The following is a 72,089-nucleotide window of genomic DNA, read 5'->3' on the forward strand; positions in this document are numbered from 1 at the left end:
ACATATTTTCCCTTTGTCATTATGGGGTATTGTGTGTAGATCGGTGAAAAACATATATTTAAACCATTTTAAATTCAGGCTGTAACACAACAAAATGTGGAATAATTCAAGGATGTATAAATACTTTCTGAAGGCACTGTGTATATTTTTTTTGTGGTATACTCTAATTTATTTGGACAAAGGGGATACAGCTTATTCAACTCAGCTTCCTTTTCTGCTGAAAACCGGCTGTGGGAACTCCACTCGGGTATTTCTTTGTATGCCTGCTACATTAGGTTAGATATTGCACGTCTAGTGGAATAGGTTGCTGTTTATTAAATTATTAATTACTTAATAAATAATGTATTCCTTATTTGTATATACACTGAGTGTATAAAGCATTAATTATAATTATATATATATATTTTTTACATACATTTGTACTATTTTTTTAATGAAATAGTGGTATATAGGTGTAGGGTTAGGAGGTGGGGCAATTTTTTCCCTTTCCCCCGTTTTCATTTTCAAAATACAAAATATCACGTGCTCGACTACACACTCCCGCACAGTAGGTGGCGGCATGCACAAAAAAAAAGGTGCGAACGCCATGATTCCAAAGAAGAAAGTGCACGTCGTCAAAATCGTTCATTGATTGGCTACGTCTGATCCTGTGCGTGCGCTTGTGTACTATTAGTAATGGAGAACAAATCCTCTTCGGGGTAAAATCGGAATTAAGTGCTATCGATATCAAGTCACCAATTGCGCAAGATTTATCAGTGTTGGTAAGGTATCTTGTTTTAAAGATGTAATTTGACACCATATTTAGATTGTTTATCACGAATACGTCGTTGACGATGGCTAGCTAGTAGCAATAATAAGATGGCTTGCTAGCTAAGTTAGCTGTCATGTAACTAGCTAACTATCCATGAATCATGCAGACATTCATTAAACTAAATACCTAGCTAGTTATTTTTATCATACATTCACGTTCACAGCAAAAAGTCATCTTCGACCGAACTGCTTCATCCTCATGTTTACAAAGCTACTCTTATCTTATTTACAATCGACCAACAGTTTGTAAACACGCAGTAGTCTAACGGTGGTGTCACTGGGTGTGTCCAAACAAACCTGTCACGCTGTCCAGTCATGAACCAACATGACTGAGCAACCCTCCCCCCCTTTGCACAGATGTCCGTTTGTATTCGCTTCCTAACACATCCCATCACACGTCTGTTGTTACAATGTCACAATTATTATGATGTTGAAACCTGTTTTAATTCAGATCTGCAGGGCTTGCTATTTAGTATGTCGTCTGATTCGGGGTCCCAGACTCCTGGCTCCAAGGGGATCATGACCTTTCACCCCACTGCTGAGGAGTTCCAGAACTTCAGCCGCTACATTGCCTACATGGAGTACCAGGGAGCACATCAAGCCGGCTTGGCTAAAGTGAGCACTGACACAAACCCTTCTGCCTTGTGAAGATTATTTTCTGATTTGTATTACCAGGTCTCCAGTTAGGCAAAACAGCTATGCACAGAAATACACACATTGTGAATATTTGTTTTAAATATAAATGACACAAGTTTTTGCGAGTGAAATACTTTACTGTAACTGATACTAAAACGGACTGTTTTTACAGGTCGTGCCACCAAAGGATTGGAGGCCCAGGAAGTCCTATGACGATATAGATGACCTGGTGATCCCAGCTCCCATCCAGCAGGTAGTGACGGGCCAGTCAGGCCTGTTTACCCAGTCCAACATCCAGAAGAAGCCCATGACCGTCCGAGAGTTCCGTAAGACGGCCAACAGTGACAAGTGAGTCTGACTGCACCAGAACTGGAACAGCTATAACAAAGTTTCATAACATATTACACACAGTCTATCTATGAATGAGCTATACTGTTTGTTTCCTCTTGTATGAAGAAGTTGTTGATATGGTCTGTGATTGGGAAAAGTCACTCTGTGTACATGCTTTTTGTCTAAGGAAATGATTCAGCGAACAAAGTTAATAACATGATTTAAAACAGAGGGTTTGTATGATTCACGTTGTTAGTAATTCATGTGTTTCTCAAGATCTCTTGGGATTTTGAAAGGCTCTGGCTCACAGGCACTGATTTGCAAAATGTATAGTTTCTAATCAGCCGTACTGATTGACCCCCCCATCATAGGTTCTGCAGTCCTCGTTACGCCGACATTGAGGAGCTGGAGAGGAAGTACTGGAAGAGCGTGACCTTTAACTCGCCCATCTACGGTGCAGATGTGAACGGAACACTTTACGACCCTGTGAGTCATTACGAATCCCCCCCAGAGGTGGTTTTACTATTCTATGGTGTTTACAATGTTAACATGTTGTTATTGTTCCTGGTTATAAGAATGCTGGCTGGTGAGTGATGTATTTTGTGGTTGTGTAGACAAAGGTTTTGTAAACTACTTGTACGTGTTTCTCTCAGAATCATGTGTTACACCCACAATTTAAGTTCACAACCAATCTAGAAGGCTGCAGTGGTTTTGTTTCACTACAGCGCTGAAGAAGATGATGATATCCAGCAACAATAGTTACATTTTTCTGTCGTTCTCTCCAGGATGTGACTGATTGGAACATCGGCAAACTGAACACCATCCTGGACACGGTGGAGCATGTGAATGGCATCACCATCCAGGGGGTGAACACGCCCTACCTGTACTTTGGCATGTGGAAGACCACCTTCGCCTGGCACACTGAAGACATGGATCTCTACAGTATCAACTACCTCCACTTTGGAGCGTCCAAGTCCTGGTAAGTAGCTACACTATTACTCACATACCGGTAGTAGATGTATTGGTAGTTGTGTGTGTGTATAAGAGTCACGTTTTTAAGCATCAACATGCTGATGATGGTTATGTAAGTGTAGTTTGAGGACTCGTTGTCACGATTGAAAACAACACTCGCCAAGTGATAGAAATGGCAACAATTTGAACGTCAGTGTTATAACAGAAGATAACTGATTCATGTTCTGATACCCCCACAGGTACTGTGTTCCTCCAGAGCAGGGGAAAAAAATGGAGCGTTTGGCTCAAGGTGAGAGGGATGATCATGTGTGTGACACATGTTTTACCTAATTAGAAAACAACTGCTTTTTAACTAGTTTTAATCCGACACACTGTTTCCTTTCAGGGTTTTTTCCTGGTAGCCACCAAAATTGCGAAGCCTTCCTGAGGCACAAGATGACCCTCATCTCGCCCTCCATATTAAGGAAATATGGCATTCCATTTGAGAAGGTAAGCCCTCATGAATAGTAATGATTTTCTACTTTTTTTTTTAGCTGCATTTATTGTATACTAACCTAAGACCACGTGGGATTTTATCAATTTATGTTGATCACTTTTATATAAAGCCTTGTACAGTATGTGATAGTTTTTTCCTGTCTGTGTTTCAGATCACTCAGGAGCCCGGTGAGTTCATGGTGACATTTCCCTATAGCTACCACGCCGGATTCAACCATGGCTTCAACTGTGCCGAGTCCACCAACTTTGCCACCGAAAGGTGGATTGAGTATGGAAAGCAAGCCATGCTGGTAAGGAAGAGTTACATTTTCTTTAAGTGCTCCTCGTTTAAACCATGTACATTAGGGATGTTAATCGGTTAGCTGCCGAAAGCATGACAGTCAAATATATTTATTGGGCCTCCCGGGTGGCGCAGTAGTTAAGGGCGCTGTACTGCAGCGCCAGCTATGCCATCAGAGTCCCTGGGTTCGCGCCCAGGCTCTGTCGTAACCGGCCGCGACCGGGAGGTCCGTGGGGCGACGCACAATTGGCCTAGCGTCGTCCGGGTTAGGGAGGGCTTGGTCGGTAGGGATGTCCTTGTCTCATCGCGCACCAGCGACTCCTGTGGCGGTCCGGGCGCAGTGCGCGCTAACCAAGGTTGCCAGGTGCACGGTGTAGCCTCCGACACATTGGTGCGGCTGGCTTCTGGGTTGGATGCACGCTGTGTTAAGAAGCAGTGCGGCTGGTTGGGTTGTGTATCGGAGGACGCATGACTTTCAACCTTTGTCTCTCCCGAGCCCGTACGGGAGTTGTAGCGATGAGACAAGATAGGAGCTACTACAACAATTGGATACCACGAAATTTGGGAGAAAAAAGGGGTAAAAATTCAACAAAAAAAAAATATATATATATATTTATTGGTCTATAGGTTAATTTGCATAATTTTGTTGAATTAAATTGGCGAGTGTGTATTTTTCATTAGTCGCCAGGTATCTTATCACACGCACAGCATACAGAGCCTAGTTTGAGAATAGGAATATCCTGTCACCTGTCAGACAGAATGAGAGCAGCTCCTGAAAAGCTGCTACTGGAGTCAAACGGGCTTTTATAAGGCCAGTCATTCCGCCACAAATATCAATTTTTAAATGCAATCACATGTTAAAAACTGTTCTGATGAACACAATTAAAAAGAGCTACACTACCGGTCAAAAGTTTTAGAACACCTACTCATTCAAGGGTTTTTCTTTATTTTTACTATTTTCTACATTGTAGAATAATAGTGAAGACATCAAAACTATGAAATAACACACATGGAATCATGTAGTAACCAAAAAAGTGTTAAACAAATCTAAATCTATTTATATTTGATTCTTCTTTATCCACCCTTTGCCTTGATGAATGTAATGCTAAGCACTTGTTGGCTGCTTTTACTTCTCTCTGCGTTCCAACCCATCTCAATTTGGTTTAGGTCCGGTGATTGTGGAGGCCAGGTCATCTGATGCAGCACTCTCCTTCTTGGTAAAATCGCCCTTACACAGCCTTGAGGTGTGTTGGGTCATTCTCCTGTTGAAAAATAAATGATAGTCCCACTAAGCGCAAACCAGATGGGATGGCGTATCGCTGCAGAATGCTTTGGTCGCCATGCTGGTTAAGTGTGCCTTGAATTGTAAATAAATCAGACAGTGTCACCAGCAAAGCACCCCCATGTGTGGGAACGACACATGCAGAGATCATCCGTTCACCCAGACACGGCGGTTGGAACCAAAAATCTAAATTTTGGACTCCAGACCAAAGGAGAAATTTCTGTCGGTCTAATGTTCAATTGGTTTCCTTTAGCAGTGGTTTCTTTGGAGGAATTCGACCATGAAGGCCTGATTCACACAGTCTCCTCTGAACAGTTGATGTTGAGATGTGTCTGTTACTTGAACTCTGAAGCATTTATTTGGGCTGCAATTTCTGAGGCTGGTTAACTCTAATGAACTTATCCTCTGCAGCAGAGGTAACTCTGGGTCTTCCTTTCCTGTGGCGGTCCTCACGAGAGCCAGTTTCATCAAAGCGCTTGATGGTTTTTGTGACTGCACCTGAAGAAACTTTCAATGTTCTTGAAATGTTCCATATTGACTGACCTTCATGTCTTAAAGTAATGATGGACTGTTGTTTCTCTTTGCTTATTTGAGCTGTTCTAACCATAATATGGACTTGGTCTTTTACCAAATAGGGCTATCTTCTGTATATCCCCCAACCTTGTCACAACGCAACTAATTGGCTCAAAAACATTAAGAAGGAAAGAAATTCCACAAATGTAACACCTGTTAATGAACACCTGTTAATTGAAATGCATTCCAGGTGACTACCTCATGAAGCTGGTTGAGAGTGTGCAAAGCTGTCAAGGCAAAGGGTGGCTATTTGAAGAATCTCAAATGTCTTACCTTGCTCCAAAGTAGCCTAGCCAAATCCAACCATAGAAACGTAGAGGCAATTATTTGATACAGACTTCCTCATGCCAATAACCATTGTTTCTTTCCTGTTCTATTGGTTTTCATATCTACATTATTTCGTTGTCCAGAAGCCATAGTCATATTGGTAACCCATTCTAGTTGTTGCTTTTAGATTCCCCCGCTTTCTAACATAGATTTTCATCTCAGTCACATATGGAACAGACCCCATTAGGTGTTTTCCCGAAGACTTCATTTTAGCAAATGTTTTATTAGCTGCTTCATTACAGCATTTGCATGTTCAATATAAAGGCTATTAGCCCTTTTACTGTAACATTATGGGCTTGCTATTGTTGCATGTGTCCATTTCAAGATCTTATTGAAAAATGTCTTCCTTGTATGCATGTGTAATATTTTCTGTTGGTCACGTACTTTTACTGTTTGGCGAAAAATATAACCATTGTTGACCAGTTAATGGGGTGTCGGTTAGTCTGCAGAAAGAGGGCAAGTGGGAAAAGACTATACTTAGTATTAATAACAATCTCGTATGACTCTCTATTAGACTGACCTTGGTTTATTTACCTCTGGGAGCATTAGTACATCCCTAGAACTTATTCTCCCTACCTCTTACCTCCAGTGTACGTGCAGGAAGGACATGGTGAAGATCTCCATGGATCTGTTCGTGAAGAAGTACCAGCCAGAACGCTACGAGCAGTGGCTCGCGGGACGAGACACGGGCCCCATCGACCACTCACGGCCCACCCCAGAGGCCAAGGAGTTCCTGGGGGAGGAGCAGGGGAAAGACTGCATTTCCCAGGAACCAGAGGTGGAGAAAAAGAGGTCAGAAGAGGTTCATTTTTATGTTGGTAGAGGGTGCTAAAGAGCAGATTTAACAGTATATGGATGGAACATTTTAAAAAAAATGCTTGACATAAAAATGATTCAACTTGAATGTTTTATGGCTCACCAGCCCAACACCGAGGATAGGGACCAAGAGGCACTGGGTGTGTCTGGATGTACCTGACAAGGTTGTCCCTAAAGATGAAGAAGAGGAGTATGACAAGAAGGCCAGACTAGGCCTCACCGCTCTGGGCACGGGAGCAGAGGACTGCACAGATACAGGTACACTTTAAAACCTAGAAAATTACACACAAAATCAGCACAGAGGATGTATGATACATTTGTAAAATTAGGGGGTAACACAAAATATCAGACTGACACTTGTGACTGGATTTAAACCTGGAATCTGCATAAGGGAAACATTTATTGTTTTTGTTTTGTTTATGAAAGGAAAGAGAGGAGCGTCTGTCACACGTGTAATGATGTCTGCCGGGGAGAAAGTGTTCTTTGTTTTGAAGTTATTTCTTTGTTGTGATATCGCAAACTGCCATGGTGGATTCCAGCTTTAATAAGCTCCTGTGTCCCGCCACAGCCACCAAATGGTTTGAATACAGGCCACTTGTCAAATCAGTTTATTGGTTGCGTACACAGGTAAGTAGGTGTTGAAGTGGTTGCAGTGAAATGCTTATGTTACTAGCTGCTAACAACTCAGTAAACTACAAACAACTTGTGTAGTATTGTAGTAAATGGGTATCGATCTTCTGCCTGGCTGCCCAGACTCCTTGCTCCAAGCAAACACTGTCATGTCCCCGGATGTTAGTTTCAGTGGAGGCTGGTGGGAGGAGCTATAGGAGGACCATCTCATTGAAATGGCTGGAATGGAAAAACATGGAATGGAGTCGACCATGTGGTTTACATATTTTTGATACCGTTCCATTTATTCCATTCCAGCCATTACAATGAGACCCCCCCATAGCTCCTCCCAGTCTCCACTGGTTAGTTACTCCTCCACATTGACTTTGCATCTTCGAACACATTCAAGGCTCTCTGATTAGTCCATAAACCGATTGGTTGGGCCAGAACACACGTGGTTAAAGCCTAGCGGTTAGAGCGTTGGACTAGTAACTGAAAGGTTGCACGATCTAATCCCCGAGCTGACAAGGTATAGATCTGTCGTTCTGCCTCTGAACAAGGCAGTTAAGCCACTGTTCCTAGGCCGTCGTTGAAAATAAGAATTTGTTCTTAACTGACTTGCCTAGTAAAATAAAGGTATATATATATATATATATATATATATATATATATATATATATATATATATATATATATATATATATATATATATATATATATATATATATATATATATATATATATATAATATATTTTTAAATTGGTAGTTTTAAAATTTGTCATTGGCTTTGATACTCTGATTGGTTAGACTATCCAATCGCTGATGACTTTTTGTACAATAGCCCTCATCGCCACAAACGAATTCAACGATGGCAGTCTCAGACTGAAGTATGTAGTGACAGAGCAGTGGAAGTCGTCATGATAATCGATCTGCGTCACTCATCCACTATGGGACTCAGTGGATATTTGGAAATGCTATCTCTGTTGCTTCTCCTGATACACATGTTTGTATTTCAGTCACACCAGTGGAGCTCACCTCGAGGGAATTGCCTAATTTAAAGACGGACCCTAAGAAGGGCAACAGCAGCACAAGCCCGGCTCCACAAAAAGTCACCATCCCCTCCACCAGCAATCACGCAGCGACCATTTTGGCTCAACCCCAGTCGCACAGAAACGGCCACCTCCCAGTAGTGGCTCCCCCGGCCAGGACCGGTCCTTCCGCTCAGCCTGTCCGAAAGCTGGGGGTGGCCAGCCTCCTCTTCCACAAGACCCAGAGCCCCAAGGAGACCATGCAGGTCCACAGCTACGCCCGTGAGAACCAGCAGCCGATTCACCACACTCAGCTCCACGTGCACAGTTATGCCAGGGAGCACCTGCCACGGCACCTCCAACCCCACCTTCAACTCAAGGCCCAGCTCCAGTCCCAAGTCAAAGCCGGGCAGCAGGAGTCCCAGGTCCCATTCACCAAAGATGAGCATATCCAGGCCGAAGCACAGAGTCCCAGAAAGGGAGAACAGGTTGAAACAAAGGCCCAGACCCAAGGCCTCAGAAAGTGGCAGCAGCCAGGCGAGGCCCAGGCTCGGGAGGAGAAGTCCGAAGCTAAGGCCCCTAGCAGCCCGGAGCCTGTCCAAACCCACGCACATACCAGGCCAACCAAGAGGGCTGAGGTCAAGAGGGACAGGTGGAAGGTTAGTTTACCCTCTTTCATGATTCTATCTCTAGAAGTTATTCATTTTTGGTTATGGGTATGTGATGATAGTAGAGACTGATATTAGAGGCAAATATTTTAAAGATTAAAATGTGACATTGATGTTTTCACACTTGCCATACAATAGAAAATGGCATTAGATGTGGAAACACATGAACCAGCTGATGGTCACTCATCTTCTTCCTGTCTCTTTCCACAGCAATGTCTTTCCCCAGTGCAGGCGGAGTTAACGTTAATCAAGCAGACAAACTTAAACTTAAGTAAGCCGATGATTTTACATCCAAGTAAACTGACTAACTTAAGTCCAAGTAAGCAGATGGGCTGCAAGAGCGTGAAGAGCAAACAATATCCTCTCCTCCGCCGGCTGCCCAAACAGCACCCACTCCTCAGCTCCAGTGAAAGCCACAGTGATGATGGTGAGCACCTGCTTCTGGTGCGTTAGAACAGTATCCCATCATAGACTTCTATAACAAGCAACCTTTTTAACACAAGTACATAATCACAGTGATAGAACAGGGCCCTAGTCTTTCTTTCTCCTCTCTCTTAACCTCCTCTGTTACTCTTTCCCACCTCTATCTTGTAGATGAGCTGTATGTTGATATGAAGGATGAACCAGAGGAGAGGGAGGAGTGGGCCAAGCCCCTGGCCCAGCTGTGGCAGAGCCGACCTTACAACCCCCAGGCGGAGAGATCGTACAACCAGCGCATGGGCCTGCAGGCCCCCTACTGCTCCATCTGCCTGCTCTTCCACACATACGACCAGGTAGAGTGGAGAGGTCCTTGGTCTTTGCCTTATACTGTAGCTGTTGTTAATGGGCCCTCAATCCAGCTGTTAATGAGTTTTATTTTAGAAAAAAATAAAATAATTAAAGTTTGAATTATCAATTTGTTTTTATGTACCTTTATAAAGACATTTAGGCAACAGAAAAGCAATTCAGCCACCAAGCCAGCTGTGCACAATAGTAGTCGTAGAAATTACAATTAGACCTTTAATAATACACATCCCTCTCCAGTCGCAGTCGAGCAGCAATCCCAGCTACACTGTAAAAGGCCGGCGCGGGGGCAGACAGAGGTCCAAGCCCCTGATCCCGGAGATGTGTTTCAGCACCACCAGTGACAAGACCAACAGCAGCAGCAGCGGCGAGGGCCAACTCTACACCCCTCACCTGGAGGAGGACGGCACCAGCCTGCTGGTCAGCTGTTCCCAGTGCTGCGTCCGCGTCCACGCCAGTCAGTAGCTACAGTCTCATTCACAATCCCCAAGTCTGAAGCCTGTTCCATGTATTTCAATTCTAATTGACTGTAGTACTTCACATTTCAATTAATATTAGTTCATTCACACCCGTTGTTAGGTAGCACTTTTCCATTGATAATCACTAATATGCTCTTGCTGAATTCCATTTAATTCACATCAACAGTCTAACACCAATGTTTAGAGCATTTAATTTATTTTAGAATGATTTTCTCAGTCGTCATTGAAATGACTAACAACAAATTGAAACTAGTGTAGAAATAATGGACCTGTGTAACAGAACAAATATAAGCACCCCCCCAAATAATGTTTATTATTACATTTAGTCTCTTGACTCTGTCCCTCTTGCTAACAGTCATAAAAACTAAAGCTAGACAGTCTGGGAGCATTGGAAATTCCAAAGCGTTTGATAGAGGACTATTCTTTGAAAATGATGATGGCGAGGAAATGTAATCAATTTTAATTCCGGTGAAGACTGAATGTGGCCCGCGGGGCAAAATGAGTTTGACACCCCTGTGTTTAATGTAATCAATGATATGCTCTCAAGGAATACCAGTTCATGTCAGAGTTCAGTAATCAATCCAGAATGTCCATTCTCATTTATTAACAATGATTTACTGCAATGACGTGCACTTTAATCAATTGATTTGCATGGCACATAAATGCTAAGTGCCTTTGTCACCTCTGTCAATAGAAAATGTCTTTAATGTTTTCCGTGGCCTTGTTTTCCGTGTGTCCCTCAGGTTGCTATGGAGTGTCTGTTGACCAAGTGTCAGACGATTGGATGTGTGCTCGCTGTGAAGCCAACGCTTTGACTGAGGTCAGTACTGCAATGAAGTACAACTGAAACCATATCACTACACAAGCTTATCAACACTACATGATCTTAGTTCCACACATACACACATACTAGCACCATACTGAGTGGGATAGGATAATGTTGTAACTCAAACTCTTCAAAGATTCTAGAACTAAGAGTATTGAAGGAAGAAGGCTGATAGGATCCAGTGCTTTCAGAAAGTATTCACACCACACCATTTTTACATGTTTTGTTACAGCCTGAATATAAAATTGATTAGAGTTTTTTTTTTTGGTCACTGGCTTACACACAATTTCATTTCTCCCTTAATGTTAAAGTGGAATTATGTTTTTTTAGAAATGTTTACAAATTAATTAAAAATCAAAAGCTGAAAAATGTGTTGCGTCTAAGTATATAACCCTTTTGTTATGGCAACCCTAACTAAGCTCAGGAGTAAACATGTGCTTAGCAATTCACATAAGTTGCATTAACTCACTGTGTGCAATAGTGTTTAACATGCTTTTTGAATGACTACCTCATCTCTGTACCCTACACATATAATTATCTGTAAGGTCCCGCAGTCGAGCAGTGAATTTCCAACATAGATTCAACCACAAAGACCAGGGAGGTTTTCCAATGCCTCGCAAAGAAGGGCACCTATTGGTAGATGTGTAAATAAAAATATAAAAAGCAGCCATTGAATATCCCTTTGAGCATGGTGAAGTTATTACACTTTGGCTGATGTATCAATACACCCAGTATCTACGAAGATACAGGCGTCCTTTCTAACGCAGTTGCCGTTTTTTGTATTTTTATTCCAAAACATGCATCCTGTTTGCAACAAGGCACTGAAGTAATACCAGGGGAAAAAATGGCAATTCACTTTTTGCTCCGAATACAAAGTGTTCAATTTGGAGCAAATCCAATATAACACATTACTGAGTACTACTCTCTATTTTTTCAAGCATACTGGTGCCTGCATCATGTTATGGGTATGCTTGTAATCATTAAGGACTGGGGAGTTTTTCAGGATAAAAAAATAAAAGAAATGGAGCTAAGCACAGGCAAAATCCTAGAGGAAAATCTGCTTCAGTCTGCTTTGCACCAGACACTGGGAGATGATTTCACCTTTTAGCAGAACAATAACCTAAAACACAAGGCCAAATCTACACTGGAGTTGCTTACCAAGAACACAGTGATTTTCCTGAGTGGTTGAGTTACTTTTGACTTAAATCTGCTTGAAAACCTGAAACTGGTTGTCTGGTAATGGTCAGCAACCAATTTGACAGAGCTTGAATGTTGCACAATCCAGGTGGGGAAAGCTCTTAGAGACGCAGAAGGAGAAACAGCTGTAATCACTGCCAAAGGTGATTCTAACATGTATTGACTCGGGATGAATACTTATCTAATCAAGAGATAGTGTTTTAATTCTCATAACATTTTTTTTTATAAATATAAACATTTTTCTTCCACTTCGACATTAGAGTATTTTGTCAATCGTTGACAAAAAATGACAATCAAATCCATTTTAATCCCAGTTTATAACCCAACAAAATGAGTAAAGTTGAAGGGTGTGAATACTTTCTGAAGGCACTGTAGATAATAGCAGAGCCATACGTATACATATGTGGATGTTAATCCTAGAATTAAGCCTTGAAGAAAGTGGAGGATTCCCGTTCAACAAACAATACACTTCTGTAAGATCTGAAAATGAAAAGGGTTAGAATGACTGTAGCTAGCACCTTCTCCAGTTATTTCTCAATGACTGTTTTCCCTCTGGGATGACTTGGACAGAAGCCAGAGTTTTTAATTGCAAAATACAGAGTAACAAACCGTTACATAATTCCTCTGCTGAGCACCACAGCAGAGGATAGTTCAAGTCCTCTCCTGTACCGAGTCTCTCACACTATTTTAGTGAAATAAATTTCTCCCTCCGAATACTACTACCTGTCAAGCTGTGAAATGTCTCTTTTTGATGGCCTCGCAACTTGATATAACCAAATGTATCCACTAGATGACAGTGTTGTCTAAGGGAACGGTCATGAACATTCCTGCTTTTAACTCTCTGTGGTACCCAGTGTGTTTGATCAGAATTGCTGATCTTTATCACTTCAGTAATTATTTGGGATGCAAGGTGATTTGTAGATCAGTGATTATGTGCAGTCCAACTAAGTTAATTATAAACCATGCACAACAGCAAAGTATTGCCGTTAATCATTGTACCTGTGTTCCTTGTTGAAATAAAGGTATAATAAATTGCCATAGCTCTTACTTGTGGACATGCACATGTCTGGCTTACCCCCGCCACTAACTGTAAAGTTACTGATTGACCAGAGTTAGCTTAACGTCCTACGTCCACAAGAGTTACCCATTACAAGATTCTGGAAAACCCACTGCCAGGCAGCCCAACAAGGAATGTAAGTCGCAGTACTCTGGTCAGCTTTCTTTGTGAAGGGCATTGCCACAGACAACGTGTAGAAAAGTTTCACATTAATAAATAACATTATATATATTATTATAACAATAACAACTGAATAACATTCAGGTAATGAATTGAAGTCGGTTAGTATTTGGTATTTTATTAGGATCTCCATTAGCTGTTACTAAAGCAGCAGCTACTCTTCCTGGGGTCCACAGAAAACATGAAACATGACATAATACAGAACATTAATAAACAAGAACAGCTCAAGGATGGAACTACATAATTTATTAATTCACTGGCACCAAGTGGCAAGAACTGGGTATGTTTTAATGATTACCAATAACACAAAATACTATAATTACCATTTTACTATGTCATTTACTGTATACAGTTGAAGTCGGAAGTTTACATACACTTAGGTTGGAGTCATTAAAACAACATTTTCAACCACAAACTATAGTTTTGTCAAGTCGGTTAGGACATCTACTTTGTGCATGACACAAGTACATTTTCCAACAATTGTTTACAGACAGATTATTTCACTTATAATTCACTGTATCACAATTCCAGTGGGTCAGAAGTTTACATACACTATGTTGAATGTGCCTTTAAAACAGCTTGGAAAATTCCAGAAAATGATGTCATGGCTTCATGGCTTAGAAGCTTCTGATAGGCTAGTTGACATCATTTGAGTCAATTGGAGGTGTACCTGTGGATGTATTTCAAGGCCTACTTCCATACTCAGTGCCTCTTTGCTTGACATCATAGGAAAATCAAAATAAATCAGCCAAGACCTCAGAAAATAAATGGTAGACCTCCACAAGTCTGGTTCATCCTTGGGAGAAATTTCCAAACGTTCATCTGTACAAACAATAGTACGCAAATATAAACACCATGGGACCACACAGCCGTCATACCGCTCAGGAAGGAGACGCGTTGTCTTCTAGAGATGAACATACTTTGGTGCGAAAAGTGCACATCAGTCCCAGAACAACAGCAAAGGCCCTTGTGAAGATGCTGGAGGAAACAGGTACAAAAGTATCTATATCCACAGTAAAACGAGTCCTATATCGACATAACCCGAATGGCCGCTCAGCAAGGAAGAAGCCACTGCTCCAGAAACTCCATAAAAAGCCAGACTACGGTTAGCAACTGCACATGGGGACAAAGATTGTACTTTTTGGAGAAATGTCCTCTGGTCTGATGAAACAAAAATAGAACCGTTTGGCCATAATGACCATCGTTATCTTTGGAGGAAAAAGGGGGAGGCTTGCAAGCCGAAGGACACCATCCCAACTGTGAAGCACTGAGGTGGCAGCATCATGTAGTGGGGGTACTTTGCTGCAGGAGGGACTGGTGCACTTCACAAAACAGATAACATGACGAAGGGAAATTCTGTGGATATATTGAAGCAACATCTCAAAACATCAGTCAGGAAGTTAAAGTTTGGTCGCAAATGGGTCTTCCAAGTGGACACGTCAAGGTATTGGAGTGGCCATCACAAAGGCCTGACCTCAATCCCATAGAAAATGTGTGGGTAGAACTGAAAACGTGTGTGTGTGTGTGTGTGAGCAAGGATGCCTACAAACCTGACTCCGTTACATCAGCTCTGTCAGGAGGAATGGGCCAAAATTCACCCACCTTATTGTGGGAAGCTTGTGGAAGGCTACCTGAAACGTTTGACCCATGTTAAACAATTTAAAGGCAATGCTACCAAATACTAATTAGGTGTATATAAACTTCTGACCCACTGGGAATGTGATGAAAGAAATAAAAGCTGAAATAAATAATTCACTCTACTATTATTCTGACATTTCACATTCTTAAAATAAAGTGGTGATCCTAACTGACCAAAGACAGGCATTTTTACTAGGATTAAATGTCAGGAATTGTGAAAAACTGAGTTTAAATGTATTTGGTTAAGGTGTCTGTAAACTTCCGACTTCAACTGTACATACCACATAAAGGACTATAACATTAAGTATCCAAAATGTGATGTTAAACACTAGGTCAGAGGTCATCTGTGTGCATCTTTTGCTCCCTCAGGACTGCTGCCTGTGTTCACTGCGAGGGGGAGCTCTACAGAGAGCCAACAACGACAAGTGAGTATAGTACAGCAATTTGATGAGTTACCAATTTAATGGAGGCCTCAAGCTCTAGGCTAAATACATTTTGTTACACCGACGCCACAACCACTCTAGTCTGGTATTTTATTAGGATCCCCAGTCTGTAGCCAGTGGTCACACTTTACCCTCCCCGCTGAATCTAGGACACTTTAGTCAATGAAAAAGGCAGGGAATGCCTGTAGTCCAAGCTAGCCTTCTCTGTCAAGTCTCTGTAATGGCTTGTGACAGTGAGGAGCCTGTGCTAGTCTACAGTAAGATTCTATTATATATTGAAGGATGATGTCCTCTATAGCATAGCGATATATATAATGGAAACTTGTTTTTGTCTAGGCTACATGTGATCCTAACATTTTTGTATATTAACAAAATAAATGTTTAATATAGCCCACCCTTAAAAAATATATAGTTTTTGTCCATGTTAGTTATAAATAACATCATGTTGTAATTTCCTTGAATTGGGAATGAAGGCTCAGTGGAAACTTTCCCCTGATGTGTCACACACCTATAGTTTGTTTATTGTGCCGATCTGTTTGCTGTGACACACACGCAGGTGGGTGCACGTGCTGTGTTCGCTCGTGGTCCTGGAGGCGCGCTTCGTGAACATCGCCGACCGCAGTCCCGTGGACCTCAGTTACATCCCTCTGGCCAGGTTCCAGCTGGTGAGCTACTGTTCCTCAATGGTCACAGTCAGGGCCACAACACTACTTCTGTGCCTAAAATGTGTTCAGATTTTGCATTGCATTAAGATGTCTATTTCAACAGTGTGGTCTGGGCTCCACAGTGTGAGCATTTCACTCGCATTTGTGAATAAAAATAGTCAAGGATGATCACATTTATAGTAAAATAAATGCTGTATTAGCTGGGGGGGGGGTTTCAAAGTATTTATGCTGGTTTGTTTCATAGCTGCTAAATTTTATTGCACAAAGTCAAAGAACTATGAATCCTATATAGCCTATTCCACCTCGCGCTGCAACACTGCCTGGCTGGGGGTATAACAAAAGTGAGAATGTATTATTGTGTTTCTTGGCTATTTATATTTGTTCTGTTCACAAGCTAGGTTGTTTTTCTATGTTTGAGTTTCATTTGTGAGGAAAGATGACGCTTCTACTAGTCAGATTCAATCTCACAGGCACTGACATGACTGGACTCACCTTATCACACTAACATCTGGCCCTTAAAGGGGCAGGTGAACATTTGTCTCATCTATGATATTTTGGTTAAAAGACGGGTCATAAAATGTTTTATTAAACAATATACTACATTGCTACTTACTAGTAATACATTTGTTTTAGAAACATTACAAAGCATGCTCATCTGTTTTTGTGTGTTATGTCGGTTTAAATTGAGCTAAAAAACTATATTTTGGTTGGTAAACACTGAGTCATGGGAGATTTTTTAAAATCTACCTTCCACAGTGGCTGGTGAGGAGAAAAGTTATTTTAGGGCCTGCTTCTGTGTATCGACTTCCTGTCATTTAATTTTCATGGTTGTCGTTTAACAGTGGTTTTCTCAACTGCTGAGCGATACAGAATTCAAGTTCCCTTTAGACTTTTCTCATTTGAGTTTAGGACTAACTGTTTTCCATATGATGGGTATAGTTACATTTTCCATATAAATATTTGCCTATGCTGGTGCCATTTGATAATTTTTTATTTTATTAGGACCCCCATTAGCTACTGCTAAAACAACAGCTACTCTTCCTTGGGTCCACATGAAACATGACATAATACAGAACATTAATAGACAAGTACACACCCGTTCAAAAGTTCAGGGTCACTTAGAAATGTCCTTGTTTTTGAAAGAAAAACACTTTTTTCTCCATTAGAATAACATCAAATTGATCAGAAATACAGTGTAGACATTGTTCATGTTGTAAATGACTATTGTAGCTGGAAACTGCAGATTAAAAAATAAAAAAATAATATTTACATAGGCGCACAGAGGCCCATGATCAGCAACCATCACTCCTGTGTTCTAATGGCACGGTGTGTTAGCTAATCCAAGTTTATCATTTTAAAAGGCTAATTGATCATTAGAAAATCATTTTGCAAATATGTTAGCACAGCTGAAAACTGTTGTGCTGATTTAAAGAAGCAACAAAACTGGCCTTCTTTAGACTTGTTGAGTATCTGGAGCATCAGCGTTTGTGGGTTCGATTACAAGCTCAAAATGGCCTGAAATAAAGAACTTTCTTCTGAAACTCACTCGTCAGTCTATTCTTGTTCAACTAAAAATCAGCCATTTCCAGCTACAATAGTCATGTACAACATTATCAATGTCAGCTGTATTTCTGTATTTCTGATCAATTTGATGTTATTTTAATGGACCAAAAAAAAATGCTTTGTGACCCCAAAATTTTGAACAGTTGCTCCTAACCATCAATGTTAATGGCTATACTGCAGCCATTAATGTTTTCTCATACATTCTCTACTGCTACCTCTAAGCCGGCCCTGATATCCTGATCCCACAGCCAGTAAACACCAGAGGGAATCAACAAGGTTTGTGTCCTTGGTCTTTCAGTCTGACATCAATACTGTGTCTAATCATATGGCATTCCACCGAGGTCGTTGACTCCTGCTCAGTTCCCCTGATGTGAACAAAGCCACACATAGGCTGCTCATGCATGCAATTTCACTATCCTGTAACCTTTATTTAACAATAACGGCCTACCAGTGGGTTGTTCAGGGGCAGAACGACAGATTTTTACCTTGTCGGCTCGGGGATTTGAACCAGCAACCTTTCGGTTACTGGCCCAATGCTGTAACCACTAGGCTACCTGCCATCCCTGAATATGAAACAAACAAAAGTGTGTCATATGGAGCTTCACCAAGGGTCCTTCACCCATTCAGTTCACGAAATGAACATAATAATTTGTCATATGGGCCTTCAACGGAGTCCGTCACTCCCTGCTCATATGAAATGAGCCAAATAGGCTTATCAAAAGGAGCTTCCTCCAGCTAAGGCTTCCCCTCAGCAACCATGAACAGTGCCTCATATGGAGCTTCCTCCAGCCAAGGCTTCCCCTCAGCAACCATGAACAGTGCCTCATATGGAGCTTCTCCAAGGCTTCATGTTGGTGGATCAGTCTGTTTTCATGGCTGTCACTTCTTACTCTGACTCAGACCACTTCAGTGTGATTGCTTTGTTTGTCCAGTTTGGTCTACAGTGAGGAAGTGGACTGTATGTATTTATTGGAGTCATATTCTAAACTGGGAACAACAGACAATGTGTCATCTGGGAGCTTGAAATGGTGAGAAAGGAAACGTAATATCCTATATGCCCCCCCCCCCCCCCCCGTTTCTTTCCCCTTATCCCACCTTCCATCTGGCCCTCTCCTCCTCATCCTCCTCCTACTTCCCCGCCCTCCCCCCTTATTCTCATCTCCCCCTCTTTCTTGTCACTGCCTCTTCCCTACAACCTTTTCAACTCCCACTGTACTCCCCCCCCATCCTACCTCCTCCACCCCCCCCCCCCCCTGCAGAAGTGTTTCTACTGTAAGCGACGGGTGAAGAGGGATGTTGGCTGCTGTGTTCAGTGTTCCCATGGCCGCTGCACCACTGCCTTCCACCCCACCTGCGCCCAGGCGGCTGGCCAGCTCATGCAGCCTGATGACTGGCCCTTCATCGTCCACGTCACCTGCTACAGGCACAAGTCACCCGTCCTACCAGAGGTAGCTTCTACTGGGGTGGGGCTTTGGTTCAGGGAAGAATTGCATCATGTTTGTAAATGTAAAAAGTGTCTTCTGACTCTTTTTGTCCCAAAAAGCAACTATTTTCATTGAAATAAATCCTGCACATAGGTTTACAGGCATATTTAATTTCTTGGCTTTTGTTATTGCCGCCACCATCAATTGGTTAATAGATATTATTTGTGTAGCAGACATGACATGTGTCTTAGTTGTCAGGTTGGAATCCAGTTTGACGCCAGACTAGGTGAAACAGGTCAAATCATGCTTCCCTAATCAAATGTAGAGCAGCAACAGAAACCAGAGACTACAAAACCAGAGACCATGTGGCCATAGGAACATTGCCTCCCTTCCCCTAGAGTGAGAACTGGCAAGCCCAAGCACGTACAGATAATTTGTCATGCGACATGATGAAAGATCACATTTACTCTTTGTCCTGATTCCTGTTGTGAGCATTGTGTCAGCAAGTCAGAACATGTTGCAGATTCAATCAATGACATACTCTCCCTGGTGTAGAGTTACTGTTGTGGGTTAGCCTGTCAAGCATTCTTGGCTCGGATTTAGATTTCTTGTCTTTGTATACAGCTATGTAGCCTAGGCCAGTGTTTCCCAACTCCAGTCCTCGAGTACCCCTAACAGCAGACATTTTTTGGCAGCGTGTGGGCGTCTGGCACATGACTTTAAGTCCCTTTTTGTAAAACTCTACTAAATAATATATTATTATTCAACTTGTCAACTAATCATCAGGCCCTAAATGAGTTGAATCAGGTGAGTGTCTGGGGCTACCACGCAATGTGTGCTGTTGAGGGACTGGAGCTGGAGACACTGGTGTAGGCCATTGGTTGAATCATCTACAGCACGTGTCCAACTCATTCCACAGAGAGCCGAGTGTCTGCGGGTTTTTGCTCCACCCTTGCACTTGATTAATTACCTGGTTGTCTTGGTCTTAATTGAAAGGGAAAAACCAAAAACCCGCAGATACGTGGCTCTTCGTGGAATGAGTTTGACACCCTATGATCTATGGCCCTTCTGCTCCACACTGTATTCAACTGGATTTTTCTCCTCGGGGGCAATACGAAAGGCAAGTCAGGTTCCAAATGTCAATCCTCCACATAACATAGTATAAGGACAACACATTCTGATTCCCAAACATTATACAGACAACACATTCTGATTCCCAAACATTATACAGACAACACATTCTGATTCCCAAACATTGTACAGACAACACATTCTGATTCCCAAACATTATACAGACAACACATTCTGATTCCCAAACATTATACTTTTTTTTTATACTCCACATAACATAGTATAAGGACAACACATTCTGATTCCCAAACATTATACAGACAACACATTCTGATTCCCAAACATTATACAGACAACACATTCTGATTCCCAAACATTGTACAGACAACACATTCTGATTCCCAAACATTATACAGACAACACATTCTGATTCCCAAACATTATACTTTTGTACTAATACTCCTGTAATTGTCAACGGTTGGAACAGAGGGAAGATCAACGCTTCAGCTCTACAGGTTGTCTCTGATGTAGTCAGTCAGTGCCGCAGGCTGCACAATATGTCCTCGAACGTGCTGCAGGCTCTCTCTGGCTTCTGTCGAAGCTCAGTGCTTTAATTAGCTAGTTGGGGAGGGGAAGTTATGTTATAGTTGAACCCGAAGACATGCGGAGACCGAATTAATGTTCAGTGAAATGCAAATGAATCTCCTCTGGTGTATGCATTGTCTAGATTTAAATACCTCTGCTGAATGAACTTAAAAATAAGCTGTTAGATGTCTCACGTGACCAGAACAATTCGCCACTACTGAAATAGCTTTTCTGAATCCTCTTAGTTTGCATTTATTTCCTCTTACCAAATGTAATACATCAATTGGAAGTATATGCTGTGTGTTATCTTTATGGTCATCTGTTAATGGTGCTTTATTGAGTGGTATAATAATTGTAGGCTAACTCTTTAATCTCCCAGCGTAATAAGGCAGCCAAGCAAGATTTTATTTCTAAACTGAGTTAACCGAGGGCTCATGCATTGTCTGGTTCTTAATACTTTAGCTGAGTTCAAAAGCATACAGTGGGGATAGAAAGGCACCAACCCTTTTAAAATGGTTCACCTTTTGTTGCCTTACAGCCTGAAATGAAAACGCATCAAATCAGACTTTTTTTTCAGCTTTATTAACACACAGTAACCCACAATATCTAAGTGATTTGCTGACGGGTGTAAAATCGAGCACACAGCCATGCAATCTCCATAGACAAACATTGGGAGTTGAATGGCCTTACTGAAGAGTTGAGTGACTTTCAACATGGCTCCGTCAAAGGATGCCACCTTTGCAACAAGTCAGTTAATTAAATGTCTGCCCTGCTAGAGCTGCCCCGTTCCACTATAAGTGCTGTTATTGTGAAGTGGAAATGTCTAGGAGCAACGACATCTAAGCTGCGAAGTGGTAGCCACACAAGCTCACAGAGCGGGACCGCCGAGTGCTGAAGCGTGAACAAATCGTCTGTCCTTGGTTGCAACACTCACTACCGAGCTCCAACCTGCCTCTGGAAGCAATGTTGGGAGCTTCATGAAATGGGTTTCCATGGTCGAGCAGCTGCACACAAGCCTAAGATCTCCATGCGCAATGCCAAGCGTCGGCTGGAGTGGTGTAAAGCTCGCTGCCATTGGACTCTGGAGCAGGGGAAACGAGTTCTCTGGAGTGATGAATCACGCTTCTCCATCTGGCAGTTCAACAGACGAATCTGGGTTTTGCGGATGCCAGAAGAACGCTACCTGTAAATGATGGTCTGTGGCTGTGTTTCATGGTTCGGGCTAGGCTCCTTACTTCCAGTGAAGGGAAATCTTAATGCTATTGCATAGTGACATTCTAGATGATTCTGTGCTTTCAACTTTGTGGCAACAGTTTGGGGAAGGCTGTTTCCTGTTTCAGCATGACACTATCTCCCGTGCACAAAGTGACTTCAATACAGAAATGTTTTGTCAAGATTGGTGTGGAAGAACTTGAATGACCTGAGCCCTAACCTCAACCCCTTCAGACACCTTTGGGATGAATTGGAATGCCGACTGCGAGCCAGGGCTAATCGCCCAACATCAGTGCCCAACTTCACTAATGCTCTTGTGGCTGAATGGAAACAAGTCCCTGCAGCAATGTTCCAACATCTAGTGCAAAGCCTTCCCAGAAGAGTGGAGGCTGTTATAGCGACAAAGGGGGGGGACCAAATCCATATTAATACCCATGATTTTGGAGTGAGATGTTCGACGAGCAAGTGTCCATATACTAAATATTATATTTTATTTATCTAAATGTATGGCTCTTAAAATAAGATATTATTAGATAACAAAGGAGTAGCTTTTACAGGTCCACATTCCTTCACTTTTGTTTCCAATTACCAAATGTCATATTTGTTTAACAGTGTCTGGTCTTTATGGTCATCTGTTCAAGGTGCTATATGGAGTGTTTGATCTTTGACCTCATGTCCTCCTAGCGTAATAAGGCGGCCATGCAAGAGCTTGAGGTCGGCCAGCAGGTTATCTGTAAGCATAAAAATGGGCGCTACTACCAGTGTGAGGTGCTGGAGCTGCTGACCACCGCCACCTTCTACGAGGTCGTCTTCGACGATGGCTCCTACAGTGACAACCTCTTCCCCGAGGACATCGAGGTGAGGAGACTATACCTTTATCGTTGGATGAATGCTACAGCCACAAGTTCTGAAGCTCTATCTGGGGGTGTTGAGAAACATCAGGAGACATGTTGTTTGCTGTAACAAATAGACAATGCAGTTGTATTGACATTTAAATATATTCTAAACAAACTAATCACTGTGGCAACAAATGAAACTAAGTTTTGCTGGAAACATTTCCTTTCTAAATGTTGTATTACAATGAGGAGCAGCAGTGTCAATAGATCTGTCTGCTTTTATCAGTGCTAGGCGTGGTATTCAGTGGTATGGCAAACACAGTGGTAGTATTGGTCATAGAAATTGACCAATCCTAAAAAGTGGAAACAAATCAATCCAGTCGTGCTGTGGGCTATATTGACTTGATTTAATGGGCCTGGCGTATTTAACTGTGGCTCACTGAACTAATACGATTGCTCTTGTCTACGGTTTGGTTTCAGAACCGGGACTGTGTCAAGCTGGGCCCTCCAGCAGTGGGCGACGTGGTGCAGGTGCGCTGGACGGACAATCTGCTGTACGGGGCCAAGTTTGTCGCATCGCACTCCATCCTTATGTACCAGGTACCACATTCACATATTTTTTTAACCTTTATTTTAACTAGGCAAGTCAGTTAAGCACAAAGTCTTATTTAAAATGACTGCCCTACCCCGGCCAAATTAACTTCCTCACTTCAACCACGTTCAGGCTGTGTGCCATAGTCATGCGCAGGTTGACTCGTAAACCTGCGGTTATATCCGCGGGGCGGGCGAGTTTAGGGTCATGAAATATTGGCTGATGGATGGGTGGCGGACAGGGCGAATAAAAATAAGAAATTGTACAGAAATCCGTAATTGTATAATTCTTGTGCAATTCATATCTAGAAGAACTACGTTGAGGTTTTTCGTTAATTATTTGTATCTGGCATTTGTGCGTTTTAGGGCGTAACTGTACACGCGCCAAATAGGCTAAACATGTTTTTGTTTCAGCTACTCTTAAGATATCACGGGATCTGTCAGTCTAATTTAGGAGGGTTTGAGCACAAGAGAACAACCAGAGATTAAAAATACTGTGTAAAATGAAGGTTTTATTTACAAGTTTACTCCAGTGAAAATAGTGTGGTGAATATTTACAGAAGTGGCTCAGAATTGTTCCAAAAGCGACTTTCTGGTAGCCTGTTACAGTCGACAAAAAGGACAAAATGTCGAAATAAAGAACAATAGCTCCCAGTAGCAACCAAACGGCTATGAAAGGCAAAAAGTATTTAAGCAGGCCAAGAAAACTCACTGAACTAAGAATTTGTTTGGAGAACTTGTTTGAGAATTTGTTTGGAGCATCACATATTGCCTTAACCCAGCACACCCAATTGGAGAGAAACCATACCAATGCTCATTTTAAGCGGATCCATTGATAGATCATCATTATAGACACTAAAAGGAAACAGACATTTTGTAATTTAGCAGAAGAGCTTATCCCGAGCGACTTACAAGAGGAATTGGGGTTATTAAGGGACTTCTTCAAGGGCACATTTTTTTCACCTAGTTGGCTCAGATTCCAACCAGCGACCTTTCGGTTACTGGCGCAACAATCTTAGCCGCTAGGCTACATACCTTTCGGTTACTGGCCCAACACTCTTAGCCGCTAGGCTACATACCTTTCGGTTACTGGCCCAACACTCTTAGCCGCTAGGCTACATACCTTTCGGTTACTGGCCCAACACTCTTAGCCGCTAGGCTACATACCTTTTGGTTACTGGCCCAACACTCTTAGCCGCTAGGCTACATACCTTTTTGGTTACTGGCCCAACACGCTTATCCGCTAGGCTACATACCTTAACACCTACAGATGTCGCCACAATAAACTTAAAGCTACAATATGTAACTTTTTGGGTGACCTGACCAAATTTACATAGAAATGTGACTTATAGATATTTTATTCCCATAGAAAGCAAGTCAAAGAAGCACTAGATCATCTGTTCTATGTGTGCTATTTCTATTCTTCCCATTATGGAAGTTTCGTTTCTGTCTTTTACTTTCGGTTTTGTACACCTGCTTCAAATGGCTGAAAGTTAAAAAAAATAATAATAATGTAAAAGTGGTTATGGAAAATATAGTTCAGTGGTTTAGATGGTACAATGATTCTCTACACATTGACTGCTTGTTTTGTCACAAACTGAAATGGGGCAAACTATTAGAATTTTAAGAACCAGGAAATGTCGCTGTGATTTCTGCATAGTGCACCTTTTGAGGATTACATCAAATCAAATTTATTTATATAGCCCTTCGTACATCAGCTGATATCTCAAAGTGCTGTACAGAAACCCAGGCTAAACCCCCAAACAGCAAGCAATGCAGGTGTAGAAGCACGGTGGCTAGGAAAAACTCCCTAGAAAGGCCAAAACCTAGGAAGAAACCTAGAGAGGAACCAGGCTATGTGGGGTGGCCAGTCCTCTTCTGGCTGTGCCGGGTGGAGATTATAACAGAACATGGCCAAGATGTTCAAATGTTCATAAATGACCAGCATGGTCAAATAATAATAATCACAGGCAGAACAGTTGAAACTGGAGCAGCAGCACGGCCAGGTGGACTGGGGACAGCACGGAGTCATCATGTCAGGTAGTCCTGAGGCATGGTCCTAGGACTCAGGTCCTCCGAGAGAGAAAGAGAGAATTAGAGAGAGCATACTTAAATTCACACAGGACACTGGATAGGACAGGAGAAGTACTCCAGATATAACAAACTGACCCTAGCCCCCCGACACAAACTACTGCAGCATAAATACTGGAGGCTGAGATAGGAGGGGTCAGGAGACACTGTGGCCCCATCCGATGACACCCCCGGACAGGGCCAAACAGGAAGGATATAACCCCACCCACTTTGCCAAAGCACAGCCCCCACACCACTAGAGGGATATCTTCAACCACCAACTTACCATCCTGAGACAAGGCCGAGTATAGCCCACAAAGATCTTCGCTACGGCACAACTCAAGGGGGGGGGGGCGCCAACCCAGACAGGAAGATCACATCAGTGACTCAACCCACTCAAGTGACGCACCCCTCCTAGGGACGGTATGAAAGAGCCCTAGGAAGCCAGTGACTCATTACTTACCACAGTAATTTATTTTCTGAGGTCTTGGCTGATTTCTTTTGATTTTCCCATGATGTCAAGCAAAGAGGCACTGAGTTTGAAGGTAGGCCTTGAAATACATCCACAGGTACACCTCCAATTGACTCAAATTATGTCAATTAGTTTATCAGAAGCTTCTAAAGCCATGACATCATTTTCTGGAATTTTCCAAGCCGTTTAAAGGCACAGTCAACTTAGTGTATGTAAACTTTTGACCCACTCGAACTGTGATAAGTTGGAAAAATTACTAGTGTCAAAACTATAGTTTGTTAACAAGACATTTGTGGAGTGGTTGATACACTTAGGTTGGAGTGATTAACTTGTTTATGTATTCACCCCCTTTGCTATTAAGCCCCCAAATAAGATCTAGTGCAACCAGTTACCTTCAGAAGTCACATAATTAGTTAGATTGCACACAGGTGGACTTTATTTAAGTGTCACATGATCTCAGAATATATACACACCTGTTCTGAAAGGCCCCAGAGTCTGCAACACCACTAAGGAAGGAGCACCACCTAGCAAGAGGCACCATGAAGACCAAGGAGCTAACCAAACAGAGCTGGGCTTTACAGAACAGTGGCTTGAAAAAAGACATTGCTTAAAGAAATAAATAAGCAAACACATTTGGTGTTCGCCAAAAGGCATGTGGGAGACTCCCCAAACATATGGAAGAAGGTACTCTGGTTAGATGAGACTAAAATTTAGCTTTTTGGCCATCAAGGAAAACGCTGTGTCTGGCGCAAACCCAACACCTCTCATCACCCAGAGAACACCATCCCCATAGTGAAGCATGGTGGCAGCATCATGCTCCGGTTATGTTTTTCATCGGCAGGGACTGGGGAAACTGGTCAAAATTGAAGGAATGATGGATGGCCCTAAATACAGGGAACTTCTTGAGGGAAACCTGTTTGTCTTCCAGAGTTTTGAGACTGGGACGGAGGTTCACCTTCCAGCAGGACAATGACCCTAAGCATACTACTAAACCAACACTTGAGTGGTTTAAGGGGAAACATTTAAATGACTTGGCATGGCCTAGTCAAAGCCCAGACCTCAATCCAATTGAGAATCTGTGGTATGACTTAATGATTGCTGTACACCAGCGTAACCCATCCAACTTGAGGAGATGGCGAAATTTTGCCTTGAAGAATGGTCATCCCAGTGGCTAGATGTGCCAAGCTTATAGAGACATACCAAGAGACTTGTAATTGCTGCGCTGTAATTGCTGCAAAAGGTGGCTTTACAAAGTATTGACTTTGGGGGGGTGAATAGTTATGTACGCTCAAGTTCTGTTTTTGTCTTGCAAAATATTTTTTATTGTATCTTTAAAGTGGTATGCATGATGTGTAAATCAAATGATACAAAAAATATATATTTTAATTCCAGGTTGTAAGGCAACAAAATAGGAAACATGCCAAGGGGGTTGAAAACTTTCACAAGCCACTGTAGTTAACATATTTTACCCTTCATACTGCTGCATACACTTTGTTTCTTGTGACCAGGACAAATTCCAGGCCCTAATTTGGGTGCTGTTAAATGGATAGTTAACCAGTGCTTTTGATATATGGTGACTGAAGTACCTTCTTAAGTAACGTTGGATGGAAGCTTGTTTTTGCGTGACTTGTCATTGTTTTTTTGTGCTGACTCAGATGGAGTTTGAGGACGGGTCGTCGTTGTCTGCCAAGAGGGAAGATGTCTACAGTCTAGACGAGGAGCTGCCCAAACGTGTCAAGTCCCGAATGGTGAGACGCGTCTCTCCCAATGTTCCTTAATCCAAACTGATTTCTATCAGATTAGGTGATATGAAATCACGCATTTTTATGAATATTGGATTCGGTCCATGTTTATAATGCCAATCTATGTAAATGTATTTCTTCATAATTCATAAAACTCAGCAAAAAAAAAAGAAATGTCCTCTCACTGTCAACTGTGTTTATTTTCAGCAAATTTAGCATGTGTAAATATTTGTATGAATCTAACAAGATTCAACAACTGAAACAAACTGAACAAGTTCCACAGACATGTAACTAGCAGAAATGGAATAATGTGTCCCTGAACAAAGGGGGGAGGGGGGGGGGGGGGGCAAAATCAAAAGTAACAGTCAGTATCTGGTGTGGCCACCAGCTGCATTAAGTACTGCAGTACATCTCCTCCTCATGGACTGCACCAGATTTGCCAGTTCTTGCTGTGAGATGTTTGTCATGCTGGAGGGTCATGTCAGGATGAGCCTGCAGGAAGGGTACCACATGAGGGAGGAGGATGTCTTCCCTGTAACGCACAGCGTTGAGATTGCCTGCAATGACAACAAGCTCAGTTCGATGATGCTGTGACACACAGCCCCAGACCATGACGGACCCACCACCTCCAAATCGATCCCAGAGTACAGGCCTCGGTGTAACGCTCATTCCTTCGACGATAATCCAACCATCACCCCCAGTGAGACAAAACCGCGACTCGTCAGTGAAGAGCACTTTTTTGCCAGTCCTGTCTGGTCCTGCGACGGTGGGTTTGTGCCCATAGGTGACGCTGTAGCCTGTGATGTCTGGTGAGGACCTGCCTTACAACAGGCCTGCTCAGACTATCAGCCTATTGCAGACAGTCTGAGCACTGATGGAGAGATTGTGCGTTCCTGATGTAACTCGGGCAGTTGTTGTTGCCGCCATCCTGTACCTGTCCCACAGGTGTGATGTTCGGATGTACCGATCCTGTGCATGTGTTGTTACACGTGGTCTGCCACTGCGAGGACGATCAGCTGTCCGTCATGTCCCCCTGTAGCGCTGTCTTGGGCTTCTCACAGTACGGACATTGCAATTTATTGCCCTGGCCAATTCTTTGAAAGACAGGGTCCTGAAAAAGGGAAGTACATTTTTTTTGCTGAGTTTACTATGTTAATGGCACTTTACTCCTAGATAACTGGATGCTAATTTATGGCCTGTCTCTCCCTCGCTCTCTCTTTCAGTCCAAGGCGTCAGACATGCGCTTCGATGGGATTTTCACAGAGGAGGAGGTTAAGCAGGGCTCCAAGAGACAGCGAGTCATCAACTCCCGTTACAGAGAGGACTACATCGAGCCTCTCCTATACAGAGTTATGATGGAGTAACCCTCCTCTACTTTATGAACTCACCACACACCCATAGAGGGGGGCATCTTTGGGGCACCCACAGCCTGGACAAGTGGCTCCAACCCTGGGTACTATTCGGAACAAACTCCCTCTCTGGGTGTGTAAGGCTTCCATGCCCCTGGGGCATTTTTTTTAAACCACGGCTGGGATTTTAGGGGAGTTTTGGTTCTTTATGAAACTCCCCTATTTCTGTGAATGGTTTCTTCTTCCTTCACTGTCCGTTAATGACGATAGGAACATGCTGGGCATTTCAGTATATCATACTCTCATCTGACAACTTGCTTGAGTCGGCATTCTAATCTCTAGCTTTACCCATCCAAAAGCATTAATTTGACATTTTTACATAAAACACGAAAGATGGTATTTCACAGTGCCAGCCATAATTCAATATGATTTTCAATAACATGCTGTTAACTGATTACAAAAAATCTGAAGGGCTTTATATGCTTTGCAATGCATTTTATGGACTTCATATTATCTTCAATAGGAATGTGCAGGTTTGATTGTGTCCGTGACAATAGGAAGATCTCAGTTAGCAGGCCAAGCCTTTAAGGCCAGTGTTTTCTTGTTGGGTTCAGTTTAGCTATACAACTTTAAAGCTTTGGATTTATTGCATTTACATTTGTCAGTTGTGCAAGTTTGAGAACAACTGTTTTACCACAGCTCACCGCGCTTACAATCTCCAAAAATCCCCAAGATGTATTTATATTTATGTGGATAGGTGTTTGGGTGCACATTTGTTCTCGTTTCTTGAATTGTTAATTTTTTAAAATTTTATTGCCATCCCATGTTGAATTGGTAGTATGTATATGCCAAGGTTAGTCATTCTGCTAAAAAGCACTTATTAACCCCCACTGTTAAGTCCAACTACATTATTACTATCTGAAAGTTCCAAAACGTTGTGTCCTGCTGAATGTGCACCTGGTCAATTACAGCCTAGGTGTAGACTAGTTGGTGTGTGGTCTTATCACAACCAAGGATGCCAGAATGGTTTTTTTTTGACAGGGGAAAATGTTCTAATCATTTGAAGAATGTTTATCCTTCTCATGCTTTGTCGATGTTCCTTGTTGACATGAATCGTCGGTATTTGGGTAGTGTTTGTATATGTAGCTCATTTAAAGTATCTCAGGAGGACTCACACACCCTTACCACCTCACTCAAGTTTTGTTGCCATGGCTACTGTCTGAAGCGTTTGGAGTCATGTGCATTACATTTGTAAACATCAACTGTTGCAGTAAAGACCTGACTGGGGAAAAAAGCTTTGTCTCTCGTTTGCTGTCCCCTGATCTCAAACATCCTGTCAGACATACTTCACTTGAATAAGGTCCGATAGCTTTTTTTTTTTCTTGAGCGGATGTTCAGGGGGCCAAATAACTTGTAGACCACAAGAAGCCCAGATATAATATCTGCCTAAAACACTCATATCAAACCTTGCTTACATTTTGTATACAATCAGGGCACTACTATGCATGGGAATACTTTGGAACATGTCCAAAATTAAATTGGAGCTGATTTGGGGTTGTTTTTAGCCATCATCCACCAATAAAACGTGATAAAAAAAAAAAAAATTTGCTCAGAAATTTGGATGCCAAATAAACTCACCCGTGGACCAAATTCGACCCACGAGCTACCAGTTGGAGAACCCTGTAATAGATTGATACACTGTATACAAAACATTAAGAACATCTTCCTAATATTGAGTTGCACCCCCCCCCTCCCTTTGCCCTCAGAACAGCCTCAATTCGTTGGGGTATGGACTCTTAAGGTGTCAAGCAGGGATACTGGCCCATGTTAACTCCATTGCTTCCCACAGTTGTCAAGTTGGGTTGATGTCCTTTGCGTGGTGGACTATTATTGATACACACAGGAAACTGTTGAGCGTGGAAAAACCCAGTAGTATTGCAGTTCTTGACACAAACCGGTATACCTGGCACTTACTACAATACCCCGTTCAAAGGCACTTACATTTTTTTTGTCTTGTCCATGTCTCAAGGCTTAAAAATCCATGGTTCAACTCTCTTTAAACGGGCATTAAACTAGCTACTGCTAGCCCAAAATCTATGGAAGTGATGGAGCATGCTTAATTCTTTATGGACTTAAGGTTCCAACAAAAATGGAGCTGATTTAAGGTGATTTGGACTGTTCATCTTTTTTTTAAACATGCTCACAAGCCATCACTTCCATATTTCTTTGCTTGCGGTAGCTGAAGTTTGCAATGGCTATTTTTAAAGAACTGAACCATGGATTACAGTTTATCCTGGTCCACAGACTATTTTCAGGGTAAGGAACCACCTGTCAAATTGTGAACTTCTCCTTTTAAAAGGGCAATTCTGTTACTTCATCTCCAACACCAAACCAGCATCTACATCTAAAAATAAAAATGTTTCTGTGACATCACAGGGTATGAGTAAAAGTGATTTTTTTTAAAAACCTGCAGCAAGTTTATTTTTCTTGCTACCCATCACCACAAATCTGTGTTTTAACTTTAGATGATGTCGTGTTCTGCCTGACGACATTTAGAGATGTGCCGTAGAGATGTGCTGGAGATTATGAAAATGAGGTTGAAAAGCGGTGGAGTTGCCCATTTAAGGTCATAACATGAACGTTGTGCAAGAATAATGAAAAAAATTCAGCAGCGTTGATGAACATCAATTTCACAGTGCCAGACTTGTCTGTAGTTCCTGGTCAGGCAAAGACTGAAACAAATGGCATCAGAAACTAAAGTCCTCTAGTCTGGTTCTCTTTACCATCTTCGCACAAATACTGTACCTGGTTGGATAGTAGGCTGTTACGTACGCCTCTTGGAGGAGGGAACGTAACACCCTTCTACATCGCAACTCCCCGTGGAGTGAAAAGGTATGTGATCGTAGCTACGGGAAAGGTAGACGGAGGCAGAGAAAAATACAGTTTACAGGGAATGTATTATTCCTTAACACTGTGAAGTTGGGAAAAGGGTCTGGATGGAACCAAAGCAAAGAAAGTAAAAGTTAGTCCCCTCTCCTACCTTACCTGCCTTCCCACTACTTACCCTCTCCTACCTTACCTGCCTTCCCACTACTTACCCTCTCCTACCTTACCTGCCTTCCCACTACTTACCCTCTCCTACCTTACCTGCCTTCCCACTACTTACCCTCTCCTACCTTACCTGCCTTCCCACTACTTACCCTCTCCTACCTTACCTGCCTTCCCACTACTTACCCTCTCCTACCTTACCTGCCTTCCCACTACTTACCCTCTCCTACCTTACTTGCCTTCCCACTACTTACCCTCTCCTACCTTCCCACTACTTACCCTCTCCTACCTTACCTGCCTTCCCACTACTTACCCTCTCCTACCTTCCCACTACTTACCCTCTCCTACCTTACTTGTTTTACTCACTGCTCTAGCACACTCTGCTAACCCTGATGTCCTTGCTGTGTCTGAATCCTGGCTCAGGAAGGCCACCAAAAATTCAGAGATTTCCATACCCAACTATAACATCTTCCGTCAAGATAGAACTGCCAAAGGGGGGGGAGTTGCAGTCTACTGCAGAGATAGCCTGCAAAGTAATGTCATACTTTCCAGGTCCATACCCAAACAGTTCGAACTACTAATTTTGAAAATTACTCTCTCCAGAAATAAGTCTCTCACTGTTGCCGCCTGCTACCGACCTCCCTCAGCTCCCAGCTGTGCCCTGGACACCATTTGTGAATTGATCGCCCCCCATCTAGCTTCAGAGTTTGTTCTGTTAGGTGACCTAAACTGGGATATGCTTAACACCCCGGCAGTCCTACAATCTAAGCTAGATGCCCTCAATCTCACACAAATCATCAAGGAACCCACCAGGTACAACCCTAACTCTGTAAACAAGGGCACCCTCATAGACGTCATCCTGACCAACTGGCCCTCCAAATACACCTCCGCTGTCTTCAACCAGGATCTCAGCGATCACTGCCTCATTGCCTGTATCCGCTACGGAGCCGCAGTCAAACGACCACCCCTCATCACTGTCAAACGCTCCCTTAAACACTTCTGTGAGCAGGCCTTCCTAATCGACCTGGCCCAGGTATCCTGGAAGGACATTGACCTCATCCCGTCAGTTGAGGATGCCTGGTCATTCTTTAAAAGTAACTTCCTCACCATTTTAGATAAGCATGCTCCGTTCAAAAAATGCAGAACTAAGAACAGATTCAGCCCTTGGTTCACCCCAGACCTGACTGCCCTCGACCAGCACAAAAACATCCTGTGGCGGACTGCAATAGCATCGAATAGTCCCCGTGATATGCAACTGTTCAGGGAAGTCCGGAACCAATACACGCAGTCAGTCAGGAAAGCTAAGGCCAGCTTCTTCAGGCAGAAGTTTGCATCCTGTAGCTCCAACTCCAAAAAGTTCTGGGACACTGTGAAGTCAATGGAGAACAAGAGCACCTCCTCCCAGCTGCCCACTGCACTGAGGCTAGGTAACACGGTCACCACCGATAAATCCATGATTATCGAAAACTTCAATGAGCATTTCTCAACGGCTGGCCATGCCTTCCGCCTGGCTACTTCAACCTCGGCCTACAGCCCCGCCCCCCCCGCTGCTCCTCGCCCAAGCCTCTCCAGGTTCTCCTTTACCCAAATCCAGATAGCAGATGTTCTGAAAGAGCTGCAAAACCTGGACCCGTACAAATCAGCTGGGCTTGACAATCTGGACCCTCTATTTCTGAAACTATCCGCCACCATTGTCGCAACCCCTATTACCAGCCTGTTCAACCTCTCTTTCATATCGTCTGAGATCCCCAAGGATTGGAAAGCTGCCGCAGTTATCCCCCTCTTCAAAGGGGGAGACACCCTGGACCCAAACTGTTACAGACCTATATCCATCCTGCCCTGCCTATCTAAGGTCTTCGAAAGCCAAGTCAACAAACAGGTCACTGACCATCTTGAATCCCACTGTACCTTCTCCGCTGTGCAATCTGGTTTCCGAGCCGGTCACGGGTGCACCTCAGCCACACTCAAGGTACTAAACGATATCATAACCGCCATTGATAAAAGACAGTACTGTGCAGCCGTCTTCATCGACCTTGCCAAGGCTTTCGACTCTGTCAATCACCATATTCTTATCGGCAGACTCAGTAGCCTCGGTTTTTCGGATGACTGCCTTGCCTGGTTCACCAATTACTTTGCAGACAGAGTTCAGTGTGTCAAATCGGAGGGCATGCTGTCCGGTCCTCTGGCAGTCTCTATGGGGGTGCCACAGGGTTCAATTCTCGGGCCGACTCTTTTCTCTGTATACATCAATGATGTTGCTCTTGCTGCGGGCGATTCCCTGATCCACCTCTACGCAGACGACACCATTTTATATACTTTCGGCCCGTCATTGGACACTGTGCTATCTAACCTCCAAACAAGCTTCAATGCCATACAACACTCCTTCCGTGGCCTCCGACTGCTCTTAAACGCTAGTAAAACCAAATGCATGCTTTTCAACCGATCGCTGCCTGCACCCGCATCCCCGCCTAGCATCACCACCCTGGATGGTTCCGACCTAGAATATGTGGACATCTATAAGTACCTAGGTGTCTGGCTAGACTGCAAACTCTCCTTCCAGACCCATATCAAACATCTCCAATCGAAAATCAAATCAAGAGTCGGCTTTCTATTCCGCAACAAAGCCTCCTTCACTCACGCCGCCAAGCTTACCCTAGTAAAACTGACTATCCTACCGATCCTCGACTTCGGCGATGTCATCTACAAAATGGCTTCCAACACTCTACTCAGCAAACTGGATGCAGTCTATCACAGTGCCATCCGTTTTGTCACTAAAGCACCTTATACCACCCACCACTGCGACTTGTATGCTCTAATCGGCTGGCCCTCGCTACATATTCGTCGCCAGACCCACTGGCTCCAGGTCATCTACAAGTCCATGCTAGGTAAAGCTCCGCCTTATCTCAGCTCACTGGTCACGATGGCAACACCCACCCGTAGCACGCGCTCCAGCAGGTGTATCTCACTGATCATCCCTAAAGCCAACACCTCATTTGGCCGCCTTTCGTTCCAGTACTCCGCTGCCTGTGACTGGAACGAATTGCAAAAATCGCTGAAGTTGGAGACTTTTATCTCCCTCACCAACTTCAAACATCAGCTATCTGAGCAGCTAACCGATCGCTGCAGCTGTACATAGTCTATTGGTAAATAGCCCACCCATTTTCACCTACCTCATCCCATACTGTTTTTATTTATTTATTTTTCTGCTCTTTTGCACACCAATATCTCTACCTGTACATGACCATCTGATCATTTATCACTCCAGTGTTAATCTGCAAAATTGTAATTATTCGCCTACCTCATGCCTTTTGCACACATTGTATATAGACTCCCCCCTTTGTTTTCTACTGTGTTATTGACTTGTTAATTGTTTACTCCATGTGTAACTCTGTGTTGTCTGCTCATACTGCTATGCTTTATCTTGGCCAGGTCGCAGTTGCAAATGAGAACTTGTTCTCAACTAGCCTACCTGGTTAAATAAAGGTGAAATAAAATAAAATTACTTGCCTTCCCACTACTTACCCTCTCCTACCTTACCTGCCTTCCCACTACTTACCCTCTCCTACCTTACCTGCCTTCCCACTACTTACCTAACCTTTAGCACCACCAGATGCACTAACCAAAATACAGGTGGTGGTCCTCCCAGGTCTTACCTAGTGTGCATAGACAGATTAAATACTACGGGTTATGTATGCCCGCTGGCCTCTTGCCTCAACACTCCCAAGGTGTGTTCCGCTTCCCCCCGGGAACAAATGAACAGAACAATTTCAATAAACAAAAACACTAAGTCCTATTGGCAAACATACCTCGGAAGGAGCGGCTACAAAATATTATCCACAAAACTTTTCATGACCGCCACAACAATCAACACAGGACATAAAAAGAAGCCCTCTTCCTCAGGGCAGGAACACTGGCTTTTATCAAGCCGGAGGAGGAGTTGGTAATGAAGACACAGCTGTATCCTCTGACAAGAGGGAGGGATCAGAACTCCAATCTGCGATGGGGCTGACCAATCAGCTGCTTAGAATCCAGGAAGCCATTTCCTGAAATATACACACATACAAACACACAACAATACAGAAACTGGGGAATGTAAAACACAGGCTATAGCCTATATTCAATCATTGGGATTCAATGACATGGAACGTTCCTATTGTAACATACAGAGCATTCGGAAAGTATTAAGACCCTTTAACTTGTTCCACATTTTGTTACATTTCAGCCTTATTCTAAAACGGATTAAATCGTTTTTCCCTTCATCAATCTACACACAATACCCCATAGTGACAAAGCAAAACTAGGTTTTTAGAAAAGTCTGCAAATGTATTAAAAATAAAAAACTGATATCAAATTTACTTAAGTATTCAGACCCCTTTACTCAGTACTTTGTTGAAGCACCTTTGGCAGCGATTAGAGCCTTGTCTTCTTGGGTATGACGCTACAAGCTTGGCACACCTGTATTTGGGAAGTTTCTCTCATTCTTCTCTGCAGATCCTCTCAAGCTCTGTCCGGTTGAATGGGGAGCGTTGCTGCACAGACATTTTTAGTTCTCTCCAGAGATGTATGTTGTTTTTTTATGTATTATTTCTTACATTGTTAGCCCAGAATCTTAAGTGTTATTACATACAGCCAGGAAGAGCTATTGGATATCAGAGTGACGTCAACTTACCAGAAGTATGACTTTCCCGAAGCGGACCCTTTGTCCGCATGACCGAGGGCATTTGAACTGATTCCAGAGGCCGACTCGCAACAATGTCGCTGGAGGAGAGGGAGCCGGAGCAGCCTTCTAGTGAGACTTGAGGCACACACACCACCCATTTCTTTTACAAGCATTTCGCTACACTCACAATAACATCTGCTAACCGTGTATGTGACCAATAACATTTGATTTGAGATGTTCGATCAGGTTCAAGTCCATGCTCTGGCTGGGCCACTCAAGGACATTCAGAGACTTGTCCCGAAGTCACTCCTGCGTTGTCTTGGCTGTGTGCTTAGGGTCATTGTCCTGTTGAAAGGTGAACATTCGCCCCAGTCTGAGGTCCTGAGCGCTCTGGAGCAGGTTTTCATCAAGGATTTCTCTGTACTTTGCTATGTTCATCTTTCTCTCGATCCTGACTAGTCTCCCAGGCCCTGCCGCTGAAAAACATCCCCACAGCATGATGCTGCCACCACCATGCTTCCCCGTAGAGATGGTGCCAGGTTCCCTCCAGACGTGACGCTTGGCATTCAGGCCAAAGAGTTCAATCTCGGTTTCATCAGACCAGAGAATCTTGTTTCTTATGGTCAGTCCTTTTAGGTGCCTTTTGGCAAATTCAAATGGGCTGTCATGTGCCTTTTACTGATGAGTGGCTTCTGTCTGGCCACTCTACCATAAAGGCCTGATTGGTGGAGTGCTGCAGAGATGGTTGTCCTTCTAGAAGGTTCTCCCATCTCCACAGAGGAACTCTGGAGCTCTGTCAGAGTGACCATCGGGTTCTTGGTCACCCCCCCCGACCAAGGCCCTTCTCCCTCGATTGCTCAGATTGGCCGGGCGGCCAGCTCTAGGAAGACTTTTGGTGGTTCTAAACTTCTTCCATTTAAGAATGATGGAGGCCACTGTGTTCTTGGACCTTCAATGCGGCAGAATTATTTTGGTCCCCGTCCCAAGAGCTGTGCCTTGACACAATCTACAGACAATTCCTTCGACCTCATGGCTTGGTTTTTGCTCTGACATGCACTGTCAACTGTGGGACGTTAAATAGACAGGTGTGTGCCTTTCCAAATCATGTCCAATCAATTTAATTTACCACAGGTGATTTACCAATCAAGTTGTAGAAACATCAAGGATGATCAATGGTAACAGGATGCATCTGAGGTCAATTTCGAGTCTCATAGCAAAGGGTCTGAATACTTATGTAAATAAGGTATTTCTGTTTTTTTTTTGCTCAGTTACTAAATGTTTTGCTTTGTCATTATGGTGTATTGTGTGTAGATTGGGGGGGGGAAACTATTTAATCCATTTTAGAATAAGGCTGTAGCGCAACAAAATGTGGAAAAAGTCAAGGGGTCTGAATACTTTCAGAATGCACTGTAAATATAACCATAGAACATACCATGTGGAGAGCTCCACTGCAATTTGGTGAGTGTTGGCCCCTGGCACTCTGTGCACTTCTACTTCTTATGGGATTAATTAACACAAACAAACATTACAATAATTCACTGTGGTAATTCTTCTTCCAGGGTTTTCTGCAGTGCGTATCACATACAGAGTCAAAAAATTTTTTTATATATATTTAACATAATTGTTTTTATAATAATCAAATAAAAATACATAAATAGTAAATAAGGTTATCCAAACAATAATTATAAATACAGTCTGGCACAAAGAGAAGATTCATGTGGGAGACAGGTCTCATGTGAGAGAGTTATGACTGGGCACCATTGGATATACAGTGGGGCAAAAAAGTATTTAGTCAGCCACCAATTGTGCAAGTTCTCCCACTGAAAAAGATGAGAGGCCTGTAATTTTCATCATAGGTACACTTCAACAATGACAGACAAAATTAGGGGAAAAAATCCAGAAAATCACATTGTAGGATTTTTTATGAATTTATTTGCAAATTATGGTGGAAAATAAGTATTTGGTCAATAACAAAAGTTTATCTCAATACTTTGTTATATACCCTTTGTTGGCAATGACAGAGGTCAAACGTTTTCTGTACGTCTTCACAAGGTTTTCACACACTGTTGCTGGTATTTTGGCCCATTCCTCCATGCAGATCTCCTCTAGAGCAGTGATGTTTTGGGGCTGTTGCTGGGCAACACAGACTTTCAACTCCCTCCAAAGATTTTCTATGGGGTTGAGATCTGAGGACTGGCTAGGCCACTCTAGGACCTTGAAATGCTTCTTACGAAGCCACTCCTTCGTTGCCCGGGCGGTATGTTTGGGATCATTGTCATGCTGAAAGACCCAGCCACGTTTCATCTTCAATGCCCTTGCTGATGGTAGGCTTTGTTACTTTGGTCCCAGGTCTCTGCAGGTCATTCACTAGGTCCCCCCGTGTGGTTCTGGGATTTTTGCTCACCGTTCTTGTGATCATTTTGACCCCACGGGTGAGATCTTGCGTGGAGCCCCAGATTGAGGGAGATTATCAGTGGTCTTGTATGTCTTCCATTTCCTAATAATTGCTCCCACAGTTGAGTTCTTCAAACCAAGCTGCTTACCTATTGCAGATTCAGTCTTCCCAGCCTGGTGCAGGTCTACAATTTTGTTTCTGGTGTCCTTTGACAGCTCTTTGGTCTTGGCCATAGTGGAGTTTGGAGTGTGACAGGTGTCTTTTATACTGATAACAAGTTCAAACAGGTGCCATTAATACAGGTAACGAGTGGAGGACAGAGGAGCCTCTTACAGAAGAAGTTACAGGTCTGTGAGAGCCAGAAATCTTGCTTGTTTGTAGGTGACCAAATACTTATTTTCCACCATAATTTGCAAATAAATTCATTAAAAATCCTACAATGTGATTCTCTGGATTTATTTTCTCATTTTGTCTGTCATAGTTGAAGTGTACCTATGATAAAAATTACAGGCCTCTCTCATCTTTTTAAGTGGGAGAACTTGCACAATTGGTGGCTGACTAAATACTTTTTGCCCCACTGTATGGGTTTATCAGTTCACTGAGGTTGTCAGAGGAGAACACCAGTTACATTCATACAGTTATTTAACAATGTTTGGATCAAAAGTATTTGACATTGGTTTCAACGATGGATCCTGAAAATCAATAGTCTATAGGATATTTTTACAGGACTATGGGAAGCTTACACAGAGACAATGTAGTTGTCTTTCCTACCATAACAGAATAGTTAGAAATGAGATGATGGCAATCATTAACACACAATAGGCCTACTGTGCATGGAGACAACACATTCACTATACTGAAAGGCAATAAGTGACCAAAATGTAAAGGTCCAATGCAGCCAATCTCCATATAAAATCATTTCTGAGTAACAATTAAGTACCTTACTGTGATTGTTTTCAATTAAATTGTTTTCATCGTATTATTCCAACCTCATAGTGTGGAAATGTTTATAAAACACGGAACATCATGTTTTTGACTGCACTGGGCTCTGAAAGACCGTTTTGTTGTTGTTGTTAATAGCCTAACCTAGATTAGGGTTGTAGGTTCAGTATGGATGAGGCAATACCCAGATCGATACATCAGATAATTAGACTTGGAAGATAGTATCATTGTACAAGATCAGTGTTCCTCCAAAGATGGCTTGCCTTGTGCATGGCTGTTCACCCCGGCCTGTGACTAAAGAGACAGAGGAGCTGCTAACAAAGCCCTGCCAATTAGGTCGCATGAGATAATTACAAGAGAGCGTAATAACAATAGAAACAACAAAGGTCAAACTGTGCCTTCAATCATTACCTCACTGACTCTCCTCTCTCCATGTCATTCACTCTGGTCAAGGGCAGAGATGCCCTTCCGATGCCACTGTCACTCAGAGAAGGCCACAGAATTTGGCCAATAACTACATTTCATAACCCAAAGAATTTGATACATGAGTTATCATCTTGGTTGCAAGGATTATGGATTGCAGCTGGTACTGAAACAGCTTTGGGGAAGACTGAGGCTTCATAGTTGCTACCCATTGGTTAAAAACTGTGGTTGAATCAATGTTGTATTCAAAGTATTCAATGTGATGATGTTGAATCAATGTGGAAAACTGATTGGATGTTTTAAAGTCTTCAACCTCAGGGAATTTTGTCTCTTTCACCAATGACATGGTGACATTTCTTGTTGATTTCACATAGCATTTAACTCAGCCAAATGTAAATCAAAACTAGACATTGAACTGATGTCTGTGCCCAGTGGGTAGTGTTACTACAAGGACTGTGATTGGCTATGTTACTATGGCATATCAGCACACAAACTGTAAGGAAGATTTTCAAACAAAGACTTAAGGAAATGAAACAGAATAATGTTTTTTCCCTGTAACTGAAGATGAGTTCTTAGGTTCTTATCTTTGGTGGAAATCAAGAGGACGAAGTCTGGTGGTCAAATACCACAATGTTTCTATTTTCTGCAACGTTTCTCATCATGTTCAATGATCAGTAAACAAGGTGCATTCGGAAAGTATTCACACCCCTTGACTTTTTCCATATTTTGTTGTGTTACAGCCTGAATTTTTTATTGATTGAATTGAGATTGTGTCACTGACCTAAACACAATACCCCATCATGTCAAAGTGGAATTATATGTTTTACAAATGTTTACACATTAAATAAAAATAAAAAGCTGAAATGTCTTGAGTCAAGTTTTCAACTCCTTTGGTATGGCATGCCTAAGTAATTGAATTTCAAACCACAAAGACCAGGGAGGTTTTCCAATGCCTCGCAAAGAAGGGCACCTGTTGGTAGATAAAAAAGCAGACATTAAATATCCCTTTGAGCATAGCGTAGTTAATAATTACACGTTGGACGGTGTATCAATACATCCAGTCACTATAAAGATACAGGCATCCTTCCTAACTCAGTTGCCGGAGAGGAAGGAAACCGCTCAGGGATAACATGCGGCAAATGTTGACTTTAAAACAGTAAGAGTTGAATGGTTGTGATAGGAGAAAACTGAGGATCAACAACATTGTAGTCACTCCACAATAGTAAAAGAAGGAAGTCTGTACAGAATACAAATATTTCAAACATGCATCCTGTTTGAAATATGGCACTAAAGTAAAACTACAAAACATTTGGCAAACAAATTAACTTCATATCGTGAATACAAAGCGTTATGTATGGGGCAAACACAACATATCACTGAGTACCACTCTAAAAAAAAATTCAAGCATTGTGGTGGCTGCATCATGTTATGGGTATTCTTGTCATTGGCAAGGACTAGGGAGTTTTTTGGGATAAAAAGAAACAGAAGAAAGCTAAGCACAGGTGAAATCCTAGAGGAAAACCTGGTTGTCTGCTTTCCAACAGACACTGGGGGACAAATTCATCTTTCAGCAGGACAATAACCTAAAACACAAGGCCAAATATACACTGGAGTTGCTTACCAAGATGACATTGAATGTTCCTGAGTGGCCTAGTTACAGGTTTTGGGGTGACTAGTTTATATAGTGTCAAAGGACACACAGGTGTCTGTAATCATGGCCAGGTGTGGCCTGATATCATTGGTTAATTGTCATATATTAAAATTGCATACAAAAAAACACAAATGGATAGCATACGATCATAGATACAATTTGGCTACATAAGCCTACAAACATTTACAATGAATAGCAAAATCACAATAATCACAAGAATGGCTTCATATCAAAGTCTACGTTGAGACCGAAGGGACAAAATCTTAAATTTAAAGACCCTTGCTCCCTTCGGTCAAAAATTTGATCTGAGGGCATTCTTGTAGCAAAATTGTATCAATCGTATGCTATCCATTTGTGTTTTTTTGTATGCAATTTTAATATGACAATTAACCAATGATCAGGCCACACCCGGCCATGATTACAGACACCTGTGTGTCCTTTGACACTATATAAACTAGTCACCCCGCAGCATTTGTCATTATATCCTGATGAAGACAGCTTGTCTGTTGAAACGTTGGATATTAGGTTATTCAATTATTGCATCTGAGCTCCTGGAGTGTGCGGCTCTCCTTTAATTTTTAAAGATATGTAGTAATCATATTCATTACATGTCATTATGTACATTGTGTTGAGAGGGTGAAATATCATATGCCCTTACTGATTTATGTCCTGGGTCGACCTCTGACTGTTTCCCAGGTAATGTGGGTTCTACTAGTTCAACCATAGTAGTCATGCCTTGAGCTCATGCACCATACTAGGCCATTGTGCTCTGACATGTACAGGCATTGACATGTACAGGCATTGCATAAACCAACTCCAGAGAGAGTTCTGCCAGGTTTCTGTCCCTGTAGGGCAGAGAGAGACTTGCTGTGAGGAGAGTGCCTGTGTTCAGGTGGTTGGTTCATCGACTCTGTTCAGTTCTATCTCCCCCGGGGGCCTGGGAGACTTCCAGAGAGCCACCTGTAGCTACATGACTGGCTAATGAGCATTGCCGCTGGGCTGCGTGCCCTTGCACCCCACCCTTCCCCGGGCCCCGGCAGAGGTTCATATCAACATCTGCTGACGGACAGGCAGAAATGCCGAGCCTTGAACTGAGCAGCTTTGTTTGCCTTTTCCATGTGCCTCTGCCAGATGGAGAAATCAATGGTCGCTGACAACAACAAAAAAATCGTAAGATCACCTGTGTCTGAGAATTTAAAAACGAGGCAAACCACAATACTGTATATCCATATGAAAATACTTTTCTAACTAAATGATGTTTGAATTTAATTATATTTCGGTAGAATTAATATCAAAACTCCCCAAAAGTGAAAATGTGTTATGACTTGGGCCTACACTTGCATGAAAGCAAGATTTATATGTGACATATTCATAGTAACATTTCTATATTTCCTTAGGCGATTCAGAGCTGAAGGTACACCGCAAACAAACAAAGGTTTTATTTGCTCAAAGTCGCAAAGTCCTTTTGGAGACTAGAGGAAACAGACCCTCAATAGATATCACCAAACTGTCTCTGTACCCCAGGTTGTCAATGTAGTTCATCTCTAATGGTGATGCCATTGTGGTGTGAAATGTTACTCAGAACCGGAGGTCTGTAAAAGCGTAGTGTATAACATTGTTTGTCTGAGCAGCAGTGCTTGATGAACTCTGGTAAGAGAGGAGGTGACTCACTGCTCCCCATTGTGCTGGTTGCATAACACCAGTGGAGTTGTCATCATCCCAAAATGTACATATTACATTGGAAAACTTTTTTAAACTGTGACACATTTTATTATGATATATTGTTGCAATGAGAAAACTAAGTAGGGCAAGTTGCTAAGTGTATGTTTTCTACTTATACTGTAGGCTATATGGATTTCTATGTTATTTAGTTATTTTTATTTTTTTCATAACTTTTTGTTGTTGTTGCTCAATCCCACTGAATGAGTTATTTATTACACCGCTTACATTCAGTAATACAAACATGAACCAGTCAATGATGAAGTGATCTGTCAAAGGGAAGAAAGGCCCTACTCTTAAAGGGAAGAAAGGCCCTACTCTTAATTAAAGGGAAGAAAGGCCCTTCTCTTAAAGGGAAGAAAGGCCCTTCTCTTAAAGGGAAGAAAGGCCCTACTCTTAAAGGGAAGAAAGGCCCTACTCTTAAAGGGAAGAAAGGCACTTCTCTTAAAGGGAAGAAAGGCCCTTCTCTTAAAGGGAAGAAAGGCCCTTCTCTTAAAGGGAAGAAAGGCACTTCTCTTAAAGGGAAGAAAGGCCCTACTCTTAAAGGGAAGAAAGGCCCTTCTCTTAATTAAAGGGAAGAAAGGCCCTACTCTTAAAGGGAAGAAAGGCCCTTCTCTTAAAGGGAAGAAAGGCCCTTCTCTTAAAGTGAAGAAAGACCCTACTCTTAAAGGGAAGAAAGGCACTTCTCTTAAAGGGAAGAAAGGCACTTCTCTTAAAGGGAAGAAAGGCACTTCTCTTAAAGGGAAGAAAGGCACTTCTCTTAAAGGGAAGAAAGGTCCTACTCTTAAAGGGAAGAAAGGCCCTACTCTTAAAGGGAAGAAAGGCCCTTCTCTTAATTAAAGGGAAGAAAGGCCCTACTCTTAAAGGGAAGAAAGGCACTTCTCTTAAAGGGAAGAAAGGCACTTCTCTTAAAGGGAAGAAAGGCCCTACTCTTAAAGGGAAGAAAGGCCCTACTCTTAAAGGGAAGAAAGGCACTTCTCTTAAAGGGAAGAAAGGCCCTTCTCTTAAAGGGAAGAAAGGCCCTTCTCTTAAAGGGAAGAAAGGCACTTCTCTTAAAGGGAAGAAAGGCCCTACTCTTAAAGGGAAGAAAGGCCCTTCTCTTAATTAAAGGGAAGAAAGGCCCTACTCTTAAAGGGAAGAAAGGCCCTTCTCTTAAAGGGAAGAAAGGCCCTTCTCTTAAAGTGAAGAAAGACCCTACTCTTAAAGGGAAGAAAGGCACTTCTCTTAAAGGGAAGAAAGGCACTTCTCTTAAAGGGAAGAAAGGCACTTCTCTTAAAGGGAAGAAAGGCACTTCTCTTAAAGGGAAGAAAGGTCCTACTCTTAAAGGGAAGAAAGGCCCTACTCTTAAAGGGAAGAAAGGCCCTTCTCTTAATTAAAGGGAAGAAAGGCCCTACTCTTAAAGGGAAGAAAGGCACTTCTCTTAAAGGGAAGAAAGGCACTTCTCTTAAAGGGAAGAAAGGCCCTACTCTTAAAGGGAAGAAAGGCCCTACTCTTAAAGGGAAGAAAGGTCTTTCTCCTTTCCACTGACACTGACTTTGCTGATAAATTCTTTGTTGAGGGAAAATGCACTTGATTGTGATGTTGTCTCACTTAGCTATCTTAAGATCAATGCACTAATTGTAAGTCAAATCAAATGTTATTTGTCACATGCACCGAAAACAACACCTTACAGTGAAATGCTGAATACAACAGTGAAATGCTGAATACAACACTTTACAGTGAAAAGCTGAATACAACACCTTACAGTGAAATGCTGAATACAACACCTTACAGTGAAATGCTGAATACAACACCTTACAGTTAAATGCTTACTTAAGAGCCCCTAACCAACAATGCAGTTTAAAAAATTACAGATAGGAATAAGAAATAAAAGTAACAAGTAATTAAAGAGCAGCAGTGGAATAACAATAGCGAGACTATATACAGTACAGAGTCAATGCGTGGGGGCACCGGTTAGTTGAGGTAATATGTACATGTAGGTAGAGTTATTAAAGTGACTATGCATAGATGATAACAACAGAGAGTAGCAGTGGTGTAAAAGAGGGGGGGATGCAAAAATGTGATTTTCTGGATTTTTTTTCTCATTTTGTCTGTCATAGTTGAAGTGTACCTATGATGAAAATTACAGGCCTCTCTCATCTTTTTAAGTGGGAGAACTTGCACAATTGGTGGCTGACTAAATACTTTTTTGCCCCACTGTAACTAGACACGATGAAAGAGTGTAAGGCTGAACTGTCGAAGAATTTCCTCATTATAAGGCTGTTGGTGACTAATAAGGAAGTTAGCAGAGGTCATGTTATTAAGAGGAACTTACTACTATATGCATGGCTTGGTCACATCCAGAATAGCGACTGTCCACTGTACACCCCCTTTGTCACGCCCTGACCATAGTTTACTTTGTATTTTCTATGTTTTGATTGGTCAGGGTGTGATCTGAGTGGGCATTCTATGTTACATGTCTAGTTTGTCTAGTTCTATGTTCGGCCTGATATGGTTCTCAATCAGAGGCAGGTGTTCGTCATTGTCTCTGATTGGGAACCATATTTAGGTAGCCTGGGTTTCACTGTGTGGTTGTGGGTGATTGTTCCTGTCTATGTGTTTTTCACCAGATAGGCTGTTTTAGGTTTTCGTTACGTTCATCACGTTCTTTATTTTGTAGTGTTTGCATTGATTCGTGTTTTACGTTTGTTCATTAAAACATGGATCGCAATCTACACGCTGCATTTTGGTCCGACTCTCCTTCTCATAAAGAAAACCGTTACAGAATCACCCAACACAAAAGGACCAAGCAGCGTGTCAACAGGCAGGAGCAGCGCGAGGAGATGCGCAATAAGGATTTCTGGACATGGGAGGAAATCATCGACGGGAGAGGACCCTGGGCTAAACCAGGGGAGTGTAGCCGCACTAAGGTGCAGCGGGAGAAGAAACAACAGGAACAGCCCAAGGAGGAGTACAGTATGGAGTATACTTCTTGGGAGGAGATCGACAGGTGGGCGGCCGACCCAGGGAGAGTGCCGGAGCCCGCCTGGGATTCGCTGGAGCAATGCGAGGAGGGTTACCGTAGAATGGAGGCGGTGAAAGCAGAGAGGCGCTGGTATGAGAAGGCAGCACGGCGACGCGGATGGAAGCCTGAGAGGCAGCCCCAAAAATTTCTTGGGGGGGGGCTAACAGGGAGTATGGCTATGCCAGGTAGGAGACCTGGGCAGACTCCCTGTGCTTACCGGGGGGCTAGAGAGACCGGACAGGCACAGCTCCGCGTGTCGGCCGGGCTAGATTGAGCGTCGAGCCTAATGCCATGAAGCCGGCTCTACGCAGCTGGTCCCCAGTGCGTCTCCTTGGGCCGGCTTACATGGCACCAGCCTTGCGCTCGGTGTCTCCGGTTCGCCTGCATAGCCCAGTGCGGGCTATTCCACCTCGCCGCACTGGCAGGGCGACCGTGAGCATTCAACCAGGTAAGGTTGGGCAGGCTCGGTGCTCAAGAGCTCCAGTGCACCTGCACGGTCCGGTTTTTCCAGTACCACCTCCACACCCCAGCCCTCCGGTAGCAGCTCCCCGCACAAGGCTTCCTGTGCGTGTCCTCGGCCCAGTACCACCAGTGCCAGCACCACGCATCAGGCCTACAGTGCGCCTCGCCTGTCCAGCACTGTCGGAGCCCTCCTCCTCTCCAGCGCTGTCGGAGTCTCCCGCCTGTTTAGCGCTGTTAGAGCCTTCCTTCTCTACAGCGCTGCCGGAGTCTCCCGCCTGGTCAGAACTGCCAGTTTGCAAGGAGCTGCCAGTCTGCAAGGAGCTGCCAGTCTGCAAGGAGCTGCCAGTCTGCAAGGAGCTGCCAGTCTGCAAGGAGCTGCCAGTCTGCAAGGAGCTGCCAGTCTGCAAGGAGCTGCCAGTCTGCAAGGAGCCGCCAGAGCTGCCTGTCTGCAGGATGCCGCCAAAGCTGCCAGTCTGCAAGGAGCCGCCAGAGCTGCCAGTCTGCAAGGAGCCGCCAGGGCCGCCAGTCAGTATGGAGCAGCCAGGGCCGCCAGTCAGCATGGAGCAGCCAGGGCCGCCAGTCAGCATGGAGCAGCCAGGGCCGCCAGTCAGCATGGAGCAGCCAGGGCCGCCAGTCAGCATGGAGCAGCCAGTCAGCATGGAGCAGCCAGAGCAGCCAGTCAGCATGGAGCAGCCAGAGCTGCCAGTCAGCATGGAGCAGCCAGTCAGCATGGAGCAGCCAGGGCCGCCAGTCAGCATGGAGCAGCCAGGGCCGCCAGTCAGCATGGAGCAGCCAGTCAGCATGGAGCAGCCAGAGCAGCCAGTCAGCATGGAGCAGCCAGAGCTGCCAGTCAGCATGGAGCAGCCAGTCAGCATGGAGCAGCCAGAGCTGCCAGTCAGCATGGAGCAGCCAGTCAGCATGGAGCAGCCAGAGCTGCCAGTCATCATGGAGCAGCCAGTCAGCATGGAGCAGCCAGAGCTGCCAGTCGACCAGACTCTCCCAGATCTGCCAGTCGACCAGACTCTCCCAGATCTGCCAGTCGACCAGACTCTCCCAGATCTGCCAGTCGACCAGACTCTCCCAGATCTGCCAGTCGACCAGACTCTCCCAGATCTGCCAGTCGACCAGACTCTTCCAGATCTGCCAGTCGACCAGACTCTTCCAGATCTGCCAGTCGACCAGACTCTCCCAGATCTGCCAGTCAACCAGATTCTCCCAGATCCGCCAGTCGACCAGATTCTCCCAGATCCGCCAGTCGACCAGATTCTCCCAGATCCGCCAGTCGACCAGATTCTCCCAGATCCGCCAGTCGACCAGATTCTCCCAGATCCGCCAGTCGACCAGATTCTCTCAGATCCGCCAGTCGACCAGATTCTTCCAGATCTGCTAGTCGACCAGGATCTGCTGAAACCGCCAGCCAGCCAGGTTCTGGTAGTTTCTACTACCTGCCTGGGCTTCCTCTCAGTGCTGAGCTTCTTCTCAGTGCTGAGCTTCCTCTCAGTGCTGAGCTACCCATCTGTCCCGAGTTACCTCTGTCCCGAGCTGTCCCTCTGTCCCATGTTATCATTGTGGTGGGTAACCTATTTAGGGACGTTTAGGAGGGGGATTAAAACTGTCATGGAGTGGGGTCCACGTCCAGCGCCAGAGCCGCCACCGCGGACAGATGCCCACCCAGACCCTCCCCTATAGGTTCAGGTTTTGCGGCTGGAGTCCGCACCTTGGGGGGGGGGGTACTGTCACGCCCTGACCATAGTTTACTTTGTATTTTCTATGTTTTGATTGGTCAGGGTGTGATCTGAGTGGGCATTCTATGTTACATGTCTAGTTTGTCTAGTTCTATGTTCGGCCTGATATGGTTCTCAATCAGAGGCAGGTGTTCGTCATTGTCTCTGATTGGGAACCATATTTAGGTAGCCTGGGTTTCACTGTGTGGTTGTGGGTGATTGTTCCTGTCTATGTGTTTTTCACCAGATAGGCTGTTTTAGGTTTTCGTTACGTTCATCACGTTCTTTATTTTGTAGTGTTTGCATTGATTCGTGTTTTACGTTTGTTCATTAAAACATGGATCGCAATCTACACGCTGCATTTTGGTCCGACTCTCCTTCTCATAAAGAAAACCGTTACACCCTTGTGATATCAACAACTCAACGGTCACATTTTGGCACTGAATACTGGCCAATACACCTGCGGTTTAATCATTATCAAGGGAGGACTTTTGTACCCAAACGTCTTTATGCAACATGCAAATCAAATCTATACCAGTTACCCATCTCAATTTCCCTGTGCAGTTACACAGAATAATTTCAGTTTCAGTTTGAGGGAGGAAATTCTAACTACATATTTCACAGAGGAAGGTGGCGGACATGAGCAACTGGAACCTACTTCTGGCCTTCATGAAGAAACGCCACTCAGAGAACATCTCAATCTACTTCTTGTCCAAAAGTATAAGTAACACTACATAAAGGGGTTGCTTTTCCACCAGCAAACACATTGGATACAGAGTGTTTTTTTTAAGAAGGTTTCATTTAAAAGAGTGCTCTCTCTTTTGAAGAGAAGAATTTGGCTGTGGCTAAGTTCAATTAACTTCACCCATCAAAGTGATGCATTATTCCCAAATGCGTGAAGAGTCCGATGGACCAATGCGTCAAACGAGGCCTTAGTTAGCCAAAACAGAGAGCCGGGAGAATATCCTGACACATAGGCATTGGTTTAATCAGCTTAATCTACATTTGATATTTTTCACATTTTAGTCATTCAGCAGACTCTCTAATCCAGAGTGATTTACAGTTAGTGCATTCATTGTAAAAATAGCTAGGTGGGACAACCCCATATCACAGTCATAGTAAGTACATTTTCCTGAAAGTAGCTATCAGCAAAGTCAGAGCTAGTAAGGCTGGTGTGCATCTCCCACAACACCTTCCCCGTACACTGGTTGTGACCAGGTCTCCCACAACACCTTCCCCGTACACTGGTTGTGACCAGGTCTCCCACAACACCTTCCCCGTACACTGGTTGTGACCAGGTCTCCCACAACACCTTCCCCGTACACTGGTTGTGACCAGGTCTCCCACAACACCTTCCCCGTACACTGGTTGTGACCAGGTCTCCCACAACACCTTCCCCGTACACTGGTTGTGACCAGGTCTCCCACAACACCTTCACCAGGAGTACAGCTACGACCGGTAGTGACTTTTGATAGCAGGTTAGGGTGAGCATTTTATCTAACCCTAATCATTTTCCTAACCTTAACCTAATTATTCTAACCTGCTACGAAAAAAAGTAACTTCCAGTAGTAGCTGTATAGCACCTAGTCAGAACCCCGGACACAAGCACAACATACTGTATACAGTCATTGGGGTTTTCTCATTTGGGCAACAACCCGTCCTCCGTCCTCTCTCCTCTGTGACCAGGGAAGTAGTTGAGTGGTCGAGGAGTGTGTCTATTCGTTATAGGCAAACAGAATAGTGTCCTCCCCTTCTCAACTGCCAACTTTCATTGAGGATACTCGTGTATCCTACCAGAGAAAGGTATGTCGCAAAAAACTCCTGTGTATAGGTCCAAAAAGTTCCTATTTGAAGCATCCCAAGGTTAATGCTATGTGCATCATTTTTAAGGTATTGTGAAACTATTGAAATATGTAACTTTCCGGGTTTTATCACTTTTATTATTAGTTTACTGAGTTCCAAAATATGCTGCTGTTGCTAACTAGCATGTCTACGTGCTGTTGATGGCTATCTGGGATGTTGCCATTTGCTAGCGTGTCATTATCAGATATGTAGTCAAATAACTATTTACTTCTCTCATTGACTTCCTGGCCTGGTCTGCTTGGTCTGTTTCGAAAGCGTTCCCAGAAGTCTCACAATGTTGTGCATCTGGGTTTAGAAAGCTCCCGTTAGGTCTGAATGGGATAAATGCCACTTCACATTGTAACATTGTAGCTTGTTTATAATAGTATTTTTGTACACGAGTTGTATTTTTTATATATATATTTTTATATAACCTTTATTTAACCTTTATTTAACTAGGCAAGTCAGTTAAGAACAAATGCTTATTTACAATGACGGCCTACTCCAGCAAAACCTGGACGACACTGGGCCAATTGTGCGCCACCCTATAGGACTCCCAATCACGGCCCGTTGTGATGGAATCAAACCAGGGTCTGTAGTGACGCCTCTAGCACTGAGATGCAGTGCCTTAGAGCGCTGCACCACTCGGGAGCCCCTAGTTTTAATATGATCAACATTAAGAGGACCTAGCAATGCACTGCAGCCGAAATTGCATTTCTCTTGAAAAGTTATTTTTTTCTTTCACTTTGACCTGCTGCTATCAGGCAGTGAGCAGGCTGTTACTGAGTGAGTGAGTCAATGAATGGGGGAGGACCAGAGGGGTGTGTGTGCGTTGAGAGCACTGGTTGAGAGAGTGCTGCAGCAAGAGCTGGGCTCCCGAGTGGCGCAGTGGCTGTATCACAACCGGCCATGATTGGGAGTCCCATAGGGCGGCGCACAATTGGCCCAGCGTCGTCCGGGTTAGGGTTTGGCCGGGGTAGGCAGTCATTGTAAATAACTATTTGTTCTAAACTGACTTGCCTAGTTAAATAAAGGTGAAATAAAAATGGAAAAAAAAAGAGGCAAACTGGGTGGTTTGAACCATGGATGCTGATTGGTTGAAAGCCATGGTATATCTGACATGTACCAAGGGAATGACAAAAACATACATTTTTACTGTTCTATTTACGTTGGTAACCAGTTTATAATAGCAATAAGGCAACTCAGGGGTTTGTGATATATTGGTCATATACCACACCTCCTCGGGCCTTATTGCTTACTCATAGCAGTTAAAAAAAATTAAAATCGACATCAATTGACGTAACATTTAATAAGGGCGATTTATCTTTTCTCTTCCGACATATTCTTAAACTCGCAAGAATTGTTATTTTGATGGAAAACACAGCTCTCTGTTCACTGTCTGCCCTGGCCTGTCTCCCCCTGTCTGGTACAGGTACCCCAAACCACACTCCCCCTCTCTGTTCACTGTCTGCCCTGGCCTGTCTCCCCCTGTCTGGTACAGGTACCCCCACCACACTCCCCGCTCTCTGTTCACTGTCTGCCCTGGCCTGTCTCCCCCTGTCTGGTACAGGTACTCCCACCACACTCCCCCTTCTCTGTTCACTGTCTGCCCAAAATTCAGAATGCTGCCCCCTACCCTAGTGAGGTTAAAGGTAGTTGCCCCTATCATCGCCAAGCCTATATCCAACCTTTTTAACCTGTCTCTCCTCCCTGGGGAGGTTCCCATTGCTTGGAAGGCAGCCACGGTTCGTCCTTTATTTAACGGGGAGATCAAGCTGATCCTAACTGTTATAGGCCTATTTCCATTTTGCCCTGTTTATCAAAAGTGTTGGAATAACTTGTCAATAATCAACTGACTGGCTTTCTTGATGTCTATAGTATTCTCTCTGGTATGCAATCTGGTTTCCGCTCAGGTTATGGATGTGTCACTGCAACCTTAAAGGTCCTTAATGATGTCACCTTACCCTTAATTCTAAGCAACGTTGTGCTGCTATTTTTATTGACTTTGCCAAAGCTTTTGATACGGTAGACCATTCCATTCTTGTGGGCCGGCTAAGGAGTATTGGTGTCTGTCTCTGAGGGGCCTTTGGCCTGGTGTGCTAACTACAATGGGGAGAACAAGTATTTGATACACTGCCGACTTTGCAGGTTTTTCTACTTACAAAGCATGTAGAGGTCTATAATTTTTTTTATCATAGATACACTTCAACTGTGAGAGAAGGAATCTAAAACAAAAATCCAGACAATCACATTGTATGATTTTTAAGTAATTAATTTGCATTTTATTGCATGACATAAGTATTTGATACATCAGAAAAGCAGACCTTAATATTTGGTACAGAAACCTTTGTTTGCAATTACAGAGATCATACGTTTCCTGTAGTACTTGACCAGGTTTGCACACACTGCAGCAGGGATTTTGGCCCACTCCTCCATACAGACCTTATCCAGATCCTTCAGGTTTCGGGGCTGTCGCTTGCAATACGGACTTTCAGCTCCCTCCAAAGATGTTCTATTGGGTTCAGGTTTGGAGACTGGCTAGGCCACTCCAGGACCTTGAGATGCTTCTTACGGAGCCACTCCTTAGTTGCTCTGGCTGTGTGTTTCGGGTCATTGTCATGCATCCAGATGGTCATTGGCAAACTTCAGACGGGCCTGGACATGCGCTGGCTTGAGCAGGGGGACCTTGCGTGCGCTGCAGGATTTTAATCCATGACGGCGTAGTGTGTTACTAATGGTTTTCTTTGAGACTGTGGTCCCAGCTCTCTTCAGGTCATTGACCAGGTCCTGCCGTGTAGTTCTGGGCTGATCCCTCACCTTCCTCATGATCATTGATACCCCACAAGGTGAGATCTTGCATGAAGCCCCAGACAGGATATGTGTTTTACTTTTCTTCAAGGTCCTCTATAGACAAATTGTTAGATGGTGAATTGAAGACTGTGTTCCTGATCTGTACTTCCGGTGCCGACAGAGATGGCCGCCTCGCTTCGTGTTCCTAGGAAACTATGCAGTATTTATTTATTTTTTATGTGTTATTTCTTACTTTGGTACCACAGGTAATCTTAGGTTTTATTACATACAGTCGGGAGGAACTACTGAATATAAGAGCAACGTCAACTCACCATCATTACGACCAGGAATACGACTTTCCAGAAGCGGATCCTGTGTTTTGCCCACCACCCAGGACAATGGATCGGATCCCAGCCGGCGAACCAAAACAACGTTGCCGTAAAAGGGGAAACGAAGCGGTCTTCCTGGTCAGGCTCCGTAGACGGGCACATCGCGCACCACTCCCTAGCATACTACTCGCCAATGTCCAGTCTCTTGACAACAAGGTTGATGAAATCCGAGCAAGGGTAGCATTCCAGAGAGACATCAGAGACTGTAACGTTCTTTGCTTCACGGAAACATGGCTCACTCGAGACACGCTATCGTAGTCGGTACAGCCAGCTGGTTTCTTCACGCATTGCGCTGACAGAAACGAACATCTTTCTGGTAAGAAGAGGGGCAGGGGGGTATGCCTTATGATTAATGAGACGTGGTGTGATCATAACAACATACAGGAACTCAAGTCCTTCTGTTCACCTGACTTAGAATTCCTCACAATCAAATGTCGACTGCATTCTCTTCGATTATAATCACAGCCGTATATATTCCCCCCCCAAGCAGACACATCGATGGCCCTGAACAAACTTTATTTGACTCTATGTAAACTGGAAATCACATATCCTGAGGCTGCATCCATTGTAGCTGGAGATTTTAACAAGGCTAATCTGAAAACAAGACTCCCTAAATTTTATCAGCATATCGATTGTGCAACCAGGGCTGGTAAAACCCTGGATCATTGTTATTCTAACTTCCGCGACGCATATAAGGCCCTCCCCCGCCCTCCTTTCGGAAAAGCTGACCACGACTCCATTTTGTTGCTCTCAGCCTAAAGACAGAGACTAAAACAGGAAGCTCCCGCGCTCAGGTCTGTTCAACGCTGGTCCGACCAATCTGATTCCACGCTTCAAGACTGCTTCGATCACGTGGATTGGGATATGTTCCGCATTGTGTCCAACAACAACTTTGACAAATACACTGATTCGGTGAGCGAGTTCATTAGCAAGTGCATCTACGATGTCGTACCCACAGCAACTATTAAAACATTCCCAAACCAGAAACCGTGGATTGCTGGCAGCATACGCGCGAAACTGAAAGCGCAAACCACTGCTTTTAACCAGGACAAGGTGACCGGAAACATGACCGAATACAAATAGTGTAGCTATTCCCTCCGCAAGGCAATCAAACAAGCTAAGCGTCAGTATAGAGACAAAGTAGAGTCGCAATTCAACGGCTCAGACACAAGAGGTATGTGGCAGGGTCTACAGTCAATTGCTGATTACAAAAAGAAAACCAGCCCCGTCGCAGACCAGGATGTCTTGCTCCCAGACAGACTAAATTACTTCTTTGCTCGCTTTGAGGACTTTACAGTGCCACTGACACTGCCCGCTACCAAAACCAGCAGACTCTCCTTCACTGCAGCCGACGTGAGTAAAACATTTAAATGTGTTAACCCTCGCAAGGCTGCAGGCCCAGACGGCATCACCAGCCGCGTCCTCAGAGCATGCGCAGACCAGCTGGCTGGTGTGTTTATGGACATATTCAATCAATCCTTATCCCAGTCTGCTGTCCCCACATGTTTCAAGAGGGCCACCATTGTTCCTGTTCCCAAGAAAGCTAAGGTACCTGAGCTAAACGACTACCGCCCTGTAGCACTCACTTCCGTCATCATGAAGTGCTTTGAGAGACGAGTCAAGGACCATATTACCTCCAGCCTACCTGACACCCTAGACCCACTGCAATTTGCTTACCGCCCCAATAGGTCCACAGACGACGCAATCGCAACCACACTGCACACTGCCCTAACCCGTCTGGACAAGTGGCAGACCTATATGAGAATGCTGTTCATCGACTACAGCTCAGCATTTAACACCATAGTACCCTCCAAACTCGTCATCAAGCTCGAGACCCAGGGTCTCGACCCCGCCCTGTGCAACTGGGTACTGGACTTCCTGACGGGCCGCCCCCAGGTGGTGAGGGTAGGTAACAACATCTCCACCCCGCTGATCCTCAACACTGGGGCTCCACAAGGGTGCGTTCTGAGCCCTCTCCTGTACTCCCTGTTCACCCACGACTGCGTGGCCATGCACGCCTCCAACTCAATCATCAAGTTTGTGGACGACACTACAGTGATAGGCTTGATTACCAACAACGACGAGACTGCCTACAGGGAGAAGGTGAGGGCCCTCGGAGTATGGTGTCAGGAAAATAACCTCACACTCAACGTCAACAAAACAAAGGAGATGATCGTGGACTTCAGGAAACAGCAGAGGGAGCACCCCCCTATCCAGATCGACGGGACAGTAGTGGAAAGGGTAGAAAGTTTTAAGTTCCTCGACGTACACATCACAGACAAACTGAATTGGTCCACCGACACAGACAGCATGGTGAAGAAGGCGCAGCAGCGCCTCTTCAACCTCAGGAGGCTGAAGAAATTTGGCTTGTCACCAAAAGCCCTCACAAACTTTTACAGAGGCACAATCGAGAGCATCCTGTCGGGCTGTATCACCACCTGGTAAGGCAACTGCTCCACCCACAACAGTAGGGCTCTCCAGAGGGTAGTGAGGTCTGCACAACGCATCACCAGGGGAAAACTCCCTGCCCTCCAGGACACCTACACCACTCGATGTCACAGGAAGGTCATAAAGATCATCAAGGACAACAACCACCCGAGCCACTGCCTGTTCACCCCGCTATCATCCAAAAGGCGAGGTCAATACAGGTGCATCAAAGCAGGGACCGAGAGACTGAAAAACAGCTTCTATCTCAAGGCCATCAGACTGTTAAACAGCCACCACTAACATTGAGTGGCTGCTGCCAACATACTGACTCAACTCCAGCCACTTTAATAATGGAAAATTGATGTAAAAAATGTATCACTAGCCACTTTAAACAATGCCACTTAATATAATGTTTACATACCCTACATTACTCATCTCATATGTATACTGTACTCTATGCCATTTACTGCATCTTGCCATCTTTATGTAATATATTGTCATGACGTTGGCCTGGGGGGGTAGGTTTATGACAGTCATAAATACCTCTTCCCCCCTTTTCCTCTCTCTACCCTACTGATGTTACATTTGCAAAACCCTTGGTTAACATAGAGATTCTGGGAACATCAGTAGGTGGGGGAAAGGAACTATATTCTGGTAATCCGAACAATTGAACATATGCGGTGGTACTTAATGAATATGATGTCAGTTCGGTTGTCATCTGAGACATTCTCATCAATGATAAGATGACATAAACTCTACAGTGGAAAGTCTACACATCAGAGTTATCAGATTCACATGGAATTGTTGTTCAATTTAAATGTTTGAATATGAAATGATTTGTGATGGTTGGAAATGTGATTTTAGCTTCTAAAATGTGAGATTTGGGTTTTCATAAGATAGGGCTGCTCAATCAGTGGCCTGCCCTGTGAAGGGACGTGGGCTATAAAACGTTTCAAACACGCCCTCCTCTCCCTTCCTATATAAGCCCTTGACGACAACATAACTTCCTGTTCCGGGGATGTAGGACAACGGTCCTATGTCAGAATGGTTCAGATAATAACTACAGAACAAAGCCAACATCAGCGGGAGCTTTGGTTGCGAATGGTAGGAACTTTGAACTCTTATTCACTACAGAAGTGATACCTCCTAGCCGTTGAGTTAGCAACAGCAGCTGCAAACGCAGGTTAGGAAGGAACAGACAGAGTATCCTGTTTTCCACACAACGACGTTACTACAACGTATCCAATTGACAACCAGAGACATTCTTCAAAGGACTCGGTTGGGCAACACGGCCTTCCATCTACCACCAACCTACCGAAGCGCAGCTCAGAGTAAATATTTATTGCATTTTCCTTTTCCAAATGGGCGGTAATTTAGAATGCATAAGATACTGTATTTACGATAGCACAGCTTTGGCCTTTGTTCCTCAGTCTTCCCGCTCCTTCACTCAAACCCATCCCCTTTTTTGTGTAACAAGCTGTCATATCTGTTCCGCCCGCTAGGGACATTTTCCTTTATGACGTAATTTATAATCAAGTTATGATTTAATTATGTGTATGTGTAATTCTGTGTGATTAGTTAGGTATTTAGTAAATAAATGATTAAACCCAATTTTGTACTGCTGATTCAAATTGTTAGCAAGGGTTCTTGCAGATAACCAAGAATTTACAACTTTCAGATGAGACTGAAGTAAGATGACGATTGATATTGACTGCTATTGACGTAAAATATTACTAGGTCTTTAAGAGTTTATTCGGAAGATAACAGCTCTATATATATTATTTTGTGGTGCCCGACTCTCTAGTTAATTACATTTACATGATTAGCTCAATCAGGTAATAGTAATTACGGAGAAATTATTTTATAGAATAGCATGTCATATTACTTAATCTGGCATAGCCAAAGACACGACAACATGTATCACTACCCACTTTAAACAATGCCACTTTTATGTTTACATACTCATCATTACTCATCTCATATGTATATACTGTACTCGATACCATCTACTGCATCTTGCCTATGCCGTTCTGTACCATCACTCATTCATATATCTTTATGTACATATTCTTTATCCCTTTACACGTGTGTGTATAAGGTAGTTGTTGTGGAATTGTTAGGTTAGATTACTCGTTGGTTATTACTGCATTGTCGGAACTAGAAGCACAAACATTTTGCATTAACATCTGCTAACCATGTGTGTCCTGTCCTGTCTTTTCATAATATCATTGCAGATCTACATAAAAGTCCTAAAAGACAGCCGTGGTGTCACTCTTCATTTCTAGATGATCCTATGGTGCATATAAAGACAGCTACAGTGCCTTGCGAAAGTATTCGGCCCCCTTGAACTTTGCGACCTTTTGCCACATTTCAGGCTTCAAACATAAAGATATAAAACTGTATTTTTTTGTGAAGAATCAACAACAAGTGGGACACAATCATGAAGTGGAACGACATTTATTGGATATTTCAAACTTTTTTAACAAATCACTACTTTCAGTGCAGCAAACTCTCTCCAGAAGTTCAGTGAGGATCTCTGAATGATCCAATGTTGACCTAAATGACTAATGATGATAAATACAATCCACCTGTGTGTAATCAAGTCTCCGTATAAATGCACCTGCACTGTGATAGTCTCAGAGGTCAGTTAAAAGCGCAGAGAGCATCATGACGAACAAGGAACACACCAGGCAGGTCCGAGATACTGTTGTGAAGAAGTTTAAAGCCGGATTTGGATACAAAAAGATTTCCCAAGCTTTAAACATCCCAAGGAGCACTGTGCAAGCGATAATATTGAAATGGAAGGAGTATCAGACCACTGCAAATCTACCAAGACCTGGCCGTCCCTCTAAACTTTCAGCTCATACAAGGAGAAGACTGATCAGAGATGCAGCCAAGAGGCCCATGATCACTCTGGATGAACTGCAGAGATCTACAGCTGAGGTGGGAGACTCTGTCCATAGGACAACAATCAGTCGAATATTGCACAAATCTGGCCTTTATGGAAGAGTGGCAAGAAGAAAGCCATTTCTTAAAGATATCCATAAAAAGTGTTGTTTAAAGTTTGCCACAAGCCACCTGGGAGACACACCAAACATGTGGAAGAAGGTGCTCTGGTCAGATGAAACCAAAATGTAACTTTTTGGCAACAATGCAAAACGTTATGTTTGGCGTAAAAGCAACACAGCTCATCACTCTGAACACACCATCCCCACTGTCAAACATGGTGGTGGCAGCATCATGGTTTGGGCCTGCTTTTCTTCAGCAGGGACAGGGAAGATGGTTAAAATTGATGGGAAGATGGATGGAGCCAAATACAGGACCATTCTGGAAGAAAACCTGATGGAGTCTGCAAAAGACCTGAGACTGGGACGGAGATTTGTCTTCCAACAAGACAATGATCCAAAACATAAAGCAAAATCTACAATGGAATGGTTCAAAAATAAACATATCCAGGTGTTAGAATGGCCAAGTCAAAGTCCAGACCTGAATCCAATTGAGAATCTGTGGAAAGAACTGAAAACTGCTATTCACAAATGCTCTCCATCCAACCTCACTGAGCTCGAGCTATTTTGCAAGGAGGTATGGGAAACAATTTCAGTCTCTCGATGTGCAAAACTGATAGAGACATACCCCAAGCGACTTACAGCTGTAATCGCAGCAAAAGGTGGCGCTACAAAGTATTAACTTAAGGGGGCTGAATAATTTTGCACGCCCAATCTTTCAGTTTTTGATTTGTTAAAAAAGTTTGAAATATCCAATAAATGTCGTTCCACTTCATGATTGTGTCCCACTTGTTGTTGATTCTTCACAAAAAAATACAGTTTTATATCTTTATGTTTGAAGCCTGAAATGTGGCAAAAGGTCGCAAAGTTCAAGGGGGACGAATACTTTCGCAAGGCACTGTACATCCGCCAAATTAGACAACAGCTGTGGTTGCACTGGTTGACAAGTTTATATAATAACAGTTACACTCTTAACCACATATCTGTTGTGGATCTGCCATACGTTGCATGCAGCCTGCAAGAGAATGACTTTGGCTTTTCGCCTCCCTTCCTACCAGACAGGTTGACACATGTAAAGCCGCTTTGCTGATACCCTGTGTCAGGCCCTGACCTGAGATATCTCTGTTTTCTTGATATTTTGGTTAGGTCAGGGTGTGACTATGGTGAATACGCTAGTTTTGTAGGTCTAGGTATTTTGTATGTCAAGAGTTTTGTAGGTCTAGGTATTTGTATGTTTATGGGGGTCACAGTTCGTTTGTTGTTTTATTAGTTTGTTCAGTGTTCATTGTTAATTAAGAAGAATGTACCACGCTGCACCTTGGTCCGATTCATACGACGAACGTGACACCCTGCTATCCTACACAGCGCCTCTGACAAAATCAAATGGAATTTGTTACATGCGCTGAATACAACAGGTTTAGTCGTGAAATGCTTACGTACAAGCCCTTAACCAACAATGCAGTTGATAAAATATTTTCTAAATAAACTAAAGTAAAAAAAATAGTAACAAGAAATGTACACAATAACGAGGCTATATACAGGGGATACCGGTACCGAGTCAATGTGCGGGGATACAGTCAAGGTAATTTGTAAAGTGACAATGCATAGATAATAAACAGAGAATAACATCAGTGTAGTATATACAGTTGAAGTCAGAAGTTTACATACACTTAAGTTGGAATCATTAAAACTAATATTTCAACCACTCCACCAATTTCTTGTTAACAAACTATAGTTTTGGCAAGTCAGTTAGGACATCTACTTTGTGCATGACACAAGTCATTTTTCCAACAATTGTTTACAGACAGATTATTTCACTTATAATTCAGTGTATCACAATTCCAGTGGGTCAGAAGTTTACATACACTAAGTTGACTGTGCCTTTAAACAGCTTGGAAAATTCCAAGATTAAAATTATATCAAGGCTTTAAAATTGGAGATTTACATGTGGATGTATTTCAAGGCCTACTTTTAAACTCAGTGCCTCTTTGCTTGACATAATGGGAAATTCAAAAGAAATCAGCCAAGACCTCAGAAGAAAATTGTAGACCTCCGCAATTTCCAAATGCCTGAAGGTACCACGTTCATCTGTACAAACAATAGTACGCACGTATAAACACCATGGGACCCAACAGCCGTCATACCGCTCAGGAAGGAGTCTCCTAGAAATTAACGTACTTTGGTGCGAAAAGTGCAAATCAATCCCAGAACAACAGCAAAGGACCTTGTGAAGATGCTGGAGGAAACAGGTACGAAAGTATCTATATCCACAGTAAAACAAGTCCTATATCGACATAACCTGAAAGGCCGCTCAGCAAAGAAGATGCCACTGCTCCAAAACCGCCATAAAAAAAGCCAGACTGCGGTTTGCAACTGCACTCTGGTCTGATGAAACAAAAATAGAACTGTTTGGCCATAATGACCATCGTTATGTTTGGAGGAAAAAGGGGGAGGCTTGCAAGCCGAAGAACACCATTCCAACCGTGAAGCACGGGGGTGGCAGCGTCATGTTGTGGGGGTGCTTTGCTGAAGGAGGGACTGGTGCACTTCACAAAATAGATGGCATCATAAGGCAGAAAAATTATGTAGATATATTGAAGCAACATCTCAAGACATCAGTTAAAGTTAAAGCTTGGTCGCAAATGGGTCTTCCAAATGGACAATGACCCCAAGCATACTTCCAAAGTTGTGGAAAAATGACTTAAGGACAACAAAGTCAAGGTATTGGAGTGGCCATCACAAGGCCCTGAACTCAATCCTATAGAAAAATAGTGGGCAGAACTGAAAAAGCGTGTGCGAGCAAGGAGGCCTACAAACCTGACTCCGTTACACCAGCTCTGTCAGGAGGAATGGGCCAAAATTCACCCAACTTATTATGGGAAGCTTGTGGAAGGCAACCCAAAACATTTGACCAAAGTTAAACAATTTAAAGGCAACGCTTCCAAATACTAATTGAGTGTATGTAAACTTCTGACCCACTGGGAATGTGATGAAAGAAATAAAAGCTGAAATAAATTATTCTCTCTACTATTATTCTGACATTTCACATTCTTAAAATAAAGTGGTGATACTAATTGACCCAAGACAGGGACTTTTTACTCTGATTAAATGTCAGGAATTGTGAAAGACCTTAAACTGAGTTTAAATGTATTTGGCTATGTAAACTTCTGACTTCAACTGCATGTCCTGGATGTCATGTAGCTTGGCCCCCATGATGTACTGGGCCATACGCACTGCCCTCTGTAGTGCCCTACGGTCATATGCCGAGCAGTTGCCATACCAGGCGGTGATGCAACCGGTCAGGACGCTCTCGATGGTGCAGCTGTAGAACTTTTTGAGGATCTGGGGACCCATGCAAAATGTTTTCAGTCTCCTGAGAGGGAAAAGGTGTTGTCGGGACCTCTTCACAACTGTCTTGGTGTGTTTGGACCATGATAGTTTGTTGGTGACGTGGACACCTAGGAACTTGAAACTCTCGACCCACTCCACTTCAGTCCTGTCAATGTTAATGGGGGCCTGTTCGGCCCTCTTTTTCCTGTAGTCCACAATCAGCTCCTTTGTCTTGCTCACATTGAGAGAAAGGTTGTTGTCCTGGCAAAACACACGGCCACGTCTCTGACCTTCTTCCTATAGGCTGTCTCATCGTTGTCTGTGATAAGGCCTACCACGGTTGTCGTCAGCAAACTTAATGATGGTGTTGGAGTCGTGCTTGGCCACACAGTCGTGGGTGAACAGGGAGTACAGGAGGAGACAAGGCACGCACCCGAGGGGCCCCAGTGTTGAGGATCAGCGTGGCAGATGTGTTGTTGCCTACCCTTACCACCTGGGGGCGTTCCGTCAGGAAGTCAAGGATCTAGTTACAGAGGGAGGTGTTTAGTCCCAGGTTCCTTAGCTTAGTGATGAGCTTTGAGGGTACTATGGTGTTGAACGCTGAGCTGTAGTCAATGAATAGCATTCTCACATAGGCGTTCCTTTTGTCCAGGTGGGAAAGGGCAGTGTGGAGTGCAATAGAGATAGGGATACCTATAGGCCAGAGACCTGGCCGGGTGGTGCCAGAATAACCTATCCCTCAATGTAACCAAGACTAAGGAGATGATTGTGGACTACAGGAAAAGGAGCACTAAGCACGTCCCCATTCTCATCGACGGGGCTGTAGTGGAGCAGGTTGAGAGCTTCAAATTCCTTGGTGTCCACATCAACAACAAACTAGAATTGTCCAAACACACCAAGACAGTCGTGAAGAGGGCAAGACAAAGCTTATTCCCACTCAGGAAACTAAAAAGGTTTGGCATGGGTCCTGAGATCCTCAAAAGGTTCTACAGCTGCAACATCGAGAGCATCCTGACCGGTAGCATCACTGCCTGGTACGGCAATTGCTCGGCCTCCGACCGCAAGGCACTTCAGAGGGTAGTGCGTCCGGCCCAGTACATCACTGGGGCAAAGTTGCTTGCCATCCAGGACCTCTACACCAGGTGGTATCAGAGGAAGGCCCTAAAAATTGTCAAAGACCCCAGCCACAGACTGTTCCCTCTACTACCGCATGGCAAGCGGTACCGGAGTACCAAGTCTAGGACAAAAAGGCTTCTCAACAGTTTTTACCCCCAAGCCACTCCTGGACCATTTGCATTGTGTGTGAAGTTAGCATGTTTGAATGTTGCGAAGTGAGAGTACCGATAAAGCCGGGCAGGAGTGTTGGGTCAGTAACTGAAAGGTTGCTGAATCGAATCCCAGAGCTGCCGAGATAAAAATCTGTTGTTCTGCCCCTGAGCCAGGCAGTTAACCCACTGTTAACCAGGTGTTGATGACGTTGATGTCGTTTAAGGCGGCCCCCCCACACCTCTCTGATTCAGAGGGGTTGGATTAAATGCGGAAGACACATTTCAGTTGAATGCATTCAGTTGTACAACTGACTAGGAATCCTCATTTCCCTAAAGAGAGAGACAGACAAAGAGGGAACATGCAGGGCTGTGGCCAGTATTTGCCTATTTCAGTATACCTATTATCACACCAGGAAGACCACTGTTGGCTGATTAGCTCACAAGCCTGTCCTCCCTGTCGTCTCTCTCTCCCAGAGATAAACACAGCGTGTTGTCGTTGCGTGCTATATTGCTCTGTGCTTCTCCAGTGTGGCATGTGTTGTGTTCTATCACTGTGTTCTAATCTAAAACCTGGCCTATTGAAAAAGTTGATTATTATCTAATTTCATTGCATAATTTTGAATTCCATCGCTTTGGACTTGTCGTATTTCCTTGTAGTCTTTTGTGGTGTTGTGTCACAGCCTTCTTTCTCTGTAATATCTCTCTCATAGTGTTGCTCCTCTGTTTTGCCAGCCCATTAAGGGTAGAGAAATCTTGTTAGACACTAAGAAAGCTTTGCTGTAGAGCATTTAACACACAATCCAGGGAGGGGCCAGCTGAGTACAAGACTGTATCATCTGCATATAAATGGATGAGAGTGCTTCCCACTGCCTAATGCTATGTTGTTGATGTAAATTGAGAAGAGCGTGGGGCCTAAGATCGAGCCTTGAGGTACTCCCTTGGTGACAGGCAGTGGCTGAGACAGCAGATCTTTTGACTTTATACACTTCACTCTTTGAGAGAGGTAGTTAGCAAACCAGGCCAAAGACCCTTCAGAGACACCAATACTCCTTAGCCGGCCCACAAACACGGTCTACCGTGTCTCAGCCACTGCCTTTGGCCAAGCGTTGGCCAAGTCAATAAAAATAGCAAATAGCAATCAAGGACCATTTTTAAAAAAAAGTAATTATTTTTTTAATTACAGTTAAGAACAAATTCTTATTTTCAATGAAAGCCTAGGAATAGGGGGGTAACTGCCTTGTTCAGGGGCAGAACGACAGATTCTGTACCTTGTCAGCTCGGTGATTCGATCTTGCAACCTTTCGGTTACTAGTCCAAAGCTCTAATCCCTAGGCTACGCTGCCGCCCCGTTAAATGAAGGACTAACCGTGGCTGCCTTCCAAGCAATGGGAACCTCCCCAGAATGGAGAGACAGGTTAAAAAGGTTGGATATAGGCTTGGCGATGATAGGGGCAGCAACCTTTAAAGAAGAAAGGGTCTAAACCATCTGACCCAGATGTTTTTTGGGGGTCAAGTTTCAGGAGCTCCTTTAGCACCTCCGACTCAATGACTGCCTGCAGGGAGAAATGTTGTAGAGATCAAAGGGGAAAAAGAGGGAGAAGCATCGGGGATAGTCGCATTAGAAGGGGTGGAAGATGAGGAAATGTTGGACGGGCAATGAGGCATGATTGAGTCAAATTGGAATCCTGACTTAATGAAGTGGTGACTAAAGAGCTCAGCCATGTGCTTCTTGTCAGTAACAACCACATCAACTTTAAGGGACATGTGAGGAGGAGAGTTTATTCTCTAGGTCTTTAACCGTTTTCCAGAACTTCTTGGGGTTAGACCCACAGAGAGAGAACTGCTCCTTAAAGTAATTGACGTTGGCCTTCCGGATACCTGTACCAGACAGGGGCAGACAACCAGGGCAGACGGTGAACAGATCGCCAGGTGGAATCCAAGCAGCAGTGCAGCAGGCAACGGGAGTAGGTGTCACACCCACTTTGGAGAAGCTTTTATTTCTGGAGTCAGATTTCTTGTAGAAAATGCCAGTCTCTGAACAACAGGAGGGGTCTTCAAGGCCTCTGGATTTGGGTGGGGTAGCCTGCCATTTGTTGGGCTCAAAGGCTTTGACACCTCTCGCTTCACACATCAGTGCTAATTGAAGTTGTATCTCTGTGTCCTAGCAAGCATGGTAGCCTTAGCATTCAGTCCTTATAAAGTAAAATATACTAAGTACATGCATAATCTATGAGCAGAATTACTGTTTTACCTCAATTAGCCACAAAATGGAAGCTGTGCTGCTCCATATTACCTTAATTTCCCCCCAAGTGGCCCAGTCTTGTAGAAATTTGAGTTCTAGCCAATGAGCTTCAGCCCTTGCCATTTGAGTGACAGCTAGCATGATGCACACACAGCAGAGCAAGACAGAGAGCAATGACGTGCAGTACATATCTGCACGCATGTGACGTAGTACTCAATTTTAGGGTGCCACTTTTGGCTTGTGAGCGCTACTTGCAGAACTACTGGCTAAAAAGCAAACAAAAAGATTGGAGAATCTCTTTTAGGGAGTCTATTGTGTAGAGAGTATTGCTTGTCAACAGATGGTTGTCGGTTCAAAGATCATGGTTCAAAGATCTCAATTTAATCTCTAAATGATGTAACAGCTTTCATAAAAGAATCTCACATCTTCTGAGATGTTGATCGTAGGAAACATAAGGGGGCATTATGCAATTAAAGAAGGCACTCTCAAACCCCATGAAAGCCCTGGGACAAATGTATATCATGCTGAGAGAACTTGGCCCAAATGTCAAGAGACAGCGGCTAGAGAGAAAAAGCTTTATGTTCACTCAGATTTGGGAGAAAACACACAGCTGTTTTTATACACTCTCTGATCATCTTCCCAGAGGTCTACTAACTAGATGGCTGTGAGTTGGTGGTGCTGTACAAGTGTTGCTTCTGGGATATGTGCACCTATTACATGTTTTATCTGAAAAAAAGATCAAAGGTGAGATTAGATCCACATTTATTTTAGACTGATGGTCAACTGTCATTTCTACATTTTAAACTAATATGTTGCCATTCCAGATTTTAAAGGAGCCAAGATCTGTGTTGTTGTCTTTTGGGGGGGTAAATTGTATCATGTCATTTTTTGAAGTGGGAGGAAAAGTAAAGAATTTATTGCAGTGAACCACAATCCGGACATTAGAGGACATTGGTAGATACCAATAGTAGTTAACACTCCTGCAAGCCTCTTTTTCATGAGTGATGCAGTTCTTGCAAGAGTGGCGAAATCTTCAACAGCATAAATTCGGTGTGAAACCAGAGGGTAACAGGCAGGTGATCTTACAGTAAACTTGTTGCAAACCACCTTCAATTGGGGAAATTCTGTGTAAGCCCTGTTCAGCAAACATTTCATGTTCTATGGATGGAGATGGATCTTTGTATTGGATGATGCTGAGGTAACTGAGCAGTAGTAGAGGGCATTATCTGCCTGCCACCAGAGAACACTCTCATGAGGGCAGCTCTGATATGTTAATATGTTGTTGGACACAAGTGCCTATATCCTCTCACTAATCTGGCTGGACCTGATGGAAAACATTGGATGTCCGGATTGTGTTTCTTGATTGATTCAATATTAATAGATCCGTGTGTGATATTACTATACATCATAGGGCAGAGCAGATGCCTTTTTCATCCTGGCCCTGAGCCCAATATAGGATGGGCCTATAAATGTCACATACATCACTTGGCTGCTCAGAGGATAACTGAATTAGGAGTGTAATCCGAGCATGTGAGAGTATAGATATCCTGAGCTCCAACAATCTGTGCCAGCAGCAACATTTGGTCAAATAGCCTATGCTGTGGCCCATTGGTATTTCTCTAAAAGGTTATGACATGAGACTTCAGAAATTCTATCTCAAGAAGAAAATTGTGTGAGCAGGAAGCCACAATGTAAAAGCACAGAGAAATGTGTTTGAATTGACTAGGCCATCTCTCAAATCATAGGCCTACACTCCCTGTAGTTGAGGGTCAATTTAAAAAGGCAATACATTGCCATATATTTCTAATAGCAAATAATGGTATAACAACTGCCAGAACAGACCTATTTATAATTGACCATGTGTATGGTAACAAAATATGTGCATGTCAAGCAAAAGCTATAGATTGTGTAGGCTACAATGCAACAAATACATTAAATCTCTATTGTTGCACGTGAACCATCCAGTTAGATAGCTAAAACGTTGAAAGGACGATGGGGACAATGAAAGGATTTTGATGCTACCATCGGGTACATAAAGGCAAACTGCAAACATTGCACACGCAACAAGCCGAATATAATGTAAAAGCTGACGGGGAGAGTGCCACGTGAAGGTTTGAACAAATGAAAAGGTGCATTCAAGCATTCAACTCAATTGAAGTACTGGAGATAATCGCAAACGTAACATAACCATGTGACAGACCTACCATTGAGCCAGAGTAGCTTGGAGAGAAGAGAAGGGGTGCGCGCAATATGGGAGGGTGATTCTCGAACATCTTCAGCTAACAGTTCTCATGATGATGGTCGGAAAAGTAGGGGCGATACGGTTGCGACCTTTTCGTTTTTTAAATTAGCGCTAGCTACGTCTAGCCTTTTCTACAAGAGGCAGTTCTGAAAAGGGGACGATAAGGTAAACTACCATAAACATTAAAACGAATCTGTTTTTTTTTTGTAGCCTGCTCTACGTTTTGGGAACGTCCTGTTTTTATACGACGTTGTGGTGAATGTTGTTTGGCTAGCTACGTTGTAACGTCTGCTAGCTAGTTAACGTTATCCAGTTTGTTTTAGACAACCGCTATCTTGCATTGTTTCCAATCCATTCATTGTTGTCTAGCTAGCCAGCTATCTAAAGTAGCTAATCTAGGTAGCTAGCTATGTTTTTGTAAATTACTCAATGGTGTATCGTTTGCAGTCGTCGTTCCTAACCCTTGGTTGTGGTGATTGCGATAGCTAGCTAACGTTAAATCTTTAAGGCATAGAAACCCCCAAAACCCAACGGCAATTTCCAGGTTAACAAGAGTGCCAATTTAACCTGTTACTGTTAGCTACAGTAACTAGTTATATGAAGTTAGCTATCCACCGTCTTATCTTTGCTGTGGGTTTTGGTGGATACAAACGTTTTTTTAATTGTCTTGACATCTCGGGAAATATAATTTGTCTAACTAGCTAGCTAAATTTACAATCTGCATTGATGTTTGTATTGCAACACGGGTATAATCTGTATAGCGAAATGGGATTATGGGACCAGCAATACCGTTATTTTCCCTGCGCGCTAGCAAGGCGAACCAGCCAACAAACCAGGCAGCTATCGAGTTACATATGGCTCTGACGTTAGACTGGCAGTTACGAACGATAGTAACGATAATCATCTGGTACTTTATCTAGGGTTGGGTGAATATCCTCCCTCGTCACCATTTACATTGACATTACCCAGTAGCTACTCCCTGTACTAAAACTGTAATATGTAACTTTTTGGGCGACCCGAACAAATAGATTTGTCATTCTCATACAGTGTGACCATTTTACTCGCATATGCGCCTACATATTTTGATGTGCGACCTGGATTTGTAAAAACATTTTGGAGCACCAGTGGCCTAGAAAACTGTAGTATTCTAGCTTTAATACGCCAAATATTTTTCTCCTAAATTTTGATGCCTACATTCACATGTGCTCCTTGTAAAAGGGTCAGTTTAGAGCCCTGTACGCAACAGTATAGATAATAGACTGAGTTGTAGCAGAAGTGTGTGTGTGCCAACTTGATGTAGGAGTTGTGCACAGCCACGCACTCATGGAGTAAATGTGTTGTTGCCTACCCTCACTGCTTTGGGGTGGCTAATAAAGAAGTCCAGGGTCCAGTTGCAGAGGGAGGTGTTCAGTCCCAGGGTCCTGAGTTTAGCGATGAGCTTGGAGGGGTCTATGGTACTCAAGTGCTGAGCTGTAGTCAATGAACAGCATTCTTATGTGACTCACCACCTGGATTCAGTTTTATGTAGCAACATTTGAATTTCAGTTTTTTATTTTTTATATTGGATAAAAGTAGAGACTCAGCTACAAAATGGTATATCATTCACTACATTTTAGGAAACAATGGGAAAGTAATTCGTTGTTGAAAGTTGATCAATTTACAAACTCACTTTTGAGAACTGTAATTTTCAATGTTTTGGTATTACTGTTGGAGAGCCCTTCTTTGTCTACACCCATTCAGCATTGTTCACACCCTCTTAAGCCTTGGCCCCACCAACCTCTTTAAGGGTTGATCCAACCGTTCTGCACTAACTTGCCAGCTACTTCCAGACATCTAAGAGAGAGAGCACAGCTCACTGAACATTACTCGCCCTATCGCTCTGTGGTTTCGCGTTCAGAGAGCACACTGGACACGGGCCAATAAGTAGGGTTGTTCCGAATGCTCTGACCCCACAACTACGGGGTCGGCAGGGTAGCCTAGTGGTTAGAGCGTTGGACTAGTAACCGGAAGGTTGCAAGTTCAAACCCCCGACCTGACAAGTTACAAATCTGTCGTTCTGCCCCTGAACAGGCAGTTAACCGACTGTTCCTAGGCCGTCATTGAAAAGAAGAATTTGTTCTTAACTAACTTGCCTAGTTAAATAAAGGTTTAAAAAAATATAAAATATCGGCTAGCTACTTCCAGACACATAATGAGAGAACACCCCATTCTGACCATTTTACTTGGCTGGTTAGGCTTTTTTTCATGTTATCCAGAGCGTTGGTGACTAACTGCTGTTGGCAACAATTGAATTATGCTTTTTTGCCGACGTTTACTGACACCGGACATATTCAACGGGTGTTGAGCGTAAAAAAATGCATCTGTTATTCTGCGCTCTGGCACACTAAGACAAGTATTTTGTTAAGAAATGTAGCTAGATAGCTAGCTAGGTAAACAATGACTCACAATGCGTGACGTAACGTGAGTTAGTGAGCCAGCCAGCTAACGTTAGCTAGCTAGCTAACAGTACACTAACTTGAAATGAAAATACTTTGTCAAAATTAGAGTGGTGTCTTTTGTTAAGACATTGAGCTAGCTAGCTAAACAATAGACCATAATCACAATTTATGATGTTACTACCCTGCATGAATCTGCAGGTAGCTTATCAGCCAGGTTCTATGGCTGTAACTAGTCAAGCTTTTTTGCCCTTACATGTCACTTTATACGCAAGATATCTGCTTAACATAGAATCACAGGGTTTGTCTCACTGTGACCACCGATAACTTCAGAACGAAGTTGACTACAAGTACAAAGTACAATTAATTCAAACAAGCAATGTATACAAATGTAATGGTTGATCAGTTGTCAGTATTGTGAAATATTTCTAATGTTAAGGTAAGATTTTGCAACTCAAATCTATAGCCATGAAATGCTTTGAAAGGCTGGTCATGGCTCACAACAGTAGCTAAGACATCGTTGGAGCATGTCGATACTGAGGGGATTGAAAGAAAGGCAGCTGCTCTCTGATCAGGTGTGTCCAAACGTGTGACTGGTACTGTACATGCGAGTTACCATACCCTGTCTCAGGGATGGCTAACTGGAAATTCCTTAGGTAAATCAGCTTTTAGATTTGTTGACCTTGGTGCCTCTAGGGCAATTCAGACGGCTGATTAATTAAGTACCCTTTTTTCTGAAAAATGTTTTTTTATGATTTAGCTTTTTTAATATGTTTTGCTTTTTGTATTGTGTATATTTTTATTACAGGGCTCATCTGTAAAAGAGACCGTGGTCTCCGCATGACTCTCTGTCAAAAGTGTTTGTGTTGAGTAACCTTGATTAGAGAACGCTGATGTGCACACTGGCTGGAATGTTTTGACTTGACTGTTTCTGTGAGAATCAACCCAAAGCGGTGTCTGTCAGTTTACACCGTTTATTGAACATATGCTATGAGCAAGACCGAGAGACAGTTGTGTTATTCGTTTTTTTTTTTTTTTTTATGATTAGGTGCTGCTATGAATAGTCCTCTCCTATAGAATC

The 72,089-nt window shown here is 43.4% G+C and overlaps 2 protein-coding genes across 9 annotated transcripts in view; both read left to right on the top strand.

Moving 5' to 3' along the window:
- The first annotated feature begins 630 nt into the window (after positions 1-630).
- On the top strand, positions 631-31,443 carry LOC110508930 (lysine-specific demethylase 4A). 2 transcript variants are annotated; one of them, XM_036966158.1, is made up of 22 exons: positions 631-761; positions 1,262-1,425; positions 1,619-1,794; positions 2,148-2,262; positions 2,562-2,755; positions 2,988-3,037; positions 3,134-3,237; positions 3,396-3,533; positions 6,295-6,497; positions 6,628-6,779; positions 8,148-8,818; positions 9,038-9,254; positions 9,422-9,600; positions 9,851-10,067; positions 10,833-10,909; positions 15,357-15,412; positions 15,987-16,095; positions 18,918-19,106; positions 22,635-22,808; positions 23,267-23,386; positions 27,575-27,667; positions 28,885-31,443. In XM_036966158.1, exons 2-22 carry the CDS (start codon positions 1,285-1,287, stop codon positions 29,023-29,025), a joined length of 3,516 nt encoding a protein of 1,171 aa, XP_036822053.1. In that variant the 5' UTR covers positions 631-761; positions 1,262-1,284; the 3' UTR covers positions 29,026-31,443. The 2 variants fall into 2 exon arrangements, with proteins under 2 accessions (XP_036822053.1, XP_036822054.1); XM_036966159.1 differs by lacking the exon at positions 18,918-19,106.
- Positions 31,444-68,511: 37,068 nt separating this feature from the next.
- The window catches only part of LOC110508931 (CMP-N-acetylneuraminate-beta-1,4-galactoside alpha-2,3-sialyltransferase), a 77,088-nt gene continuing 73,510 nt past the window's right edge, over positions 68,512-72,089 (top strand). For 3 of the 7 annotated variants that reach the window (XM_021589848.2, XM_021589852.2, XM_021589853.2), the window contains exon 1: positions 68,513-68,738. The gene's annotated coding sequence lies outside the window, so the exon portion shown is untranslated. Of the gene's footprint in view, positions 68,739-72,089 lie in introns of all 7 variants that reach the window. The other 4 variants (XM_036966894.1, XM_021589855.2, XM_021589851.2 and 1 more) reach the window with 3 other exon arrangements.

Source organism: Oncorhynchus mykiss, chromosome 28 (assembly GCF_013265735.2).
Source record: "Oncorhynchus mykiss isolate Arlee chromosome 28, USDA_OmykA_1.1, whole genome shotgun sequence".
Taxonomy (NCBI): Eukaryota; Metazoa; Chordata; class Actinopteri; order Salmoniformes; family Salmonidae; genus Oncorhynchus; species Oncorhynchus mykiss.

Bases quoted from the DNA above. Each gene is read 5' to 3' on its own strand.
- LOC110508930 (XM_036966158.1), top strand. From the start codon at position 1,285: ATGTCGTCTGATTCGGGGTCCCAGACTCCTGGCTCCAAGGGGATCATG. The intron at 9,601-9,850 runs GTAGAGTGGAGA...ATCCCTCTCCAG, and splicing joins TCTTCCACACATACGACCAG to TCGCAGTCGAGCAGCAATCC. The intron at 23,387-27,574 runs GTACCACATTCA...GTGCTGACTCAG, and splicing joins ACTCCATCCTTATGTACCAG to ATGGAGTTTGAGGACGGGTC.